The 70,975-nt window shown below is 45.0% G+C and overlaps 6 protein-coding genes across 7 annotated transcripts; 1 reads left to right on the top strand and 5 right to left on the bottom strand.

The window, feature by feature from the left end:
- Positions 1 to 7,245: 7,245 nt before the first annotated feature.
- Positions 7,246 to 10,075, bottom strand: LOC127304438 (putative ripening-related protein 7). The gene is made up of 2 exons (XM_051335127.2): positions 9,947 to 10,075; positions 7,246 to 7,614 (listed from the first exon to the last, which is right to left on the bottom strand). Exons 1-2 carry the CDS (start codon positions 10,073 to 10,075, stop codon positions 7,246 to 7,248), a joined length of 498 nt encoding a protein of 165 aa, XP_051191087.2.
- Positions 10,076 to 10,662: 587 nt separating this feature from the next.
- LOC127303035 (uncharacterized) lies at positions 10,663 to 12,573 on the top strand. Its single transcript, XM_051333788.2, has 2 exons — positions 10,663 to 10,850; positions 10,971 to 12,573. Exon 2 carries the CDS (start codon positions 10,983 to 10,985, stop codon positions 12,354 to 12,356), a length of 1,374 nt encoding a protein of 457 aa, XP_051189748.1. The 5' UTR covers positions 10,663 to 10,850; positions 10,971 to 10,982; the 3' UTR covers positions 12,357 to 12,573.
- Positions 12,574 to 14,201: 1,628 nt separating this feature from the next.
- On the bottom strand, positions 14,202 to 16,412 carry LOC127303036 (E3 ubiquitin-protein ligase RGLG1-like). 2 transcript variants are annotated; one of them, XM_051333789.2, is made up of 9 exons: positions 16,142 to 16,411; positions 15,953 to 16,037; positions 15,723 to 15,872; positions 15,527 to 15,640; positions 15,356 to 15,453; positions 15,138 to 15,238; positions 14,811 to 14,913; positions 14,601 to 14,725; positions 14,202 to 14,503 (listed from the first exon to the last, which is right to left on the bottom strand). In XM_051333789.2, the coding sequence occupies exons 1-9, from the start codon at positions 16,271 to 16,273 to the stop codon at positions 14,443 to 14,445; spliced, it is 969 nt and encodes a 322-aa protein (XP_051189749.1). In that variant the 5' UTR covers positions 16,274 to 16,411; the 3' UTR covers positions 14,202 to 14,442. The 2 variants fall into 2 exon arrangements, with proteins under 2 accessions (XP_051189749.1, XP_051189750.1); XM_051333790.2 differs by lacking the exon at positions 14,202 to 14,503 and having other exon boundaries at positions 14,594 to 14,725; positions 16,142 to 16,412.
- Positions 16,413 to 17,140: 728 nt separating this feature from the next.
- On the bottom strand, positions 17,141 to 21,962 carry LOC127303034 (uncharacterized protein At3g49055). Its single transcript, XM_051333787.2, has 5 exons — positions 20,760 to 21,962; positions 20,569 to 20,645; positions 20,049 to 20,160; positions 19,832 to 19,948; positions 17,141 to 17,737 (listed from the first exon to the last, which is right to left on the bottom strand). The coding sequence occupies exons 1-5, from the start codon at positions 21,885 to 21,887 to the stop codon at positions 17,387 to 17,389; spliced, it is 1,785 nt and encodes a 594-aa protein (XP_051189747.1). The 5' UTR covers positions 21,888 to 21,962; the 3' UTR covers positions 17,141 to 17,386.
- Positions 21,963 to 22,449: 487 nt separating this feature from the next.
- On the bottom strand, positions 22,450 to 24,450 carry LOC139831852 (disease resistance protein Pik-2-like). The gene has a single exon (XM_071821199.1). It carries the CDS (start codon positions 24,433 to 24,435, stop codon positions 22,450 to 22,452), a length of 1,986 nt encoding a protein of 661 aa, XP_071677300.1. The 5' UTR covers positions 24,436 to 24,450.
- Positions 24,451 to 27,429: 2,979 nt separating this feature from the next.
- Positions 27,430 to 34,219, bottom strand: LOC127304440 (disease resistance protein Pik-2-like). Its single transcript, XM_071821200.1, has 3 exons — positions 33,095 to 34,219; positions 27,635 to 28,240; positions 27,430 to 27,444 (listed from the first exon to the last, which is right to left on the bottom strand). Exons 1-3 carry the CDS (start codon positions 34,214 to 34,216, stop codon positions 27,430 to 27,432), a joined length of 1,743 nt encoding a protein of 580 aa, XP_071677301.1. The 5' UTR covers positions 34,217 to 34,219.
- Positions 34,220 to 70,975: the final 36,756 nt, after the last annotated feature.

Consider the following 70,975-nt stretch of genomic DNA (forward strand, 5'->3'; position numbering starts at 1 on the left):
ATCTGAATGATTGCCCATATAGATCTAGCAACTCGACAGTTGAATAAAAGGTGTTTTATTGTCTCTTCCTCGTGACAAAACACACATTTCGTACAACCTTGCCAGTTGCGCTTTACAAGGTTATCTTTAGTAAGAATCACACCTCGACGAAGATACCATACAAAGACCTTTGTTTTTAGAGGTATCTTCATCTTCCAGATGGATTTATTATTTAAAACCGGTTGTTCAGATAGGCATAATGCCTTGTACATGGAGCTAACCGAAAATATGCCATTTTTGGTGAGACTCCAACGGAATTCATCCGTCCCCTGAACCAGCTGGATAGAACCTAACCGTTGAAGCAGTTCATTCCAGGAAGCTAGTCGAGGACCGATAAGATCACGCCTGAATGTCATAGAGGGGGGCGAATGTTCCATCACCTTCTGTAAGGTATCCCCTTTGTGACGAACAATATTGTACAAAGCCGGATACTGTTCACGGAGAGTGGTTGTTCCCAACCAGCGATCCTCCCAGAACCGTATCTCTGCCCCATTCTTAATGGAGAATGAACCAAATGGGAAAAAGTACTTCTTAGTTGCCATGATACCGGCCCAAAAATGTGAATCTCCTGGTTTCCAAAGGACCTGAGAGATCGCCTTTGAGCCCACATACTTTTTCCGCAAAAGTTGTTGCCATACCCCATCCTCCGTTAACAACCTGGCTAGCCATTTACCGAGCAAAGCCCTGTTCTTAACTTCAAGATCATGAACACCAAGTCCACCTTGATCTTTCGGACGGCATACCACACTCCATTTAGTTAACCGGTATTTTTTCTTCTCACTATCACCTTGCCAAAAGAATCTTGATTGGAAATAATCCAACCTATGCAAGACTCCTTTCGGTAACTGGAAGAAAGAAATCATATACAGTACCATATTTGTGAGTACCGAGTTAATGAGAACTAATCTTCCACCAAGGGATAGTAACTTTCCTTTCCAACTAGTAAGACGTTTTTGAAGTCTTTCTTCAACAATTTTCCATTCAGCCAAAGTGAGTCTCCGATAGTGTATCGGAATCCCCAGGTAGCTAATTGGAAAAGAACCAATCCCACAGCCAAATATTTCAGCATATGAGTTGGCAACCTCGACGGCTTCACCGAAACAAAACAATTCGCTCTTATGGAAATTAATCTTAAGCCCGGACAACTGCTCGAATGCTGAAAGAATTAATTTCAGGTTTCGTGCCTTTTCCAAGTCATGATCCATAAATAGAATTGTGTCATCAGCGTACTGAAGAATGGATAAGCCGCCATCAACTAAGTGGGGGACTACACCTTCAATTTGACCATCGATTTTAGCGCGCTCTATTATAATTGCAAGCATATCCGCCACAATGTTAAATAACATTGGGGATAGCGGATCACCTTGCCTCAACCCTTTTTTGGTCTGGAAGTATTTGCCAATGTCATCATTGACCTTAATGGCAACACTCCCACCAAAAACAAAGTTATTAATAAGAGCACGCCAATCCTCAGAAAAACCTTTCATCCTAAGGGTCTGTTGAAGAAAGGACCACTTGACTTTATCGTAGGCTTTTTCAAAGTCGATCTTGAGTATTACCCCGTTCAACGTTTTGCGGTGCATCTCATGAATTGTTTCATGTAAGGTGACCACCCCATCTAGGATGTTTCTACCTTGCATAAAAGCGGTCTGAGAAGGACGCACCACTTTATCTGCCACTGAATTGAGTCGAATGGTAGCAACTTTTGTGAAAATCTTGAAACAAACATTTAGAAGGCATATTGGTCTGTATTGCTGGATCCGTTCAGCGTCAGTAACTTTTGGTAAAAGAATAATTTCACCAAAATTGATACGGAACAGATCCAGTTGGCCATTATGTAATTCGGCAAATAGGTCCAATAGGTCCAGCTTGATAATGTCCCAAAAGGTTTGGTAGAACTCAGCCGGGAAACCATCGGGCCCTGGCGCCTTGTTGTGTTCCATTTGAAATACCGCTTTTCTTATCACCTCCTCGGAATAAGGGGCGGTAAGAATGGCGTTTTCTTCAGGAGACACTTGGGGAATATCATCAATCCTGGATTCATCCATGGATACATCTGAATCCTCCGGGGCACCAAAAAGGCCTTTATAGTAAGAAGTAATATAGGACTTTAATTGCTCCTGACCTTCGATCAGCCCCTCATCTTGAACCAGAGAGTGAATGAGTTTCTTTCTATGTCGACCATTGGCAACACTATGAAAGTATCTCGTATTCGAATCTCCTTCTAACAAGAACTGGGATTTAGATCTCTGGTACCATTTGAGTTCCTCCTCACGAAGTAAGCCTACCAACTTAGCATTGTACTGACTTTTAAGTTCAATCTCATGCGTTGTCAGTGGACGTACTTCAGCAAGAGCCTCTAATGCATCAATATCTGATGATAGAGTGAGTTTCTCTTTTTTGAGCTGCCCCGACATTTGCCTAGCCCACCCTCCAAGGTATCTACGCATGGAGCGTAATTTATTATTCCACCTTTGGATTGGGGTGTTCCCAGCGACGGGTTTGTCCCAGATAGATTTAACCATATTCGAAAAGCCATCACGATTAAGCCATCCAAGTTCAAATTTGAACGAACGTTTACGTGACGGCAAGGGTGTACCAGTAGACAACAGAATTGGGGCGTGATCTGACAAAGCTTCAATCCGAGGAAGAACCCGTACTGATACTAGAGGGAATTTAAATTCCCAGTCTGAGTCCATCAATACGCGATCCAACTTCTCGTAAGTAGGCTCGGGGAGACTATTCGCCCAAGTGAATTGTCTCCCGCCCATTGAAACCTCTCTCAAATCTAAACTGTCAATCACAGCGTTGAATAAGAAAGGCCAGTGGGTGTCAAATCTGCCCCTACTCTTCTCATGAGGGTATCTAAGCAAATTAAAATCCCCGCCTATGATAATAGGGTGTGGATTGTCCTTCGCTAGATTAACCAATTCCCGGAGAAAAGCGGGCTTATGAACATCCTGGGCAGCTCACACCAAACTCCATATGAAATTATCGGACTTATTCCTGATGTGAAGCTTAATATGAAAGTCACCTCCGGAATTATCCAAAATTTCCATGGTTGTAGTTCGAATGCCAACTAATAGGCCACCAGAACGTCCCCGAGGCGGGCGGGATACCCAAGCAAAGTCTTCCCCGCCTGACAGGCGATTTAGAAAACTTGTCGAGTAATTCTGTTTGCCCGTCTCGGAAATGGCAACAAAATCTAAAACATGTTCCCTAATGCTTTCAGCGATATGTAAGTGTTTAGCCAAGTCTTTCAGACCTCTGCTATTCTCAAACATGCCATTCATTTGGGAATAATTGGAGATTTAGTCACCTTAGCCCATACGAGTGACCTTATTTAAAGTATGGTCACGAGATCTGATCTGTTGTTCATGCTCCGTATTATATATGATCGTCACCGTTTCAACACTCGTGAGCACCGGTCGCCACATGAATAACTTACCGGCGATGCCCTGCTAACGATTTATTTGCCAGTAGTCAGTGTAACTGGTGACGTAATAGTTGCTAGGTGTGCATTACCGGTGACAGTATACAGGTGACACACGCCTTTACCTTCAGTGGCAGGGAGCGAAGTGCACCCTTCACTGGTAAAACTTTTGTATGTTGAAGTTTAACTATGTTTTCCATCGTTTAATTGATGGTTTAGCATTTTATTTTAATTAACATGCATATTTTAGTTGAATACTTCAAAAAATGCTAAACAATAGTTGCCATATTTGTTCTTGCACTTCTCACATTTATTTTTACCAAATAACTCAAAATGTTAAACAATGCAAGTACAAGATCACCGAAACAGTGAGCACGATGACGCAAATAAAACATATATTTTTTATACAACACTAAAAAAACATATGAGTTGTCACATAACCTTATGCCTAAGTATGCATTCAAATTGGAACATAATACATTATATTTTTCTTGACGCCAACACGAACTTCAAAACTTTTTTCTTCTACTTCTCACATGTATTGTCGCAAAATATCCCATAAAATGTTAAACAATGCAAGTAGAAAATCACAAAAATTGCAATCATGATGACTCAATGAAAACCTAGAAATAATTCTATAAAAATACTTACTGATCATTACCAACTAATGGCCTGATGCGACTGCTCAATGACACGCGCACACGCTACACGCGCCACTGAGTTGTTACATTAACTCATCATTTGATGATACTTAATAAGTTTTAATATTGTGATATTTCAAGCACCAGGCTCAAACACATGTTTGTGGGAAGGAATCAACCTCGTCCCACCACTAGGATATGCCTAAGTGTGTGTTTAAATTGGAACAGAATACAAAATATTTGAGTTGGCGCGAGCGTGAATTACGGCAGACCTGACCCTTAGATGGGTTTTAAAAACAACCACATCCAAAAAAAAATTGTCGGAATCAGGCGCGATTATGGACTGCTTCCGTATAATGTGCAGACGGCCCGAAAATCCGCCCGCTTGCGAAACTAGTATTTTCGGAGGCGCCCAATATTTTTGGCTCGTCGTGCACTGTGCTAGAGACGGTTATTCATTTGAACCGGCTCAGGGATCCTTTTTTTTAGAGCCCGTAGTATATTTTTGGAGGCACTTAACATAACAAAACCATCTGAGGTGCCATATTTCTGCGATGGACCATTGTTTGGGGCTAAAACCGCCTACACAGGGTCTTTATAAGTAGTTATTCTACTGGTGTCTTCTTCCTTTGACATATATTTGGGGTTTCGGCCATCATCGGCCAATGGTATGGGAAGCACAAACTTCTCCATCTCAAGTCAGATATACTAATGTCTATGAGCAACTGTAAAAATCTAGGTGAGATATGATTATCTTTTAAGGAATCAGTGGGAGACTCGGAGTTAAATTCATTTAAGAAAGGGCGTATATGCAGGGTCATGGAGAGAAACTCGACGTGACTTGGATAAACTTGGACTAGCCTCAAGCAATGGAAGTGTGAATGAGCAACAAGTATGATGACATTTTCTGGGAAAAGTAAGGCACATCTCCATAGTGTATGAAAAGTGGCTTGTCACTCCGACCTAGGGAGGTCCTCTATAACTCGTGAAGGCTGGTGGGCATAGATTTTAAAAATAAAACTTGACTTATGAAAAATGATTAGAAAAACTTGTAGTCGAACGATCATTAGGCAATGCCTATAGTTCGTGCATAAAACACATCTCCTACTAACCTTGAGTACGCTCGTACTCAGCATTACCTTCTTAAACCCTTTATTAAATTGATACCATGGAAGGAGAGGCTTAGGCGGAACCTGATGGAGAAGAAGTCTACTACGAAACCCTAAATCTTTTCGGAGGCATCAAAGGCCTCAAATACGAAATAGACTACGACATCGAAGTGAATGAAGCGGAACCGTACCAGTAGACTTTTGTTTTTGAGTGAAATAGATCTTTATATTATCAGGATGTTGATATTCGCTTGAGCATCCTGTGATCAGGGACGAAGACAGGATCTGAACTTAAGGGGCGCTGAGTAAGTGCTATGATGTGTATAAGGGAGGCGAAGGTAGCTAAACACCATACATGAGAAGCAACCATGGCTAATTTTCTGAAGAAACTCGGGATCATGGGGGGGGGGGGGGCGTAGCCCGCCCCCCCCCCCCCTTGTCTCTGTCCCTACGTGTGATACAACCAACCTAGAATTAATGGTACTTAGTCAAGCAACCTAGAACTTCACTAAATAACTTGTACAAGTTATGGGTCGTCTATGAATTCTTCATGTAACGAGGAGGGTTTTGAAGTTGTCGTACACTTTTGGTGTGTAACATTAAGTCTGTAATGTTATGTATCTAATATTTGGATAAACAATGATTTCGTTATACAACCATGCGGCATGTAATATTTGTAAACCGGTGTTTAATATGTGTTATATCAATAAAAATTGCCCCCTACAACATGCAATTGTAAGAGTAATATTGATCTAAAACTACATGAGTATTAATCTAGGTATGCCAGAGGAAACGCATACCACAATATGTATTAATTGTCTAACTTTGGTAGTGTTTTTAATCTGTAGCATTTTATACACGTATTCCAATTAGTTTGATATTTGTATTTGACGGCCCTTAGTGAGTTTTGTCCCCGGCCCCCGAAATGTCATGGGGCCAGAGGAGGAGGACCCAGCGAAGGAGGCGTTGGCGGAGTGGAGGGCAACGGTTGTTGATGACACCGATGAGTCGATGACGACAAGCTAGAAGACGTGACCACCGACAAGAAGCGTTGTTGTTCGAGCAACACGGATGGCTCGAGGAACAACTAGTACTAGCCAGTGGAAATTTAGTTCAATAGTTGCATCAAAGCATATCTTTTCTGATGGAAAATGTTGTAATATATTGCTCGGGATCTCTTTTGCGAATTAATATTCTACTTCAAAGCGCCCAACAAAACATGTCAAGAATTCAGGATTTCTTGCATGGACCATTAATTTGAATAGGGTAGTCTATGCCGAAATCTTAAATGGTACCCCCACGTGGCTTTTTCAAATTTGGTGTGAACCTTTTGGCGTGTAAGCACCTTGAACCATGTTCTGAAAATATATGGACCTTTTATTCGATACTATGCATATACCAGCTTTTAGCATTAAGATTGATTAATGTGAATTAAAATAGTATTCATAAATCTAGAATCATCATTTACCGATTTTTGTAACTTATCCGGACCATCCGGCTAATAACGGAATCCCATCACTACCAGTCGTTTGGTTTTATGCCGGGGTCCCGGCTATGATATTTAGTTCATAAAACGGCTTTTGTAGTCATATATTTAGTTCAGTTTTTTTGTTAAGCACTGAGAATGAGTATGGTGAACTAAAAACATTTTCGGTGTACAAATCATGATTTACACTTTTATAAATCTGTAAAATAGAAAATAACTCAAAAATACCTTAAACTTGTCAAAAGAATAAATACTGCGTGGATAGATATTTTGGGTATAACCATAGCACAAATATTACAAGCCAATACAGAAATCCAAAATGGCACTAGCTTCACAAACGATTCTATGTTTGGGAGAATAACTCGTACTGCAAGGAGATAAATACAGACCAATCTTACAATGTCAGGTAGGTATGCATTGCTCACAGGGGACTGGATTACGCGTGCTTGCTTTTATTGATACATTCAGATAAGTAGATAATCCGCATGCCTTATGCATACGGGAAAACTGTAGCGACGCTACCACACCCACCATGTTTCAGTTGAAGTCCGAGAACCTGATGCTTACCTCGCCGAGGCTGGGGTCAAGCCGGAAGTTGCGCCAGATGTGTGCGGACGCGCCCACCTCGTTGTCACAGTCGCGGCACTCGTCCACGACCATGGCTACGATGCCAATGTTGGAGGAGTCTTCGATGCGGATCTGCTTGCCGCACCGTGCCCCGCCGTCGAACCACTCAGAGGACAGGGACACGATGAAGTCTTCGTCGCTGTGGTACTGGCCGTCGCACGCCGCCGGCCCGCCTCCCCCCTCACCTTGCTGGAAGCCGTTCAGCGTCATCACCGCCGGGGTGTTGACGAGCAACGACTTCCCTGGAGAAATGTGGGGCCGGGAAACGGCGCACAATACCTGCAGAAAAACAAGGATTATGCCCAAACCTAGGGCGACCTTGGTAGAGTTGGCCATGGTGATTGAGCTTCTGCTTGCCCTCTGTGTGTGTGTGTGGTTTCTCAAGGCTATTGGTAGAGGAGTTTATGTAGGCGCGCACTGCAGGCTCAAGACAAAGCGAGGGACGTACTTACGCATGGTCACGCGACACGCAGCCCTTGTGTTACTCGCCCATGCAAACCTGCAGACAAGGCACAGCAGTTTTACTCGTTGGTGACTCTCGTCTCCTCGATGACGTTAGCAAAATGTCATCGACTATTTTTGCCTCTTTATAACTCCAGAATATTTTTGGAACTTTCTATTTTTTTTATGTTAATTTAAGTGTGTGACTAGTTCTCGGTATATTGAGAACTAAATTTGTTCTCGGTAGAATGACATCATCGTATCTTAGTTGCAACTCCTCTTACAATTCACGAATCAAATCTTTTGGAACGCCGCCCTGACCGCCACCCATGACCATTCCGTCGACGCCGCCCTAGCCGCACCTACGAACAGCCACCACGATCCTCCACCCCAACACCTTAGGGTACCTGGGGCCGACGCTAGCGGCATCGACGGGAGGGAGGCAGCTCGAGGGAGGGGAAGTCAGCAGCGTCCTAGGGAGCACCACGAGAGGAGAGGGGCGACGATGGAGTCCAGGTTGTCTCGGTCCTCAAAGAGGGCCGGGATTTCCGTCCTCGCAAATCAAATCTAACAGTAAGGAAGTATTTTTTTCTTAGTGGCAACCTAATTTGCAACTGAACAAAACTTACAACTGAAAACATCTCATTTGCAACCCAACTTGCAAAAGTACACAAAACATGAAGTTCTCTTCCATTTGTTTGTCTTTTGTGCCACACAATAATGAAAATCACAAAACATCAAATTCGTGAAATAGTGAAAATCACAGAACGCTGAGTGAGCGTACCGGCATATTAATGTTCACCAACTACCCTTTTTTGCGCTAGACATTTGAAGTCTCATACGACCTTTTCTAGAAGACATTATTTTGTTGGCAATCAACAACAAATTCGACATCTCTCTCTTTCGTATGTTCGCCCGCTACTTCTTATAACAAAATTGCGTTAGATATTTAAAGAGAAAAATCCTAATTTGGTCTATGAAGTTGCCTCGGACGTGCGTTTTGGTCACGGACTTGCAAATCATGAATTCTAGGTCACGAAGTTGCCCGACGCGAGTGTGTCGGTCACTCGGTCAAGGTGAAGGTTAGTTTGGTCAAATGCAAGGAATCGAGGTAATAGTTCTATTTAATGCTCCAATATTATTTTATCATAGCATATTATAGAAAATTTAATGACCTCGGACCTCCGTTTTTAAATGATTCAAATGCAAGGAATCGAGGTAATACTTCTATTTAATGCTCCAATATTATTTTCTTATAGCATATTATAGAAAATTTAGTGACGAAAATAAGGACTTACAAAAAAATATGTCAATAATTGACCAACCGATAAAATCGATTAATCAGCCGATAAGCGATTAATCTCCATTTTAAGATCGACCGATAATTAACGAATAACGATTTCTTGAACATTGGTTTGGTGACGCGCCCAATTAATTTTTTTTTGCAAATTTCCCCCTAAATTTTGGTTTTTTTCATTTTTCTAGTCCTCGGTTTGACATTTTTATGGTAAATTTGAAAAAATTAATTGACCGCGTCAGTAAACTAACACTTGCCGTGACGGAATGATCAAAACGCTCACGCTGGGCAAGTTCTTGACCCCAAAATTTGCGATTTACATGTTCGTGACCAAAACGTACATTCAGGACCACTTCATATCTAAATTAGAGATTTTCTCTTATTTGAATTCTCTTGCTACCAAGTACTACCAATCAAACACAAATTCGACGTCTATCTCTTTCGTACTTCGATTGGGCGTGGATCAAACAAAAGCAACATGCGCTTTTCTTCAGTAGTACTCTGTGTCACACCCGACGACGCGTCCGTGTCATGTATGTCCTCAGTGTCTTAAGTGTGGAACCTGTCTGACATTGAGTGGACGTTAAGGTGGGGCAACTAGACATTATAGGTTTTCAATACCACAAACATAACATGGCAATATACGTGTATAAAATTCGACAATTTGGAGTTCAAAAATATAAAATTTATTTATCAGTTGTCTTATTACATTGAATAAAATTTTATGTTCAATGATAAATAGTGATTGGATGTGGGAATTCGGCGATTGAAAAACTATTCAATGAAGCACAATTGCAGAAGAAAACGACACATGGATATGTAGCACCTCCCTGAGCGAAGAGAGAGATTCAAAACTGCAATGAAACTACAGACTGCATTTGTCATGCCCACACCCCGCATGTAGTGCATCCGGCTGTCCCGCGCGCTGTTGCACAGGTGCAGCCCGGCCGAAGAACCATTGCACCGCAGCGCTAATGTTCGGTAGGACATGATCCGCCCCATCCTGCCATTGCGCATTGAGATGTTGCTAGGAAATTTTAACAGCTCAACAGATCCCTTTCTTCGCAAAAACAAAGATTACTTGCTACTTTTGTCACACATGATTATACTACAAGCATACTATTGGGGCTACATGCTTACGTGATCAAGATGACTATGTTTCTGCTGGACTGGTGCGCTGAGCTTGTCGGATTATCTGCTTTGTGTTTAGCTTGATGGCTTTTGCGATTTGCTTATGACGTCGCGCCAAAAAAAAACTTGATTGTACCATAGGGCTCATTAATGTACCCCGGCATTTGCTTGGTAGTGGCAAGGAAACATCCGGGAAGGTTGCTTGTCACCCGCCAATTTCTCATCTTCCAACACGTCCATGTCAAACATGCTAGAAATATAGAGGATATTGTAAGCGCTGATGGCGCTTATATGCATGTCCATCCAACTTCCAAGCTCTACTCACATGGGGTAGGGTGTGCTTGAGTGTATTTATAAGAGTGAGTATATATACGTATTTCTGAGCGTCTGATTTTGCACCATGTTTTGCAAAAAAGCCTCAATATCCTACATAGTCAAAGTGGCGCACGCCAGCAAAAGTCCCTAATTTACTCTACGGCCGGCAGCAGCGAAGTATCCCGGAAGCATCCCTCCCCTCTGCCACATGCCCACATCTCCTTATATTCGCACACAAACCAGAGTTTCAGATGCACAAATCGTTGCAGTTCACTGTCTGATCTATATTCTTCTTCCTACCCAATTGGCGGAAAGGCGCGTCTAGGACAAGGTGATATTGATACTCATGTTTTCTTTGGGATTTATCATGACTAACAGTAATCACACTCTGATAAATGCTCTCTTTCTCTAACATGATCAACCAACCAAATTGTTTTCTGTTTTTGTGCAGGGAAGACATAGAATGGCAGATATGGTGGGATCAGCGGTTGTGCAGGAGGTTGTGAGTGGAGCCTTCTCATTGATGCGCAACAACCATGAGGAGATGGCGTCCCAGAGTCACCTCATCGAGAGACTGAAGTGGGCGCATTTGGAACTCGAGCTTGCGTTGGAGAGAACACAGAGGATGCCCATGATAGAGGTGTCTTTGCTGAAAATGAGGATGATGATCAAGCAGGCCTTTCAGGAGAGCCGTGATTTGCTCTACAAGCAGCAAACACTGCGGGTTAATCTTGAAGACGGAGCCACAAAGCAAGGGGTAACACTCGCCCCCTCTTTACCTAATAGGATTATGCATGCTGTGAAGCCTTTCTTTGGCACTGAAAAGGGCTCAATCAGCGGATCCTGTGTTAGAAGATTTGAGATGTTTGCGCAGAAGACCGACAAGTTTGTCAGGGACGTAGAGTCTGGCTGTTCCCTTGCTCCCTATAGGTTTTCCAGTCCTCTCATCACACAACTTCTTGAAGGCAAATATCTGCACCATAATATGGTAAACGGAAGCCAAACCCGTACGCTTTCAATATTTTCATGTTGTGTCGAAGATTATGGTGTACTGGGAACTGTAATTTTTTATTTCAAAGATCTCAAGACACCAACAAAATGTTTTAGCCTAAGTTTGATGCTACGGCTATCAGAAAGCACGGACATAGTTGGGATTTCCACTAAATGTTTGCAGTCACTTGAGCCACAGCTCAACTCTCTGGCTGGTGTTGCATCTGAAGAACTCGCTGGAATATCCACACAAGTCAATATACTTACACCGGGGCCAGCTCTTCGGGAGCTTGTGTTCAACGCGACTAACAATGCCATTAGAGGTTTCCGTCAAGAGCCATTATGCTGCATAGGCGATGGGTTTCAGACTTCTGCTAAGAGCATGCTCTCGTCCCAATTAACAGAGTGGTTTCCGGAACAAGTTAGCTGTTTAGGGTTTGACTGCTTTATTTCAGCCGCTGAGTACAACTTGCATAGCTCAACCGTTGAAACGAACAGAAACACCATAAATGCCTGGCCAATTCTAGAACTGTCAGTTCTCTTCCTACCTCATAGGTTGTCTCAAACGGAGGATGACAAATGTTGTACTTACGAATTGACAGCTGGAGGAAAATACCGCCGGCCTTGCAAATGGTTATCAGAACTTTCAAAGGTGGCAGCGTATGTACCATATCTAGCAGTTGCTTCTTTCAATCTTGAACCTGAGCGGACAGAATATGAGATGATCTGGTGCTCGGCACATGGTAATGCAAGGTATAATGTTTCGAAGCCAATCACTGAAGTAAAACGTGCGCCCAAAGTAGGCGCCGGGTCCAAGACCAGGAGACTATCTAAGAGAAAGCGGTAGAAGTTCAGACTTCAGATTAGAGATCACCACTATGCTTAGTAGCTAATTTTAACGTGGGCTGTTAAAATGTGCTTGATATCTAGTACCTGCTGCCGTCATACTGCTACGACGTGTGAACTGTAATATACACGCACTGGCACTGTGCTCTTCTCTTTCTTTTCTGAAGCACCCTTGTACGCTCTAGTCTTCTTGCTAAATGGATAAAGCAATTGAAACATTTTATGTTTTGTGTCAGGCAAATTGCTAATATGCGTTTTCATTTTCACAGTTTATAGATGCAGTTGTATATGTCTTGTAGTATTACTGATCCAAGCATCGCTAGTCTGACAGAGATACCAGATGACGGGGGATCAGCAGCAGTATAATGTGATCACACGCTGTCTTGATTCCCCTGTTTCTGATCACACGCTGTCGGCTCTAGAGATGCCGCTCCATTCGAAGGGATGAGTCATTCAGATGATCAGATCAGATGAGATGCAGCTACCGAGAACCAACCTGAGGTTGGGTGGTTAGGAGGGTGGTTATACCCCCAGCCCACCAGAGTTCAAACCCCAGGTTTGACATCTGTGTGTCTCATAAAGGCGGAATATTCTTCAAGTGGGAGGCGACGTTCCCGTCGATAGCGAGACGCCTGTGGTGACTTCGTCAATTTCAAGATCCAATCCGCCGGCTCGGTCTTCCGGAGGTGCTCATAGGGGTAGGGTGTGCGTGTGTGCGTTCATAGGGGTGAGTGTATGCGCGTGTATGTGAGCGCCTGCGTTTGTATTGTGTTTCTCAAAAAAAAAGAGATGCAGCTACCGTAGCAATAGAGTGCGAGTGCTGGAGCAGATTGAGCATACCGGACTCCCCCGTTCTAGGTTGCACGCAATTGTGTAGTACAGTATTAGATTTGCATGCAACCCGTGGAAGAAGAATCCCACGAGACTGGGAGGCAAGATTACTAACGTTGGCCAGCTACTTTATCTGGTTTTTTTTCATTTGCAGTCGATATTCGAATTCTCTTGCTAAGCAATCAACAAAAAATTCGACATCCAACTTTTTCTTACTTCGATTGGGCATAGTACATCCAAACCAAAGGAAACTTGCTTTTTTTTCTTGTCAGTAGTACTCCGTGGTGCTCATGGAGCAGCAAAGCTGGTCTGAGTTGAGGAGCACGCGCACGCAGACAGAAAGCCAGGATAAAACGGTTCTATGAAAGATGCACTTGAACATTTCAGGACTACATGTATCAGACAGCTGTGCGATTTCAGGACTACATGTATAACCTGGTTGTTTGAACATTTCAGCACAGCTTGTATAGGCCGATGGTAGCTTATCCAGTTTGGGGTGTAAATTCGACCCATTGTTTTCAATATCAACAGCGGATTTATGTTTTTTTTTTGTTTTAGCGCTGCAAATAAGGTTTGGGTTAGAATTTTGTGACATAGTAGATCCATATTGTATAATTGTTTCGAATTGTTTCCAGAATTTTAACAAACTTTTAGGTGTGCCTAATCTCGGAGTAACTGATATGTCTAGTATATAAAGCTTTTCTTTCTTTCTTTTTCTGTGGACAAAGTACAAGCTTTCAAATTTTCAGCTAGCAGTCGACAATTTCGACATATATCTGTTGCATATATGGGTTGGCACACTGCTCAGTGTTCACTGTAATTCGGAAAAAAAAATGTTTTAGCTGGCCTGAGTTGAGTAGCACACGCATGCAGACCGAAATCCAGGATAAAATAGTTCTGTCCGATCAGAATGTACATCTAGGACAACTTCAGTTCTTCACAGTATCTGAAACACCTTCCAGTTCTACACTTCTACAAGCATGAAACAATCGGCGAAAGTGTCTACAGAGAGAAGAAACCAAACTGAAATAAACAAATTTATAGTAATAATCCATTTTGCTACAAGGAAGAGTGTAGAGGGCCTGCACTGACTGGGGGTTCAGAGAGGCCAGTCAGACTGGAATGTTATTATAAACAGTCGGACACTAAAAGGTTGTCCAAGGTAAGGCTACTCTAATTTGTTCAAAGTTACCAGATGCCTCTGAACCATCTCTAATCTTGGCCTCTAATGTGATCATATCATTTCTGCGCGACAATCAGTGGCCGGATCCGGGAGGAGGAAGAGGCCTCCTTGCAGGCGCCCTCACAGCGAGCTCCCTGAAGATCAAGCAAAACAACGCAAAAAAAGGAATCAACCTTGAGAACCAACATAAACCTTCTGTGCTACGTGTCTCTAAATATTGCTAGCTAGTACCTGATCCGCTGGCTGATTATTTCCGCGAACTGCGCCGGGATCTTCTTCAGTGCCTCGAACGTGAACTGCTCCTCCTTCTCGGCCTGCGACATCTCTGCCGACATTATCTTGGTGAAATCCACAAACTGCAGTGAAGTGGAGACTGAGTTAATTTAGCAGATGGCATGAGCATATCCTCTTACAGACACAAGTAACTATGCTACATCATACCTGGAAATTATCGAACTGGAGTTGGCTGTCATGGATTTGCATCAGATCGTCATCCCATGGCCCATCACCTACCCCGACAAGGATAATGGATAGAGGGAAATGACTGCAAACAAACAAACAAAGGATACATCACAAACTAGGCGAGTTTTACGATCAGAGGGAAATGACTGCAAGCAAACACAGACCACTGAATCATTTCCCAAAGTATTTGATTATGGACTATTTGCGTCAAAAAGTAATAATAATCTAAATAAACAATTTGTTAACTGTTTTTTGCATAAACTAGATCTGTTTCAGCCTTTGACTGTTACCACCAGTACTATTTACCTGGCATTTATGAGGGCTTGAAGCGTCCTTTTCTCTATGTAGTTCTCTGATCTTGATTCTTCCAGGTTGCTGGCACAATGCGCACAGGAACATCTTGGAACCTAGAGTTAATTACATGAGCAACACAACCACGGAAATTAGTAAGAAAATTCTTGGAGAGTGCATGTCAGACAAGGTATGAAAATTGTAAAAGCCACATGAAAAAGGCCTTTAATCACCTGCCCGTCAGTGATTATCAGCAGGATGTGGTACTGATACCTAGACTCTTCAACAATCCCCATTGCAGCTTCAATAATCGGAGCCAAAGACGTCGGGCCTGAATCAGAAATCATTTATGAACCACTGCACTAGTGAGACCAATTTTTTCAGAAGTTGGTGACAAATGGTACCAGACAGCCGCACGCCTGCAGCGATCTCTCTGTATCTCTGAAGGACCTCCGGGACGCCAAGGCACGCCCTCCCATCCCTGTAGAAGCTGAACACGTCCTGGTCGTGCGTCGACACTAGTGGCAAGTAAATTCACCACCAGTTGAGAGACCATTCAGCAAGAAGAAAGGGTTTGAAAGGACTTCAGAGACTCCTTACTGTCCCCGAACCCGAAGCAGGGGATCTTGTTGTCTTCGTCGAAAGCCGAAAGCCTATCCCCGACGATTCCGATGGCTTGCTCGTAGGGGTTCAGGAAGGAGGCGCCAAGGTCGAGGTGGTGCAGACTTCTACCGCCGAAGCAGTGCTTCCCTGTGAATCCAACCAAACTGCTCTAGTCATCCATGCCTGTGAAGGGGCTAGTTCAGAGAGTAGGAGTAAGTGAAGAGTACCAGTCCACTCGTTGCTCTTGGTGAAATCGACCCCGATGATGAGGTTGGAGGACTCAAGCCCGACCCGCTGAAGAGCCACCTTGACCTGCCAAGATCCATAGATACCAGAAGCATTAGATTCTGACTCTCCCGTGGAATAAAAACGTGCAGAGGATAAGAACTGCAACTGAACAAGATACACTGTTTTACCTGATCCAAGGTGTCGTAAGCTTGCTCTGCTCCTCTGCTTCCTCCATACGACCCTTCTGCTTCCTGTTTCTTGGGGAACACCTTCCAGGTGAAGACGGCGCAGAAGAACAGCAGGAAAGCCGAGAGGATCATCCCGGGAGCAACGCCGGCGGTAGCACTGCAGTCGCGAAGCGAGCTCAGTGTTTGCAAGGATGGTATCGCTGCCGTCCGTCGCAAAGCAAGAACGGAGTGACAATGTGTGTGTGAGGAGATCGGGAGCCTTGAGGAAGAAGCAGAGCTGCTTGCACAGTGGCGCAGCTCCCAGCCTTTTAAGCTTGAAACGAGGAGAATAGAGGAGAAGTGGCTCAAGCTAAGTGGGAAACTTCCAGTCAATGAAACCCAAGAAAAACAGTAGAAAACAGAGGACGCGGAGAGGCTATCGGTGAAGACGCTGAAACGAGTAGGAGGAACCGAGACCAACAGAGCAGAGAGATGCTGTGGCCATGGACAAAGGAAAATCCCATTATCATAATGAAAAAGGTGAAATTTCCAGACAAGTGCATCGCCGAAGGATGATCTTAATTTATATGTATCACCTTAAAAATGGACACAAAAAAATTGAATTGTTGAAAATTGAGCCGTACCTGATCGAAGAAGTTTCCTCAGATGGTGGTTGCTGTGGAAGAATCTTTGCTCTCCAGCATCAGCTCACCACTATCTTTGTGCTCGTATAAACACCATGATGCTCACACATAATCTGGAATTATATGATTAAACTAGTAAGTAAGAGGACAGGTGTGCTTGCAGGACACAAAGACCATTCGCGTACCAGTCCAGATCAGTCCGCGTGAAGTGAGACCGGAACGCGACTTGACTTCCCCATGCCGATAATAACGAACTGCAACTGCAACGTCCTGGTATTTTCAAAAAAGCAGTATTTCTTTGTCTGTATAAATCAGCTGTAATCCACAAATTGGCAAAAACAAAAGGATGAAGCGACACGTCGCAACGGAACAATCCTGTCAAAGAATGGAACATCTTCACTATATCCCTGGGTGGTAACTTTTACAATTACACGGCGCCGTCTAATACCCTCGTGAGTCTGCACACTACAGAATACAAAACACCAAGAAAATATCCCAAACATCTACATGATGACAGAACCCAAACAAAGAGAGAGAAAAATCTAATTTCCTTTTTTCTGTCTATAAACAGGACGAGCAGACTCAGTATCCCAATCCGTATCAACATCCCACACGCCACAGGCTATATCAGGGGCTCCGAGAGCTCCATCTCGTTCGAGGCTTCCTCTGTCTCGGCCGGTGGAAGCCGCACATAGTTCAGCCCGAGCCACTGCCACGGCCAGCACATGTACCGGTGGCGGCCACTGCCGCTGCTCGGGTCCGCCCTGCCTTCCGACTCCTCCGCCTGCCTGTTCAGCTCCTCCAGCCTCTCGCGCAGCCTGGCTGACCTTGTGTCAGCGAGCTTGAGTGATTTCTCCGCGGCGTCACGTGCTGCCATGGCGGCAGCAGCTGTTTCTTCCTTGAACTTGAGCTTGTTTTCCAGCTCCAGCATCGATTCCTTTGCTTCCTCTAGTTCTTTGTGGAGGGACGTTAGCTGGATGGAGAAAAGAGTGGTTAGAATTCAGTTCAGCTTATCAAATAATCAACAAATTTGTTGGTTAAAATAAAAAGGATGCTTGTGAACACTCTACATAAATAAGTCATCGATTGTACCGGTAATCTACATATCATCTTTTGAAAATAAATCGTGAAGACATGAGAACATATCATGTGCAAACATAGATCTTTGTGAAAATCTGTAAGTCGATATCTAGATGGTGTGTTTCAACAGCCAGATCTTATCCTATCTCACATCCACCCATATTGCAAAAGGCCCAGATCTCACTTAGCCCCCTTCTCAGTCCACACCCCCACACACACACACTCTACTTCACACTCACGAAAGCCGCAGCCAATGCCTAGGCAAGTTCCTTTCCCTGCAGCTGGAAAAACTGGCCCCAACAAACCAGAATGTCAGGGCCTTCATCCCCCGCTTATGTCTGCCCCCCATGCTCCTCCCCGAACCCGGAGGTGTACACCTACACAGCCGCTGCCAAGTATAACTTGATTTTCCAACATCGCAGTTTTTTGATCAAGTTGAACAAATTTCTTGCTTATGCCCTTTTTGCTTTGATCTAAATGATGTATTGTGCTTTTCAAATAAGCAGACGTTCCCTCTTTTGGGGAATAAGTTCAGGAGAAGGCTCCCCTCCTCATGGCTCGGCGCTTACTAACAGTGGAATCCATCATATTTGTGTCGTTGTGCAGTTTGGATTCGGAATGATGAACAGAAAATTCAAGCTTTAGATCTGTTGGTTGTTCCATATTCATCGTGTTCAATTTGATGGATTTGTTCAGGGCAATTGAAATGGCGCAGAGAAATTGCACGGTTCAGGCCCTAAACTAAACGTTCCACATGGTGTGAAGATTTAAAATTTGGTCTAGCAAACAGTGAAAAAGTATCTATTCTAGTTTTTGTTCTTTTCTTTATTCTCAAATCCTAGAATCAAAAATGTTTGGTGGAGTTAAATGGCCAGGGAGTTGATCATGAGGATGAACAATTAGGGAGGGGGTTTGATGCGGAGTATTTGATTAGAGTGCATGTTTTTTGCTGCAAAATGGAGTGGAAGGTTAATCTAGTGAAATCCCACCTATCAGTACATGATCTGGTGGACAGTATTGAAAATATTCAGGCCTGAGCCAACCTGATACGTTTTTATGAAAGCATTATGCTTCCTAGCACATTCATGTATCATTCATACAGCTGCAATACAAGATATAGGTCTGCGTCACTGCGCTGCGACTTCTGCCACTACTGTGGAAAGCCCTTCCAAACACTACTACCATCAATTAGGTAAAAAATAATCTATACCCTGTAGGCATCGTTGCTTGAGGCATCCAAATATTTTTTCATTAACTAATGATTTTACTACAATATGATGACAAGGTAATATTAACACTGCAAATAGGAACACTAGAATGTCATGGTATGATTCACTTCCAAGATGTAACTAAAAAGGTCACTAGGAAACAATGCACTGTGACGAAACATAATAGAATAATGGAACTATCATATAGCTGATTTTGAGCCTACCAACATGTCAAACAAGACATGTTTGGGGTATCATGGATACCTACTTAAGCTGCACCGCATTATAATTTATAAGTCATATGTTTGTCTCAATATGTAGAATAATAATAAACATTTGATTGCTTCCATGATCAAACCTATTTATCTGTATCAGTATACCATAACGCATATGGTCATCACTTGTAATAATGTTTCAACTCAACAGCAATATATAGTACTCCCTCTGGTCGGATTTAATTAACACGAGCTTAGTATGAAATCCTTAAGTGAGTAGCCTAGCATCGCGTGGATTAAATGAGGGCGGAGGGAGTACATCTTAGTCTGTTAAAGGACATTCTTATGCTACAAGTAGTCAAGTATGCTAAGCATGCTACAAAATTGTTATTTGTGCTTTCCTGTCAAAACACCACACATAAGCATGCTCACAATGGAATATCAATTATCATATAACAGCAATGCTAGGTGATTAGTTTGGGTGAATCACTGGTTTTCTAAGGTAACTCATTAGCAAAAGAGAACATGCAGAAGTATGTAGCGCTTGTTTGTATAAGAAAGCACCTGAATCTGGAACTCTTGTTCAATTGATCTACCAGCATCAGCTTCCTCCTCTGCAGCCATCTTCCATCTTTTAATCTCCTCTTCAGCAGCTGTCACGTCCATCATCAGACCCTCAACCTTAAGAATGCATCATACACTTGTTATGGGCTTGCCTCATTGTTCCAACCTTATTAAGAGATGTAGTGAAACAACCGAGTAGAAATGGGGAGAGAATTACACTATCATTTGCCAGCCTTTCCTTCTCTTCTAGATGCTTTATTTGCTTCCGTAGCTGTCCAATCTCTTTTTCTTGCCCTTCCATCCTAGTCCTAAGTAGACCAGACTCCGCCCTGAAAGCCAGACATGGATGAGCACAGACATGAATCAGAATTAGGACTATTTCAGAAGATCAGAAGTAGGAAACATCATTGCAGCTCCCGTTATCTATATCTATATCCAAATGTTGAATGTTAAATGAAGTTTATACCATCAATTTGCACAGATTATTGTTGCTTACAGAGAAGGTCAGAAAGCATATGAATTGAACAGCATGTGCATTTCACACTAAACCCAACAATGGATGGATAGTCTTCCAATATCATTATTGTTACTCGTCTCAACATGCTATGCGCAACAATGGCAACCAAATGGAAAACAAAGCTTGAAAACCACAAGAAGTAGAAGTTAGGAAACATATTGGAAGGCTCAATGATCATAAAGAGAGACAATAATAATTCATCAGTGAGGGTAAAAGCTACCTTTGTGCTTCAACAAGATGTTGCAGCTCAATGATCTTGATCTGGGACTCCTTCATGCTGTTCTCCAATGCTCCAGCCTGCGAAGTCGGTCGATCGCACAGGAATATTAACTCAGTGCGCTAGATAGATTGGAGGCCCATGGACGAACTCAGTGCAAAACAATGACATACACGTCGCACATATATACATACCAGGGTATAGACCTCATCCTTCTCTGCGCTGCCTGGCCTGTGATCCCTGTGCCCGTTGAGCCCAATCTCGATTCCGGCCTCCCTGAGCCCATCCTCAGCAACCTTGAGCACCTCGCTGGTGTTGGCCTGCAGGGCGCTGCGGAGCAGCACCCCGATGTGCTCCTTCTCGCGCACGAGCTCCTCCACTTTTCCCTGCAGCTCGCTCACCTTGCTGCTCCCCCTATCCCGCCACGCGGCGACCTTGTGCAGCGCCATGGCCGCGATGTCGAGGGCCATCCTGGTCCCTTCGAGGGACACCTTGAGGCTCTCCTCGATGTCGGCTTCTTTCCACACGAACACGGAGTCGGGCAGCGCGCCGGCGGCGTCGGGGTCGACCAGCGCGACCAGCTGCCGCACCTCGTCGTAGAGCCTGGAGGCGCACCCGATCTGGTCGGCGAGGAGCGGCGTGAGGGCGGTTAGTTGATCGCGGAGGGCGGAGAGGTCGGCGTCGCGGTCCGAGAGGGACTTGGAGAGCGACTCGGCCTCGGCGGCGCGCGAGGCGAGGGCGGCCTCGAGCTCGGACACCTCGATGGCGATCTGGTAGTTGCGGTCGTCGCGGTCGCGGCGGGCCGCGGCGATCTGCGCGAGGAGGTCGTCGACGATGTCGTTGGCGCGCTTGAGGACCCCGTAGGCGAGGGCGGGGAGGCCCGCGGAGTACTTGTGGGAGGTGGGGAGCGGCGCGGGGGGCGCGGAGGGGCAGGCCTTGGCGGAGATCCGCTCGAGCCCCGAGGCGAGCATGGAGGAGGCGGTGGCCGCCTCGGACTGGAGGGCCTGCAGCGCGCGGGCCGACGCCGCGGCCGCGGCGGCGGACTCGTCCCGCTTGCGGAGCGCGTCCTGCGCGAAGGCCTTGAGGCGGCCGAGCCGGGTCTCGGAGCTGGCGAGGGCGTCCTCGGCTGCCCGGCGCAGGCGGCGCTCCTCCTCCAGGTCTGCGGTTAGGTCGAGGAGGCGCTGCTGCGCTTCGGCATGGTTGGGCTGGGATGGGGGCTGGGGTTTGGAGGAGGGGATGGAGGAGGAGGAGGGGGGTGGGGGCGGCGGGAGGGGGTCCTCGTCGACGTCGGAGAGGGCGCCGGCGTCGTCGTCGTCGGCCATGGTTGCGAGAATTGGGGGATTTGGGAGGCCGGCCGGTTTGGAGGACGGACGGGTGACGTGATGAGGTGCGTAGACTGTTGGGTTGGAGTTTCGACTTGAGACTTGAGAGAGACTCGTGCACAAGAATAAAACATGGGTCCTTTGTTTTGCGTTTCAAACTCTCTCTGAGTCTCCTAGGGAAGATTAGCATAAATTTCAAAGAGTCATGCAAAAAAAAAATTAATTCATTGATGTTTTCTTGTGCATGCCCTCATAGAAAATCTTCCTTTTACACTTTGATTCACGAGCAAACGATGAGTTCATATGTACTACTTTCTAAGCATACGCACCAGAAAGCAAAAAAAAAGTGTAAGACAAAAGAGAAAACAGAGCAAGAATAAATAAGATTAACCCGATATGAGTCTTGAGGTACGTGTAAGTAAATGTAGATAAGGGAGATGATGATGCCCCCTTGTACACTGCGAATGCAAACTCTAAATAGTACACTACATATTTCAACACTCGAGCACATAATTCAGCACCGTGGATAACACTGAACGAGAAGATCAGAAGACGCACAAATTCAGCACGCGGAAGGTACGGTAGCGGAAGATTGTTGGTCGTCCACCTTGAACGTAGGTTTTTTCCGATGCTTCGCGACTTCTTCCTGGAGGTGTTGCTTGACTGCTTCGCTGTACGTACCCTTGAGCCACACTTCCTTGAGGCTGCTTAGCCAGTTTATACCAGAGAGCTTCAAAGACGCATCAGTAGTAGAGCAGTGAACCACCAGCACCTCTACATGTTCAGGTATAAATTGTCCAAACTCTATCTCAACTTTGTAGCTGCCACAATCAATCTTGAGGACTTTGGCTGCAGTGAAATGTCTCCCTTCCCACCAACGTTCCCACCAACCATAGAGGAGCTCGCCATCTTGAATCGGCTTGACACAAAGATGACGAAACATATTCTGACATTGCACTTTCACAAGGCTGTCTATGTCCCCTTGCGTTGATATTGTGAGCTGAAGATCTTGATCATCAAGCTTTGTCAGACCATCTAGCTGCTTCATCCAGACTGGTGATACGTGTACACTGCCCCCGTACAGCTTGAGAGTCTTTAGTATCTTTGGTGGCTTGGAGATGTCATCCAAAGAATAAGGATCGTCTTTCTGTTCATAGTCACTGAGTCGCACTGACAAGGACTCGAGATAACAGTGACCAGAGATGGCGAAACAAAAATCCTGCCAGTTTGTCCGGTTGATGCCGGACAATTTTAGCTTGCGTAACTGTTCAAGCTTCTTCAGCTCTCTAACGACCTTCCCACTTGCACCTTGGACACTGAGAACACCAAGAGTGTGTAAGGCCCTCAACCTCCCGATCCCTCCTGTTGCAGCAGCCGGAAACTGTACGCCATCATGAGCACCGCTAACGATCTCCTTTCTGCGAAACCTGGACAACCAGCTGATTGCCGTTGGTGATGATGTCCGGGCCTCATCTGTTGCAGCAGCTGCTGATGCTACCGCTAGTGGCTGGCTTGTGCTCGCACCATCACCGTCCGTTGGTGGTGCTGTTGCTATGCCTACGGCAGTTCCATTGTTGTCTTCTCGTGTTGCTGATCCACAACCTCTCGTGCCAGCACGAACATACTGTAGCTTCTCTAGCTTCATGATAGCCGGTGGTAGTGTGACTATGGAGGTGCATTTGATATCCAGGGTCTGAAGCTGTCTGAGACAACCCAGTGAACTCGGCAAACAGGTTATATCTTTACATCCTCGCAGGGAGAGGAACTTGAGTTGTGGAATTAGTTTTCCGATGTGCTTGAGGTCATCGTCTGTTACACCTGATGTGTCCTCTAGATCCAGCACCCGGAGCATTGTCATTTTGGCATCGGCAGAGATGAAGAATGACCTCCACTCCCCAAACACGGTAAGTGAACGCAACCGTGACAATTCCAAGCTCTCGAATAGAATCTTGGCCCTGTCCCAATTAATACTTATAGTGAGGTGTTTTCCGGCACGTTGTGAGTCAAGGCTGCAATGACCATCCAGTTCAAACACAAGATTGTCTTGCATTGGCCGTGAAATGATGTATTCACGGAAGAAACCATTGAATTGACACACACCCATTTTGCTTGGTGATTGCTGCTGGATTATGCTCAATTTGAAAAGATCAGCGAATAACTTTTCCACATTCTCTTCTGTAGAGTAACCCTCGGCAATCCACCGCCTCAACAAACGTCTTCGCCTAATATTGTGGCTTGAAGGGAATATTGAAAGATAGAAAATACATGGCTTTAGTGAATCTGGGCAATCGTGAAAGTAGGACTGTATCCAAGAAAACAAACCCCTTAAACCATGGAACATTGGGTTGGTTTCCAACAAGCTCATCAATTCATCATATATATACTGCAAATACATATTTGTAATTTCATGGGGAACGATCCCCGCTATGATGTGGTTTTGAAGTTCATGGTGGATGTACTTGGCTATAGCAGTTATTACTTTTGGTAGCCCACCACACTTGGCTATGATGAGTCTTGAAAGGTCTACTTCGTCGGAAGTTATGTCCATGTGTCTTGGATTAACCCTTTGGTAAGTCTACAATTAAGAATTAAGTTACTTCAGCTGAAAAAAAGTAAGTTACTTTCCCTAAAAAAAGCTAAATTCTGAAATATGTACCATTTTTTTTTGAAAACCATTCTAACTTAAGCATTATGATAACATATAGAATTTAAATTAAGTTCGCCACAAAAATAAAATTTGATAGATACCTATCATACTGGTAATAAATATAAAGTCAATTTGAGCAAATAAATTGATATATAGAATATGAAGACAATCTTTGATTTCAAATTCAACTATTTCTTGAATATATGAACTATGAGTACCTAAAAATATCACACTCAAAATCGGAGGTAAAATTTAACTCTTAGTGTATCACGTTTTAGTTCTCATACTTTTCTCATCCCCAAAAAATCATGTAATTCAACTAAACATGTCAGTTACATACAAAAAGTTATTAATAACGTGTGTTTGGCAACTAGATTAATATATTAGTTTTTCTTTATTCGGAAGCACGCACCCTTGATCAGGTGCACCTTTCATTTCCTGAATAATAACAATCCAATATTGCATATGAATTTGTTTTCAAGATATATCTGTACTTAGGATTTTTACATGTATTCTAGCTAAATATGTTAGAAGATCACAGTAGTCAAATTTTTTGACCAATACACAATATTCAAAATACACTAGAGTACTTCCATTTTGGACCAGGACAATTTTATATAGTAAGAAGTTTGACATTGAATTGTGTGTGTGTTGGGGGGGGGGGGGGGGGGGGGGTTTTTATAATATGGAAGGGATGTCAAGGAAGGCTGTTTGTGCTGCCAAGAAGAGAAGATCACCAAACATTGATAATCCCAATGTGTGGCTATCAGTAGCCATAGCATATATTATATATAGATTAGTGACACTTCGTGAATGTCGTCCATACAGATGTTGTGTGAGTACAACTCGACCATCACCACACAAGTACTGTTGGATGCTTGATCCATTAGTTTCACATAGGATATGACCTATAGCTATGTTTTTATATTCAGAGAAGCGCTTATGCTTTCCTCACAGAAGGCATTGCATGATCCATAAAGCAAACAAGTGGTATGCTTAGTAAACTTAATCGAATGGATTTGATATGGGAGGTAATTTTTTATTTAGTTACCCCTCTTACAACAACAACTACAAAAACAAGCATGACAAACACCGCATCCCTTCAGTAATAACCTCAACGGAAGGCAATTTTTATTGTATATAAGGTCATTACTGACCGGCTCTTAAGTAAGGCAGGTACGTAGTGACAATACACCGACGGACGAGACCATTGTTCGATATCTTAAATAAGGCATGTTAGTAGTGAGCATATACTCCCTCCATTCACAATTACCTTGCGTTCTGGGTTTAGTGAAAAAATAACAACATCTACAATATAAAATTTATTGTATTAGAATCGTCATAAAGTATATTTTCAAATTATATGCATTTGATATTATGAATGCTGATAGTTTTTCTTCTATTCTTGGTCAAACTTTATAAATTTTGACTTTGATTAAACCCAAAAAGTGAGGTAATTGTGAACGGAGGGAGTACCACTGAAGGGCCACCCACCGATTAAACCCAAAACCTAAAGCTAGGCTTGTCAGTAGAATACATCTTACCAAATATAGGCCAAAGTTACAGTCGGCCAGTGCTAAATCCAGCCTAACCAAATCATACCTCCTACCCCTAAATTTGTAAGAAATCATCCCATCCCTAACCCATCCCCCGCTTCTCCTCCCAACCTGGAGGCTCGCCCCCGTTTCCACTCTCTCTTGAGTAGACGATGATCACTCCCCACTGGCGTGCAGCTCGGCAGGTGAGTAGCAACAACTCGGTGTGTGTGTGTGTGGTTTGGGTGGCTCTCCTCCCTTGGCAGCACAGAGCGGCGCTCCCTCCGGCATGAGGTGGGTGTGGTGGAGCTTAGCTTGGGGTGCTGGTGGCGGTAAAGGAGCAGAACACCAACAGCCACCTCATCGGCACCGGAGAAGGAAAACTAGCCAGGGTTTGGAGATTGTATGAACCATGGGGTAGGTTTGGACACCCTTCTCGCGGGCTTTTTTACTGGGTGCTAATATTGCTACCACTGACCCTAAAATACTTACGAATGCAAAACCCATCAGCGAAGAGGGTTAAGTGTCGGTAAAATCCATCAGCCTAGTGTATTGTTCATACAAGTATATGCCCAAACGCACAATCCCCTACTTCTTTGGTTTATAAGCCTCTATTGAACACTCTGTCCTTCACGGCGAGCCTCTCCTTACATCGAAATTCATTGTTTGAGGTAGAGTGTATGACATGCTAGATAGTTCTTAGATCTTGAAATGAATGGAAATCATATAGTGTAGCAATGCCATCATGAATTAATCAATATGAGTGGGAGAGAGAGAGAGAGAGCCCCTAGAGCATTGTCGAGCCTTCGCTACGGTAGGAGGTAGGGTTCGTGTAACGAGTGTTTGTGTTTATTTACTAGTAGTTGATATTTCATATGGTTGAAGTGTGTGATTGAAATTTGTAAAAGTTGAGATTTGTGTGGCAGAAACATCATTTTTCTGAAATTATATTTGTTGTTGAAAATGGTTGAAAGTTGTGACTTAAATTACTGAAATATAGATTAGATGTAGTGGAAATCTTACAAGGATTAATTTTGACAACTGACCTTTGTTTGTTGAAAGCTCTCTAAAGTATCATTGCAATGTATGAAATTTAGTTGTAGCTCTCTTAATTTAGGTAAAAGTTTTGAAATTTGGGTGAAAGCTTCTTGATTTCAACATGGAAATTCCTTCACTTGGGTTGACATGTTTTCTTTTACTTTTTGTAAACAATATCTTATTTACCCTTGGCGTTGGCGACCCCGCTGAAGATGGAGATGTCACGATCGAAATGAGAGGTAGAAGCTATTCTCACAACTGTAAACACTAAACACTATGTATGTTGAACTGTGGTGGACTATGTGGGTTGAACCGTGGAGGACTACGGGGGTTGAACCTTGAATGAGTGTCACATAGAGGCTTATTTTTTCCATAGAATAAACACTATCAAAACTGACAAATTAGCAAGCCCCGGACAAATTTCCACTTGTTGTATATTTGTGTGTGCACACAAGATATGCATAGAAAGTTAGCTGGATTTCTTGAACAACTGCATTTAAAAAATTACTTGAAATTGAACTCAATACCTCACTGAACAACGTAAGGGCTGCTTCATCTTCTAGACCATTAATGTTGATCACATAATTTTTGCTATCTGCACAATGCAGGGCAATGCTTTCTTCATTTGTAATAACAAGTATACGACCTTTAATAGGCTTAGCTAAGAAGGCAGCATTTATCAAGTCCCAGTCATTGCTGGAGCGCAATCCATCAATAACGGTGACACATTTTTCTTGTTGTAGGAACTCGCGACACAACTGAATTGGGTCCTGGCCTTCCATCATATCAATTAGAGCAGTCTCATTTGCTTCAAGATCATTCGAATGAAAATCCATTAGTAACCGCCTACAAAAGCCCATCAGATTGAACGGCTGAGGAACATCCACCCAGCTGTACTTTGTGAGTTGGTCTACACATTTAATCATATCATGGTAGTAAATGCTTTTGACTAGAGCTGATTTTCCGACCCCTGCAAGCCCCCACACAGAAGTCACATGACCATCCAGGAATCTCTCGAGAATCATATCCTGTTCACCTTGACGCCCAATAATAAGTCCGTTGGCGATCCAGTCACGTGCCACTACGATTTTACTAGAGATAGAAGGACTCCTGTTGTGGTCCGAGTACACTTTCTGCAAGTAAGAAACATATAACTATAATTAGCACAGGTCCCTTCATGCAAGTTTAATAGATCCAATCAACTCTATTATGTTAAAAGCTTGTGATATTTATATCTTCTAAAGAAGACAATAATGTTCATTGCTTATAGACGTGCAGGCACAGCTTAGTTAACTAGCTAGCGCAGCTATGTAAATTAGCTGCCTTGGTTATTCATTCATAGTACACTAGGCAAAGCCTCGGGCGTTACCATGCGATGTCTGTAATAACTTCTAAGAGAATTATGGAATAAATTCTCATTATATTAGACTAAAGAGAATAATCTTTGTTGGCGAAAGCCTTGCGCACAAACTTCTTTTTCACGACAAACAAACTTCAAGAAAATTACATTATCATATATTCCAATGACCACCGAGACCCACATATATGTGTCGATATGATTTCTATCGCACTTTTTTGCGGCAAGACAGTACGTCCAAAGTAGCAGGCTCACCGCTCAAGTTGTTCATAGGTTATGTCCCCCTACCCCCCCCCCCCCCCCCCCCGTGCCCAACGCACACGCACACACCACTGTAATAACCACATCATCGTCAGTCCTCACCTGGTCTACCCGATCAAACTATTTCACTTAGGATCTGGCCTGGTTGACCTTTTATCGAAAAACTCCGGATCCTGATAAGTTTTTGTCCATCCACATATGATGGATCTTCCCTCTAGCTACTAGGGAATTTTATAACCTCTATGATGAGACAGTGAGCCCCCACCAACGAACACTAATTTGTAACCTCTATGATGAGGTCATCGTCCTCGTGGATCCACCTCACATCTCATGTTGATGTTGTCGTGATGTTGAAGAGGATCGTCATATGCTAGGCCAACGTGCATGCTTGTACATAAGCGTACACCTCCCTATATATGAATAGCTTTGACATAGTTAAAGTTATATAATCACATTACATGCATGAATGTATAGAGGTTGGGAATTCCTTACCCAAAAAGTGGGTCACAGGATTGACCCTTGGCAAGGGCTATTTCTAGCTTCGGCGGGTAGACTTGAGCTCACTAACTCATGTCTATCTAGCCTCCCTGGGTTTGCCATGGGACTATTCCTGCTGCATGATGCAAACCATGGGATGATGAGCATGGCCATGTCACGCTTCTTTTCGGAGAGAGTGGGATCAAAAAGAAAGTACCACATGGTGGACTGGGCCTCGGTATGTAAACCGTAGGAATACGGGGTTTGGGTATCCTCAACACGAAGAATATGAACATAGCCTTAATGCTCAAATGGATTTGGAAGACCTACCAGGATGGGGCGGGGTTATGGGCTGACCTCTTGAGGGCTAAATACCTAGGATACAAACATATATTTTTTCCGGCGGTACCTTGCCACGGGTCCCAATTATGGAATGCTTTGCAAAAAAATAAAATGGTACTTCAAGCTAGGCGTGAAGCATCTCGCGCACAATGGAAACTATTCATCTGCATTTGCAACACAAGGAAAGAGGTAGGCTGGCAAGGGGCGGCCGCCACACATTTCAAAGAGCACTACAAGAATGCCCCCATACCCGGCGGTTTTTTTTTACGGCAAGAGCGAAAAGTACATGCAAAAGTTTTTTTACCCAGCGGGTGAAATATCGCGGCGACTATCAAGGCTCTAGTCGATACCGGCACAAAAGTGTGCCGTGGTAGGTGCCATACAAGAGTGACACTATTTTATGCCGCGCTACGGGAAAGGAGGCATTAATTATTGCGCCATCCATTGTAAGCGCCCCTTAGTTGTGGGTCCCACGCTTGAGAATGGTCTACCACCCCTGCTGACTGGTTAGGCTTGTCTCACTGATTAGTGTGGCCCATCACTGCCGGGCCTTGGCTTTATATATCGCGCTCTACTGAGCAATCTGCCTAGGTGAATCTTCAGCGGTGTGGTTGAGGCAGCGCCGACTGGCGGAGGAGACTGTTGAGGCACCCGATGGTGAGCCGGAGGAGCGCCCAACAACAGTACGAAGATGGAACATCATCGGACACGGGCGGATATGTAAGTTACTCATTTTCGTCTAGATCCATTTTGGGGCTTTTTTTTCTCTGGATCCAATTTGGTACTTCGATCTCACGAAGATAATTAGATGGTTTTCTTATCAGGCCAACATAGCACCACAATGGATCTTTGATCCAGACTGGAATGGCGTCGCTATGAGTTATCGCTTTGGCAAAAGATGTTTGTGCAATAGATTCCCTCGCAAACTCATCGCATTCGAGGGCAGGTACATAGACCGCAGATTCTATGGCTGCAGCTGCGAAACCCCACTGTGTTGTTACTCTGTATGGAGGGATCGACCGCACTTGAAGCAACTACATCGTTCTTTGCTCCTAATGTGGAAGCGAGCCCTCGAGGAAGAAGAGAGCGATTTGTCCGATGAGGAGGAGCTCGAGGAGGAAGTAAGGAGTGAAACCAAACAAGACATTGCCCCTTCAGTAATATCGATTCACGATGTTTGTCTGAGTGTGTCCCAATCTCTAGATCCGGTTAGGGTTGCACTAGATGGCCTATGTCTATGTATTATGGATGAGTAACGAGTATGTTTAATGAGTAATATAAGTATTATGTAACTCAAAACCATGTTTACTTGTTTATTGTTCGCTACTAACTTCATGTGCAGCTTACGTTTATGTTATTACTTGTCGTTGAGAAACTTGACCCACTTCTTGTATGGCCCATAAAACAAACCATAACCCCCACTAATCACTCCTGTTTCGGGCCCTTTATGCCAACCTGGCCCACTTCTTGTGTGACCCATAAAACAAACCCTAACCATTGTTGTTTTCTATATAATACAGGAACCGTTGTTCCACTTACCACTCACACGCAGCCATACTACCCTCACCTCTCAGATCCCGACTCTCTCCACTACAAACCCTAGATTTTGACTCCCCTGCTAGCCGCATTGTCCACTTCTCCTTCTGATTCCCACTCTCTACACGCGAAGGAGATGGTGTCGGAGTTAGAGACGTCCATTGGTGATCCCGAGCTGAAGGTTTGTTCTGCATTCCATTTACTGATCTTGTTCCGTCTTGTTCTCTCTCTAATCAACCTCCATCTATTTTTAGACCGTGGGGAGGATGACGTGAAGATTCATGCAGACGTCATCAACCGCTCGGTGATTGCTGTGCAGATCCATGCCGCCATGGTCAGCCGCGCAGTGAATGACTTGCAGAATAGGGAGGCGCTCAAGAAATTATGGAGCAATTAGAATATTTTCTCTAATTAGGATTTCTCTTCTTTTTAGAGTTAGGCCTGCTAAATTGAAAAGGGCTCAAGATGCTCCTTTTTCTGAATTTTTTAGTAGGTCTAGATCTAAGAACTTAGAGAAATTGAGTACAAGGATTAGATCTTTGCATAAGTGTTTGCAGTGTAATATGATGCAATGAAATATAATTATCTATCTTAATTACATGGAAATTAACATTTAAACAAAATGGAAGAACTGATTTTTAGTATTAATTATGATTAACTTTTCTACCGCCGAAAGGTGTACGAAACATGGCAATAATATTGCGCTGCACCTTATTGTAGTTGTCACTAAATTTTGTTCCATCTATTAATGTACCGAGGCATTTCAATCTTGGTGCTGCGTACGAGAACGCGCGGCGGATTGGTATGCGCCGCGAGATAAAAAAGCGTCGCATCCGCACAATCTCAGACGCAGTTATTCCTGACGGCTTTTATTTGCCGCCTCAGCGCAAGAGCAACGATTAGCGGCATGCCTCGGCGTTTAAAACCCCCACGGGCCGCCTGCGTTGTTGTAGTGGAGGTGTGGAAGGCTAGGATGCCTCCAAGGATCAAGGATTTCCTATGACAACTAATTCGCAGTAGACTACTTACCCTCGCCTGATCAAGTTGCCAAAAGTAATGGACGATCTGATGGCCTCTTTGCCTTACGTGGGGAGCTTGAGGATTGTAACCATATTTTTTCTCTTTCTCGCTAGCTAAATTTATGTGGGAAGGGGTTAGGGAACTCCTGCATTGCTCTTGGAATCCTGCAGGGGCATGGGACTTCTTGGCTATCCCTCACAGCCTCGAAGTGCTTACAGTAGGCTAGTTTGGGTCACGTTTGCAACCCAATGTTGCGCCTTGTGGAACGTTCGCACCAAAATAACTATTGAAAACTTATAGGCAACCCTGCCAATGTCTTATATAAAATATCAATCTATATATAGATCTGGAGGGTGTTGGTTAGACCAATGGACAGGGAGTTGCTGGATGCGATGCTAGACATCTTCATGCCAGACTAAGAGCTTAAGTACCGAGTTCTATTTTCATGTCCATCCCGGGTGTGGGATGTGTTCTCCCTTGTTGATCTTAAGAAAATCCTTTATTTTTACCGTTTGTTGGTGATCCCTGCCTGGATCAGAACTTGTGCTATAATACCTTGATTTGGTTCGCAGCCGTTGTGGCTTTATCTATAAAACCGGGCCTATGACCTTATGTATGGTTAAAAAAATGCATTGATGCAAGTGGGTCATAGCTATAGATGCAAGTGAGTCACCATTAGGGTACCCTCTAGCTACTCTCTTTATTTAGAAAAGAACCATTTTTTTAATGGTGTTGTCCGTTTAAAAAGTTAGTTCATTTTTTAATTAAACAGAGTAGGGGTACCATAATAGTGATCCACTTGCATCTCTACGTGAATGTAATTTCTTTTAGGATAATTAATAGCCAAAGTTACAAAATTTGACTTTTTAACCTAGCTTGTTTGCATATCTCCAAACCTAGTGGTACAACTACCAGAAATGATTAAGTAAGAAACAAACCATGCATTTATTACTATATAATGAAGTACTACTCCACAAAAGAGCTTTACATATACCTTGTTGAGAAAGGCGCAAAGAGATTGACCATCGGAGAATTTTCTGAGCTCAAATACTTGGTATGGATCCCCAATGCATGAGAGTGCTAGCCCCAACTGTTGCGTTGCCACGACAATCCGGCTGCCATTTTTACTGTCCGGTAGGTACATTCTGATGGCTTCCCACTCTTCTACAGTGGATGTGGATAACTCTTCCACGATGACAAGATACCTCTGCTTATTAGTGACTTGTTGCATGAGCTGGGCTTTCATGAGATCATCATTTCTAATAACCGCTGCTCTCATCTCTGCTTGGAACTCTGGGCCTTGTATGTTTGCTCGTTGAGAGCTAGCACAGAACTGAGTCAACAACCTTATAAGGAACTTATCGGGGCTAAAAGGATGCATCAGCTTTACCCATGCCCGAATTTTGAAATCTTGGCAGATTTTGGGGTCATTGTACGCCGTCGTGAGAATGGACGTCGTTCCAAGACCAGCAGCTGGTCCTTGACTTCCCCATAGTGAGATCACCTCAAGGTCACTGCCTTGACTCCCTAGTAAGTTTCTGAGGTCCTCCTTACGGCGCCGCATCTTCCCAGCGGCTTCCCACACCTCCTGCAGGAGTTGGAATGTTGATAATGATGCGCTGTCGACATCATTGGCCGGTATAAGCTCCGGCACCATAGAGGAGACTTTAGGGGAGCTGGAGTCGGAGCCGGAGTAGCTAATGAGGTTGTAGCGGGTGTTCCTGTTGCCCACATCCTCCACCCTCGCCTTGAGTCGCTGTATCTCGGCGACCGCCTGATCGAGGGGCCGTGGCGGTGCCATGCAGCCCGGTTGCACGCGCCACAGCCAGGACCAGCCCGACTTGACGTCGAGGCTGACGATGAGCTCGATGCAGTCCTCCACGTCAAAGGCAAGGTCGCGGATCTGCCTCACCCACGTCCTCACCACTTCATTCTTGGCGCGCTCCTTGTTGGCAACCTTAAGGAAGGATTGCATCATCTGGAACTCGCCGGTGATAAACAGTAGATCGTTCTGCACCCGGACCTTGAGTTTTGCCTCCTCCTCGATCGCCAACTTCACCCTGCTCACCGTCCCCTCCACCGCCTTCTTGGTCAGACCAAGGGCGAACTCCGCCATTATGCCTTGTTGGACTAAACTCTGCACTAAACCCACCTGTAGTTTTTCCTTTTCTTCTCATAAAAATAACTGACCGTTGTGTGAGCCTGTTCATGACACGGTCATAGTGTGATAGGATTAGTTTCCTTGTTTTCAGGCCGCACCTCTCGCACCATGGGATGGCATGGAGCAATGCGCGTCGTGCGGCAGTAGGTATCTCGTTTTGATCTGGGCATCGTGGGATGGCACGATAGTAGGCTCAGTCAGCGATGATCTGGTAGTTCCTAAATTCGTGGATCGTTAGCGATCACATAAATAAGAAGAAGAGAAACAGAAAAGCTGCCTAAACTGCACGCAGCACAAAAACCTCTCGTGTTCATCGTCTCTGTTCTTCGTGAGCGTGCGAGAGAGACAGGAGAGATTCAGAGCGAGGGAGAGTGTGTGTGTAGATTCGACAACAACATTTGGTATCAGAGCGGCCAGGTGGGATGTCGACCTCCGCCGATCGTGCGGCGGCAGCTGCGGAGAAGCTGAAGGGGACCCAGTTTGCGGAGGCGAGCTCGGGCGGATCAAAGCCGCCGCGTCGCACCTCCGCGTCCCCGCTCTCGCGACGTGGTCGAAGCCTGGTCCGTGGCGGCGGCAATGAGGTCGTCGTCAGGGAGATCGTGCGTGAGAGTAGCGGCGGTGGTGGCGGCAACGTCACCTTCCCCACTCTCACCAAGACGAACTACCAGGAGTGGCGGATCCTCATGAGGATCGCGCTCCAGGGCGCTAGTCTCTGGGAGGCCGTCGACACAGGCGACGCGTCGGAGCGCCAGGAGCGGCAGGCCCTCGGTGCGATCCTCCGATCCGTTCCATCAGAGATGGTGCCGGCGCTCGCCGCAAAGGACGACGCCAAGGCTGCATGGGACATGCTTACAACCATGCGGATCGGCGACAACCGCGTACGTGAGGCGCGTCGCCAGAAACTCCGAAAGGATTTCGAGGGCCTCAGGTTCAAGCCAGGTGAGACCGTCGAGGATTTCACCCTCCGCATCTCTAACGTTCTCTGTGAACTACAAAGTCTTGGCGACAAAACCTCGGAGCTCGACGCAGTGCAGAAGGTCCTGCGCGTCGCGCCGAAGCAGTACTGGCAGATGGCCTGCTCCATCGAGACCCTACTCGATTTGACCAAGCTATCGCTCGAGGAGCTGAGCGGACGCCTCTCAGCAGCGGAGGGCCGCGGCTCACCCGAGCAGGAGACGGGCGGGCGTCTACTCCTTACTGAAGAGGAGTGGGCGGCACGCCAAGCACAGCGTGGCCAAGGTGCGTCATCAAGCAGCAAGGGGAGCCAGAAGCCGAAGCCACCTGGTGGCGGAGGCAACAACGACAAACAAAGGGCTGGCGATGGCGCGCCACGCCGCGCCGGGAACTGCCGTTACTGCGGCAAAGCTGGACATTGGGCGAAGGAGTGCCGAAAGGCGAAACGCGATCGGGAGAAGGAGCAGCAGGCCCACCTCGCGCAAGCCGCGGAGGAGGAGGAACCTGCGATGATGATGGCCATCGTCGCCGAGGCCGCGTCGCAGCAGGCCGTGTTCCTCAATGAAGAGAAGGTAATCCCTGTACCTTCCCCGGATGGCCTCTGGTATTTCGACACTGGGGCAAGCAGCCATATGACAGGGCTATGCCACGTCTTCGCCAAGCTCGACGACACGGTGCATGGCACCGTGAGGTTCGGCGACGGCTCCGTCGTCAACATCTGCGGAAAGGGATCCATCGTCTTCCGCGGGCAGGCTGGCGAACAGCGTGTCCTCGCCGACGCGTACTACATCCCCAGCCTGCGGAGCAACATCATCTCTGTGGGGCAGCTCGACGAGGGCGGGTACAAGGTCAGCATCGACAACGGACTGATGACGATCCGCGACCCTGCACGCAAGCTGCTCGCCCGCGTCAAGCGTACCGGGAATCGCCTCTACACCGGCATTCTCACGCACGATGTGCCAACGTGCCTCATGAGCAAGACGGAAGACATCACATGGCGGTGGCATGCCCGCTTTGGTCACCTCCACTTTCGTGCACTGCACGCGCTCTCCCAGCGCGGCATGGTGCGCGGCCTGCCCAGTGTCGATCGCGTCGAGGAGTACTGCGATGGATGTGCACTTGGGAAGCAGCATCGAGCTCCGTTCCCTCGCACCTCAAGCTTCAGGGCGGAACGAGGTCTCGAACTGGTCCATACTGACCTGTGCGGCCCAATCTCGCCGGAGACACCGGGGGGGAACAGCTATTTCCTCCTCGTGGTTGATGACTTCAGCAGGTATATGTGGATCGAGATGCTCAAGGCCAAGAGCGATGCACTCCAACGTTTCAAGAAAATCAAGGCAGCGGCTGAAGCGGCGGGCAACTGCAAGCTCCGCGCATTTCGCTCCGATCGCGGAGGCGAGTTCAACTCCGGCGCGTTCCAGGAGCTGTGCGAGGACGGGGGCATCAAGCACTACACGACGGCACCATACTCTCCGCAGCAAAACGGAGTCGTCGAGCGGCGGAATCAAACCGTCGTGGAAATGGCACGGTGCCTGCTCAAGAGCATGGCCATGCCGCCGCGGTTCTGGGGCGAGGCCGTCCGCACTGCAGTGTACATCCTCAACCGATGCCCTACACGCGCTCTAAGCGGCATGACGCCGTACGAGGCGTGGCACAGGCGCAAGCCGAGCGTGCAGCACATGCGCGTCTTCGGCTGCGTAGCTCACGTGAAGAAGACCGGGCCAGGCATCACTAAGCTGTCTGATCGCTCGACCAAGATGGTGTTCATAGGCTACGAGGACGCGTCAAAATGCTACCGCGTGTACGATCCAGCTACTGACAAGCTCCAGGTAACTCGTGATGTCATTTTTGAAGAGAGCAGGCCTTGGAACTGGGACGAGGAGCACTCGACCGCAGCCACGCCCACCTCGTTCACCGTCACATACATCATGGAGGACGGAACCACTGAGGCGGACAGTGGTGCGTGGACATCGCCCGAACCGGCACGCAGCATCACGCCGGCGGCAAGTGTTGCCTCAACACCACTGCAGCTCGACAGCACACCGTCCACACCGGCGTCATCGCCAGGCACGCCAACGGCACGGGCCAGCATACGCTGGGCCACGCCACCGTCTCACAACGACGACAACCTGGACTCAGACTCCGGGCCCGTGCGGCACCGGCGCCTGTCGTGCATCTACGACGCCACTGAGGGTGTAGCAACTTATGAAGCACCTGAGGATCATTGCCTGCTCGCTGCGGAGGAACCTCGCAGCGTGGATGAAGCCCTGGACTCTGAAGCATGGTGTACCGCCATGGACGAGGAGATGGCCTCGATCAGGGAAAATCAGACGTGGGAACTGACCTCACTTCCCCGTGGGCAGAAGGCAATTGGTCTGAAGTGGGTGTACAAGGCCAAACACAATGCCGCTGGAGAGCTCGTCAAGTACAAGGCTCGCCTCGTCGCGAAGGGATATGCACAGCGACAGGGGGTGGATTTTGATGAGGTCTTTGCACCGGTGGCAAGAATGGAGACCGTAAGACTCCTGCTAGCTCTGGCGGCCCACTCTGGCTGGGAAGTGCATCATATGGATGTGAAGTCTGCATTCCTCAATGGTGCACTCAGCGAGGAGGTGTTTGTGTCCCAACCACCAGGGTATGTCATCGCCGGGAAGGAATCTGCAGTGCTGAAACTGCAGAAGGCACTCTATGGACTGCGGCAAGCTCCACGGGCATGGTATGCAAAGCTCGATGCCTCACTCATCTCTCTTGGCTTCACTCGCAATCCACTAGAGCATGCAGTATACAGGCGTGGTGACAGCACAAGGTACCTGCTAGTGGGAGTGTATGTGGATGATTTAATCATCACAGGGACTGAACTTCAGGACATCGTCAGGTTCAAGTCACAGATGCAACAGTTGTTCAAGATGAGTGATCTCGGCAAGCTCACTTACTATCTGGGAATTGAGGTTGTACAGGAAGATAGCCAGATAACACTTTGTCAGGCAAAGTATGCAGAGAAGGTGATAGAGTCAGCTGGTTTGATCAACTGTAACAGCTGTCGCACGCCCATGGAGTGTCGCCTGAAACTGAGGAAGGAGGATGGCAGTGAAGAGGTGGACAAAACCCTGTACAGAAGTGTGATCGGAAGCCTCAGATATCTTGTCAATACAAGACCTGACATAGCAGCAGCTGTAGGAGTGGCCAGCAGGTTCATGGAGAATCCCTCAGTTTCTCACTGGGCGCTGGTTAAACAGATATGCAGATATGTTCAGGGTACACTGTCATTTGGTTGCATATACAGGAAAGGAGAGGGTGAGCCAGTGTTGTTGGGTTATAGTGACAGTGATCATGCTGGTGACATTAACGATCGCAAGAGCACATCTGGCGTCATTTTTTTCCTTGGCAACAACATAGTCTCGTGGAGCTCACAAAAACAGAAGGCAGTGGCTCAATCCTCATGTGAAGCTGAATACTTGGCCGCAGGAGCTGCAGCTACTCAAGGTGTGTGGCTCAGTCGACTTTTAGGTGAACTGAAGGGAAAATCACCAGCAAAGTTCAACCTCCTGGTGGACAATATGTCAGCAATTGCTCTGATCAAGAATCCTGTACACCATGATCGCAGCAAACACATAGACATCAAATACCACTACATCAGAAAATGCTATGAAGATGGTATGTTGGATGCACAACATGTGAGGACAGAGGAGCAGCTGGCAGACATTCTGACAAAGGGACTCGGCTACGTCAGATTCATCGAGCTTCGACGTTCGCTGGGTGTCATCAAGGTGCAAGTTTAAGGGGGTGAAGTGTTGGACTAAACTCTGCACTAAACCCACCTGTAGTTTTTCCTTTTCTTCTCATAAAAATAACTGACCGTTGTGTGAGCCTGTTCATGACACGGTCATAGTGTGATAGGATTAGTTTCCTTGTTTTCAGGCCGCACCTCTCGCACCATGGGATGGCATGGAGCAATGCGCGTCGTGCGGCAGTAGGTATCTCGTTTTGATCTGGGCATCGTGGGATGGCACGATAGTAGGCTCAGTCAGCGATGATCTGGTAGTTCCTAAATTCGTGGATCGTTAGCGATCACATAAATAAGAAGAAGAGAAACAGAAAAGCTGCCTAAACTGCACGCAGCACAAAAACCTCTCGTGTTCATCGTCTCTGTTCTTCGTGAGCGTGCGAGAGAGACAGGAGAGATTCAGAGCGAGGGAGAGTGTGTGTGTAGATTCGACAACAACATGCCTTGCTCTCTTTCTGTCCCTCTCTTAGCTGAGATGTGTCTCGTACTATCTGCTGCCCTGGCTTGTGTTTGTTGTCTGCGCTGTAGAAGCTAGCACATGGATATGGAAGTATATATATAAGGCGGGTAAGCAGATGGAGATCCAGCTCCCGCGATAAGACACTTGATCAGCAAGACTTAAACATGTACTTACATATATTTTACTGTTTTGTTGTGGGCCTTGGGTATGCACCTTTCACTATTTATCAAGAACAAAGGCATAGGACAACCACTTTCGTGCTGCATGCTGCTGGTCTTTTTCTACAAAAAGAGAAATCAGAAAAGCAAAAGATATAAAGTAAGAAAAACAAAGCATGCATGCATTCATGCCACTGATAATATTGCAAACCACAAATTAGTTCTGATGACCGACGCCGTAATAAATAACGCACTTTAAAAATAGGCGAGTGATTTTTCTAAGAACCACGACACCGACACAACCCACTTCTTTTTTTTTAGAGATTTCCAGTGTATCAAAATTACGAAAAGAAAATATATACGCATTGCCATACAAAAGTTGTAATGATCTGTAAAGTGCAAGATAGCAGTAACCAACTAGAAGATTGTTATATTCTTTTGATCTTCGCGTTTCCTTGGCATAACTTGAGAGGCCATCCATGGCTGATTTCTTGCACACTTTTCCGCCCTGAACCAAGCAAAAACCAGCAAAGTGATTCTTATTTTGTTGTTGCTAATTGCTTTTCGTGTCGCATGGAACCGAAGCACAAGCCAAGCAAAGATTTATTCTTCTGTTCTTGTGTGCTGCAGCTTCTTCGGCGCAATTCGAGATGGCTCCTAGAGCTTTTCTTTCTCCAACCTTGCAGCCTTGAATTGTCCCAATGATTTCCTCTCTCCAACGCTTATCGGCATGAACCGAAGCACAAACCAAGCAAACATCTATTCTTTTGTTCTTCACGTGTTGCAGCTTCTTTGGCATAACCGGATGGATGCTAGCTTTTCTTTCGCCTACCTTCCAGGCAAAAACGAACAAAAGAATTTTCGTTTGCTTTTCACGTGCTGCTAGCTGCACCTTTGATAAAGCCCACCGCACTCACAACTTATAACATTTATAACATGGATTCGCTAGTATATTTGTTTTCTCATATTTTTATCGATAAAGAGCATTTTATTACTTAATAGTCCGGCCAGTGCATGCATTAGTAAGACATACACAGCCACTCAAATCTAAAATCATAAATGAAAAGTACGGAACAATACAATAAATCATTTTGACACGGTAAGACGCCTATGGTATAGAGAAGGACCAATCCGAAGATCACGCCCGCCAATCATGTTGGATAAAATTATCCCTTGCCATGTCCCTCGCCGTGTCCTCTACCCGTGACACTTCCATAAATAGGTCGTGATTCTTCACACATTGTTGAGACGACCATAAACGAAGCATAGTGTCCACCAGTAGATAACCTGCATAGGAGATATTTTTTTATCGTTAAATAGCTTGTCATTTTTACATATCCACAGTGCCCAGATAACGGCCAGCTCTCCCACCCCGATAAATATTTCAAACCTGTGGTCCACACCATTTAGCCAGTTGCCGAAAATATTAGCAACCGCTACGTGATCTGTATAAGGTAAAACATATTTAGATAACTGACCATGTAAACCTCACAAATTTACACTAGAAAAATAAGTGTTCAATAGTTTCATCATAGTAACAGAAAGCACAACTAGGATTTCCGTGTCAAATGTGTTTAACGAGGTTATAGTGTGTGAGGATTACACCTCTTCGAAGTTACCACGCAACTTTTTGTTTTGTTTCTAGTGGAATCTTCATTTTCCAAATTTCGTTGTTGTTATTAACTGGCACTTGTGGTAGGATTAATGCTCTATACATAGAGTCTATGGACATTTTTTTATTTTCCTGTAGATTTCATCAAAACTCATCAATCCACTGAGTAAGCTAAACAAAAGCCAAGCGTTGTAACAGAGCATGCCAAGATTGAAGCCCACGACCAACGAGATTTCGTGTGAACGTCATATTTGATGGGGAGGACTCCATCACCTTGGTGATTGTATCACCTTTATGACACACAATGCTGTATAAAGATGTATACTGCTAGCGGAGTGTATCATTGCCTAGCCACTTTTTCTCCTAGAACCGTATCTCCGAGCTATTATTAATAGAAAATGTACCATATGGGAAGAAGAGTTTCTTCGTTGCCATAAAACCGGCCTAGAATTGTGAATCAGCAGGCTTCCAATAAACTTTTGACAGCGCACGAGAGTCGATATATTCTATTTTTAGAATAGATTGAAATAATCCTTCTTAGTAAGCAACTTTAAAGGCATTTACCAAGAAGTGATCTATTCCTTACCTAAAGATCATGAATCTCTAGGCCACCATGGTCCTTGTGACAGATCACTATCTCCTTGGCAAAAGATTGTTGATCGGAAATAATCCAATCGTTGTAAGACTCCTTTAGGCAGTGTAAAGGTTCTAGTTGCCACCTTGAAGGCTACCGCTTAGTGGAGCGTGAGATAACCTTCGTGATTTGTTCACATGAGAATAGGGTGAGGACTTTCTGGCGTTGGTTGACCTTCATGGCACCACACCCCTCCAATATAGATGTACTCGCCCTCAAAAGGACGGAACTACGGGAATCATCCCTTGTGTCTCTGTGTGCTTCAGTATCGGTTACTTTTATCCTTTTCCGCATTTACTACTTGCATTGTGTATCGTGTTTACTTGCGTGTATCTTGTCATATAGGTAAATTCACATAGTTGAATATCTAGTGTCAAGCCTAAATTGAAAAAGAATTAAAATTTGAGTAGCACCTATTCAGCCCCACTCTAGGTGCCCGTACGATCCTTTAAATTGTTATCAGATCCTTGGCTCTTATTTTGGGCTTTACCACCTACGAGAGTATGGGAAATGAGGGAGAGGTTAGTAATGTTAAGGATGCGGCTACCATGGAGGAAATCAAGTTATTGGAGTCATTCATATCATCCTTGAATACCTCCATGAATAATGAATGCAATAATTGCGCGACATTATGATGAAATTCATGAAATCCAATAAAACCCCTAAATCCTCATCCACCAATCCTTTGGATGACACTCCCGGTGTGCAAGATCCTCTCAACGATCCTCCTTTGGAAGCCGATACAGTTGGAAAGGAGGAATGGTGTTAACTCCATACCTAAGGGAGATGGTGGTGTCAAGAATTACTTAGAGGTTCCTCCATGTTCTTCTCCTAACCCACCTATCCCTCACCCTCATATAGTTCCCCAAGGCGATCATGTTGGAGATAGTGCCCTACATACAAAAAATAATGGATATTTATTATATGTCAAATGTTCATAATTAGTTTCGTGCCATGCTATAAATGTATTAAGAGGAAAACATTAATACACGTGTGGTGTAAACAAACATGAGTCAATAGTAAGCACACAAGTGCATAACTAGTTCATTGAGGTCAATCGTTGATCGAGGTTTTCCCGATCATGGACACACATGTCATTGACAATGAGATCATATCGATTGGATGAATGATATGATGGACATACCCATAACATAAGTATTGTAACACGATCAAGTCATATCGAGTTCAATGTTACGATGTTTATTATAAGTGCATAGTAACTTAATCCTTAAACTGTGAGATCATATCTAATCATCGTCTCCGGAGGTTGCCTTGTCTGCATCAAACATTATTCCATAACAGGGTGATCATAAAGGTGTAGTTAGGTATATAACTGGAATGATTGAGGCCTATGGATCAACAGCGGGATTTGTTCATCCGCGTGACGGAAAGATACATATATACGGGTCCACTCGGTGAGATTACATCCATGAAAGCTGCGCAGCATATGACTAGATCATGGAGATATAATCACATGTGAAAGAGCTGAAAGAGCCTTGTCAGTAACGAGACCGATCTAGGTATCGAGATACCAATGATGATGTCGGTATCGAATGAACAAAAGGAATGAGACTCAGTGCAAAGGTTCAAACGACGATAATATCTTCATGGAATACATAGAGATCACAATGGTTATCCAGACCCCCCTAGTGATCATTTGACCGGAGACCTAGTCCCGGTTCATGGCTATGATATTCCCGAACCGTAGGGTAACACACTTAAGGGTTCAACGAAACTCCAGATAGTTTTGGATTCATCAGAGTTGAGAGATATATCCGGAATAGGGTTCCCGAGATGTCCGAACGTTGTTTGGAATAGTTCGGGGGTGTCTTGAATAAATGGCAATCAAAGGATATGTTTAATATGTTGATTAAATGAATTAATGTATTGAAATATATTTAATTTAATAAAAATATGTTTTTATTAAATTAAAAAGGCACTCCTACCTTTTTTTTTTTGAGAACAAAAGGCACTCCTACCTCTATTGGGCCCCATGTGCCAAAGGGACCCATGAGGGCAGGAGGCAGGTGGCCGGCCGGGCCACTTGGGCCGGCCTGTCTTGGGCCGAATCGGAAAGGGGGACGCACGCGGCGGCAGCCTAGGGGTGTCCGGCCGGCTCCCCAACTCGCCCTTCCTTTTTGTGTTTTGCCCCCCCCCCCCCCCCCCTTGCCCTTTTTCATAACTAGTCGGCAGTATGCAGTAACCAACTGATGTGCTCTGCATCTGGTTCCATTTGTTTTCATGATTTGGTCATGTTCATTGGTGAACTTGTGCCCTTTTTCAGTGATACCATGTCATTAAAGAGAAAAAACATCATCTGTCTTTATTGCAGTGTTTTTTTCTTAACTCAGGGCAAATTAAGATTGTACTCCAGTCTATACTGCATAACAACATTGAAAATGTACTCCAGTCTATACTGCATAACAACTGTGCCATGTACAGTACTTTTGTTGAATCTACTCCATTTTAATGTTTATTTTTAGAAATATTTATTCCTCGTAGCTTCATCTTTGTCAGCAATATTGTTTATGAGATTGCATATGCCTTAGTGTGAAAAAACTGAAAATTATATCAAAATTCAGGAAACAAAGTCTAGCATCCAGATATTTATGCAACAATTGTACATGTCCACATTGTCTCTGGCTAGCCTGAGTGTGTTACAGTTTTCCCCATCTTCTGTAGGTTTCGGCAAGGAAAACCAACGTATATATACACGGTCCCAATTTTTACTAGATGTGATGTGGTGTCACTGATAAAAGATTCAAAAGCGGCACGGGAGATAAAGTATGATATTTTTGCAGTCCAGGCTCTTGTAATGACAGATACTTTCTTTCGGTAATTCATGTGTATGGAGTTGTTATGAGATAGCTCCTAGTCAGCGACGCGTCTCTGCTTCGGGTATGCCTGTCAGTCGGGATCTTGTTCTTCCTCCAGGTGCTCTGTTGTTATTTGCTGAATTCCCCGACTGTGCGCTGAGGTTTGCTCTGCGTTCACTAGATGCGTCCGCCGTGCGCCTCCTTTGATCTAATTTCCCCTGCATCTTTTCTAACTCACGCCTCGTACGATTGGGTTTATATTGGTATGCTGTTAGCTCTTCGTCTGTTGCCTGCGTTGTCATTGGTTCTCCGTTCATGGCTCTTGTCGCTCTGTCCCACGCAGCTTGAGAAAGTTGCACCTGCTCTCTTGGCTGGGTTCCGGCATATTTGTTTCCCGTTCCTCTAGTGAGGTCTGCGGGATCGACCAAAGGGTTACCCAATGAATCGAAAGCCTCAGACTGCTCATCTTCCTGCACCTCACGACCTGATGCTGTGAGCACGCAGATTTGATGGTATGCCAAAGTTGCGCTATCGTCGAGCTCAGGGTCTTGAACCGTCGGGTTCTTGCTGCGTGATGCTAAGTTTAGCGCCCGCGCGCTGTGCGTAGGATAGGTGACACCGTCGTATAGATCGGCGAAGACCTCCCCGCTAGTGGTAGAGTTGGTTGTGTTGGTGAAGTCGAAGTTGGTGAAGCTCTCGAAGTTACTATCTTGGGATAGATCAGTTTCCGTGACCGACCCGAAAGTCAACCCACCGAATAGATCGGCTAGTTTTCCGCTGTCAGCGGGCTTGATGATGCGTGATGGCGAGACCTCCTCGTCACCTAACTCGATGGATGACGCTGATCCCGAGTAATCAGGCTCGGCCGCCGATGGTCCCGAAAAAATCGGTGCCGAAAAACGGTGCAATCCCTCTTTCTCGACGAGGAAGCGGAAGGTCCCGAACGTCATCTCCATTGCTTCTTCCAGGTTGGCATATGCATGCAAACGGGCGGGAGGGTGAGGAACAAAATCGACAGGGCCAGTTTGGATCTGTTTACCTCCGTCCATTGCATTGCTTGCTGCTGACGATGATGATGATGATGGTGCCATCGAGATCAGGACCTTGCTACCTCCAATTCCCACAGACGGCGTCAATTGACGAGGGTTTAACTCGTCAATGCCTACAAGTTGTAGACTTGGGTTTCGTAGAAATTAGAGGGCAAGTAGATCTCGAAGGTTTTCAGACGAACAAAGGTGTCTAACTTAACAAAAAAGTAGTCGCTAGGGTTCACAATGATTCGATCCTTATTTCGCCCTCAGCTTCCCCTTTATATAGGAGGCGAAGCTGAGGGTTTTTCCGTGTCATACAAGTACAAATCATCGGGCCGCGCTGGGCCTTTCCTATATTGATACAAGTTTCCTATAATAACTCTATTTTCCTAATCCGAGCATCATCAATCTTCTGGGCCTTGAAGTCTTCGAGTCCATGGGCCTTCTGCACAAATTATAAGCTAGGGGTACTCATACGACATACCACTTAGGTACACCTATGTCACCCGTGTCGCGCCATTATCCAAGAGGTGCATACGCCTGCTCAAACTCAAGCTTGTCGGTGATGTTCGCGGGAACCCCATGAGTGTTGGATCCCTTGAGGAGTTCATCGATGAGAGCCACACCGTAGTCTCGTCCTCTTATACTATGTCAGCGTACTCCTCCGAGCCCGGGTGCTACATCCGCATGCTTGTGTGACCTGTATCTGCAAGCAAACATATAAGACAAATATACAACAGCCGTACTTGTTGCTAGAATGGCACATACACTACGGGAAAACAGCACTTTGCCGTGCAACAATTTGCACGGCAAAGAGCACCATATGCACAGCAAAGCCTTTGCCGTGCGACGCCGCACGGCAAAGATCACACGGCAGTGATCTCGACGGCAACGAGATCTTTGCCGTGCGGCTCGCCAATGTTGCATGGCAAAGGCTTTGCCGTGCGCCTCCACCGTTGCCGTGAACGCGAACGTTGCCGTGCGCCAGAAAGCTTTGCCGTGAATGCCAGCGTTGCGGTGCGCCAAGAACCTTTGCCGTGCGCCGTGGCTTCGCCGTGCGCCTGCCCTGTGCCGTGGAGCTGCCTTTGCCGTGCGCCCACTCTCCAACGCGCACGGCAAAGCCTCCTCCAGGCACACCCACACGCATGCCAGGAGCACAGCTGCGCGCCATGTGGCGCCTTTGCCGTGTGTGTGCACACGGCAAAGTGACCAAATGTCCTTTGCCGTGTGCATACACACGGCAAAGGCACCCGTATTTTTCAGGTTTTTGCAGTTTTTCATTATTCCCTGCATTTCAAAATAGAGCATATACATATTTATTCAACATATCATCACCAACACCCGTAACACATCAACAACACCACAAATACATCAAACACACATAGTCCATACATAAGGTCCATACATAGAGTCCATCCATACAAGTGAAAGTAGCAATTCATGCCATATAATGGCTAAAGTTCACATAGTCCATACATAACAAGTGAAATGCATTTCATGGCATGCATCTCATGCCATCAACCTTGTCCTCCTTCATTGCTTCCCATGGCATCATCTTCATTGATTTGTCCTTCTCCTACAAGGTGAAAAGGAAAAGCATTTGCATATTGACATGGAATTGAACAAGTACTAGCATTTGCATATTGACATGGAATTGAACAAGCATGGCCCCATGGCTACACTTCAACAAGTACTAGCATTTGCATATTGACATGGAATTGAACATGGTGGCATGGAATGGCTAAATTTACAAGTGTCATGGCATTCTACAAACTAGAAGCGCATTGGGCACAAGTGTAGGAGAACTCACCGGGGATCAGGTTCCGGATGATGTTCGTGTTGTTGACCGTGAAAGGTGTCACCGGGTTCTGAGTGGGCGGTGGCTGGATGAGCGGCATGTTCGGCATCATCTGCGAAGGCCCCTACATCTAATGTCATGATTAGTCAATAAGACAAGAGAAAGGACATTTGGTGGAGATATGGAGTTAACCACTTACCCACGAGAAGGCGCTAGGAGGAGTGATACGTCTCCAACGTATCTATAATTTCTGATGTTCCATGCTAGTTTTATGACAATACCTACATGTTTTGCTCACACTTTATAATAATTTTATGCATTTTCCGGAACTAACCTATTAACAAGATGCCACAGTGCCAGTTCCTGTTTTCTGTTGTTTTTGGTTCCAGAAAGGCTGTTCGGGCAATATTCTCGGAATTCGACGAAACAAAAGCCCAAGGCCTTATTTTCCCCGGAATGTTCCAGAACACCGAAGGAGAGCCGGAGGGGGGCCAAGGGGGACCCACACCATAGGGGGGCGCGGGTCCCACCCTGGCCGCGCCGCCACGTGGTGAGGGAGCCCTGTTGCCCCTCCGACTCCGCCTCTTCGCCTATAAAGTCCCTCGTGACCTAAAAACACGATACCAATTGACGAAACTCCAGAAAGACTCCAGGGACGCCGCCGCCATCGCGAAACTCCGTTTCGGGGGACAGAAGTCTCTGTTCCGGCACGCCGCCGGGACGGGGAATTGCCCCCGGAGTCATCTCCATCGACACCACCGCCATCTTCATCGCCATTGCTGTCTCCCATGATGAGGAGGGAGTAGTTCTCCCCGAAATGAGGGCTCTACCGGTAGCTATGTGGTTCATCTCTCTCTCCCATGTGATCTTTATGTGATCATGAGCTTTGTATCACTATTAATCTATGTGCTACTCTAGTGATGTTATTAAAGTAGTCTATTCCTCCTCCATGATGTAAAGTTGACAGTGTGTGCATCATGTAGTACTTGGTGTAGGTTATGATTGTAATCTCTTGTAGATTATGAAGTTAACTATTACTATGATAGTATTGATGCGATATATTCCCCCTTTCATAGCTATTGTTGACAGTGTGTATGCTATGTTAGTACTCGGTCTAAATTGCAACGGTCTATTATGCACTCTAGAGGTTACCTTAATATGAACTCCGGATGTTGTGGAGCTTGTTTACTCCGGCTTGAGGTGTGCTTTTATAGCCCTACACAATGAATGGTGTTTGTTATCCAACAAGAGAGTGTTTGAAGTAGCACAAGTGAAGAGAAGTTATTTATTTATGTGATCATTGTTGAGAGTGTCCACTAGTGAAAGTATGATCCCTAGGCCTTGTTTCTAAGCATTGAAACACCGTTTCCAACAAGTTCTGCTACATGTTTACTTGCTGCCATATTTATTTCAGATTGTTATTACCACTCATATTCATCCATATCACTTGCATTTTACTATCTCTTCGCCGAACTAGTGCACATATACATCTGACAAGTGTATTAGGTGTGTTGTGGACACAAGATACTTCTTGTATCTTAATTGCAGGGTTGCTTGAGAGGGATATCTTTGACCTCTACCTCCCTGAGTTCGATAAACCTTGGGTGATTCACTTAAGGGAAACTTGCTGCTGTTCTACAAACCTCTGCTCTTGGAGGCCCAACACTGTCTACAGGAATAGAAGCGTGCGTAGACATCAAGCTATTTTCTGGCGCCGTTGCCGGGGAGGTAAGGTAAAAGGTATTCACATCCTCCGACTACTAAGCTATTTCCTAGCACTGTTGCCGGTGTGTGAGTGCTCGAAGCTATTTCCTTTAGATCCTGCAATTGCATCTTTTTGTTTCTTGTTTTTATTTCACTAGTTAGGCTTAATGGAAAACAACAAAAAAATTAGGGATCTTTATGAAATTTATATTGAATTAGGACATGAGGTGTTTGAAGAGAAAATTAAAAAACCTATGGAACTTTATATGCATGATAATGGCAATGTTATTAGTATAAATGCTTTGAACACCATTGTTGCTAATGCTATGGAAAATTCTAAACTTGGGGAAGCTGGTTTTGATGAGCATGATATTTTTAGTCCCCCAAGCATGGAGGAGAAAATTTACTTTGATGATACTTTACCTCCTATATATGATGATTACAATGATGACTATCCTATTTTCAGTCCACCTACCATTGAGGAGAAAATTAATTATGATTACAATATGCCTCCTATATATAATGATTATGGTGATGAGAATAATAATGATAGCTATTTTATTGAATTTGCTTCCACTACAATTAATAGTAATGACTATGCTTATGTGGAGAGTAATAATTTTATGCATGTAGCTCATGATAAGAATGTTTCATGTGATAGTTATATTGTTGAGTTTGTTCATGATTCTACTGAAAATCTTTATGAGAGAGGACAATATGGTTGTAGGGATTTTCATGTTACTAAAACACCTCTCTTTTTGCTGAAAATCTTGAAGTTGCGCTTGTCTTGTTTTCCTATGCTTATTGCATTATGCTTACATGACTTGTTTAATTATAAGATTCCTTTTTATAGGAAGTGGGTTAGACTTAAAAGTGTTTCTTATTTGCTTTTGATGCTCTCTTTTGTTTTAACTCTTATTTCTTGCGAGAGCATCATTAAAATTACTGAGCCCATCTTAATGGCTATAAAGAAAGCACTTCTTGGGAGATAACCCATGTTTTTATTTTGCTACTGTTTTGTTGTGTCTTGGAAGTTGTTACTACTGTAGCAACCTCTCCTTATCATGTTTATTTCATTGTTGTGCCAAGTAAAGTCTTTGATAGAGAGTTGATACTAGATTTGGATTTCTGCGCAGAAACAGATTTTTAGCTGTCACGAATTTGAGCTGTTCTCTCTGTAGGAGAATCTAAAAATTCTGTAAAAATTCATGAGTAATCCTCAGATATGTACGCAACTTTTATTCAATTTGAGCTTCTTCATCTGAGCATGTTAAGTGCCTCGACAAAATTCGTCTTTACGGACTGTTCTGTTTTGACAGATTCTGTCTTTTATTTCACATTGCCTCCTTTACTGTGTTTGAGTGGATTTCTTTGCTCCATTAAATTTCAGTAACCTTGGGTAATGTCCAGAAGTGTTGGGAATGATTGTGTCCTTGCTGAACATGTGAATTTTTGATTACGCACTAACCCTCTAATGAGATTGTTTTGAGTTTGGTGTGAAGGAAGTTTTCAAGGATCAAGAGAGGAGGACGATATAATATGATCAAGAAGAGTGAAAAGTCTAAGCTTGGGGATGCCCCCGTGGTTCATCCCTGCATATTTCAAGAAGACTCAAGCATCTAAGCTTGGGGATGCCCAAGGCATCCCCTTCTTCATCAACAACTTATCAGGTCACCTCTAGTGAAACTATATTTTTATTCGGTCACATCTTATGTGCTTTACTTGGAGCGTCTGTGTGCTTTTATTTTCGTTTTGTTATCTTAGTTCTCTGAATAAATTGGATCCTATCATGCTTGTGTGGGAGAGAGACACGCTCCGCTGTTTCATATGAACACTTGTGTTCTTCGTTTTACTTTTAATGTTCATGGCGAAGGTTGAAACTGCTTCGTTCATTGCTATTTGCTTGGAAACAGAAAATGCTTCATGTGGTAATTGATATATGGTCTTGAATAACTTGATACTTGGCAATTGTTTTGAGCTCTCAAATAGATCATGTTTAAGCTCTTGCATCATGTAGTTTGAACCTATTAGTGGAGAACTACTGTAGAGCTTGTTGAAATTTGGTTTGCATGATTGGTCTCTCTAAAAGTCTAGATATTTTCTGGTAAAAAGTGTTTGAGCAACAAGGAAGACAGTGTAGAGTCTTATAATGCTTGCAATATGTTCTTATGTAAGTTTTGCTGTACCGGTTCATACTTGTGTTTGCTTCAACAACCTTGCTAGCCAAAGCCTTGTACTGAGAGGGAATACTTCTCGTGCATCCAAAACCTTGAGCCAAAACCTATGCCATTTGTGTCCACCATACCTACCTACTATGTGGTATTTCTCTGCCATTCCAAAGTAAATTGCTTGAGTGCTACCTTTAAAACTTCATTCCTTGTCTTTGCAATATATAGCTCATGGGAAAATAGCCTTAAAAACTATTGTGGTAAAGAATATGTAGCTTATGTATCTTATTTCTTATAAGTTGCTTGTTGAGCGGTAACCATGTTTCTGGGGACGCCATCAACTATTACACCTTTGTTGAATATCATGTGAGTTGCTATGCATGTTCATCTTGTCTGAAGTAAGGGTGATTTATCATGATTAAATGGTTTGAGTATGCATATTGTTAGACAAGAACTTTGGGCCGCCAACCAAAGCCATGTATCATGGTGGAAGTTTCAGTTTGGACATTAATCCTCAATCTCTTATGAGAATACTATCTGTTGTTGAATGCTTATGCATTAAAGAGGAGTCCATTATCTGTTTTCTATGTTGTCCCGGTATGGATGTCCTCAAGTTGAGATCTATCAAAAACGAGAAATCAAATGCGATCTATCTCCTTGGACCTTTGTACAGGCGGCATAGAGGTACCCCTTTGTGACACTTGGTTGAAACATATGTAATGCAATGATAATCCATGAAAATCCAAGCTAATTAGGACAAGGTGCGAACACTATTGGTATTCTATGCATGAGGCTTGCAACTTATAGGATGTATTATGCATAACACATATGAATTATTACTACCGTTGACAAAATTGTTTCTATGTTTTCAAAATAAAAGCTCTAGCACAAAAATAGTAATCCATGCTTCCCTCTGCGAAGGGCCTTTCTTTTTACTTTATGTTGAGTCAGTTACCTACTTCTTTCTACCTTAGAAGCAAACACTTGTGTCAACTGTGTGCATTGATTCCTACATACTTGCTTATTTGCATTCATCATATTACTTTGTGTTGACAATTATCCATGAGATATACATGTTGAAGTTGAAAGCAACTGCTGAAACTTATATCTTCCTTTGTGTTGCTTCAAAACTTTCTACTAAGAATCTATTGCTTTATGAGTTAACTCCTGTGCAAGACTTATTGATGCTTGTCTTGAAAGTACTATTCATGAAAAGTCTTTGCTATATGATTCAGTTGTTTAGTCATTATCTTTACCATTGCTTTGAATCACTTCATTCATCTCATATGCTTTACAATGGTATTGATCAAGATTATGTTGGTAGCATGTCACTTCAGAAATTATCCTTGTTATCGTTTACCTACTCGAGGGCGAGTAGGAACTAAGCTTGGGGATGCTTGATACGTCTCCAACGTATCTATAATTTCTGATGTTCCATGCTAGTTTTATGACAATACCTACATGTTTTGCTCACACTTTATAATGATTTTATGCATTTTCCGGAACTAACCTATTAACAAGATGCCACAGTGCCAGTTCCTGTTTTCTGTTGTTTTTGGTTCCAGAAAGGCTGTTCGGGCAATATTCTCGGAATTCGACGAAACAAAAGCCCAAGGCCTTATTTTCCCCGGAATGTTCCAGAACACCGAAGGAGAGCCGGAGGGGGGCCAAGGGGGACCCACACCATAGGGGGGCGCGGGTCCCACCCTGGCCGCGCCGCCACGTGGTGAGGGAGCCCTGTTGCCCCTCCGACTCCGCCTCTTCGCCTATAAAGTCCCTCGTGACCTAAAAACGCGATACCAATTGGCGAAACTCCAGAAAGACTCCAGGGACGCCGCCGCCATCGCGAAACTCCGTTTCGGGGGACAGAAGTCTCTGTTCCGGCACGCCGCCGGGACGGGGAATTGCCCCCGGAGTCATCTCCATCGACACCACCGCCATCTTCATCGCCATTGCTGTCTCCCATGATGAGGAGGGAGTAGTTCTCCCCCGAGGCTGAGGGCTCTACCGGTAGCTATGTGGTTCATCTCTCTCTCCCATGTGATCTTTATGTGATCATGAGCTTTGTATCACTATTAATCTATGTGCTACTCTAGTGATGTTATTAAAGTAGTCTATTCCTCCTCCATGATGTAAAGTTGACAGTGTGTGCATCATGTAGTACTTGGTGTAGGTTATGATTGTAATCTCTTGTAGATTATGAAGTTAACTATTACTATGATAGTATTGATGCGATATATTCCCCCTTTCATAGCTATTGTTGGCAGTGTGTATGCTATGTTAGTACTCGGTCTAAATTGCAACGGTCTATTATGCACTCTAGAGGTTACCTTAATATGAACTCCGGATGTTGTGGAGCTTGTTTACTCCGGCTTGAGGTGTGCTTTTATAGCCCTACACAATGAATGGTGTTTGTTATCCAACAAGAGAGTGTTTGAAGTAGCACAAGTGAAGAGAAGTTATTTATTTATGTGATCATTGTTGAGAGTGTCCACTAGTGAAAGTATGATCCCTAGGCCTTGTTTCTAAGCATTGAAACACCGTTTCCAACAAGTTCTGCTACATGTTTACTTGCTGCCATATTTATTTCAGATTGTTATTACCACTCATATTCATCCATATCACTTGCATTTTACTATCTCTTCGCCGAACTAGTGCACCTATACATCTGACAAGTGTATTAGGTGTGTTGGGGACACAAGAGACTTCTTGTATCTTAATTGCAGGGTTGCTTGAGAGGGATATCTTTGACCTCTACCTCCCTGAGTTCGATAAACCTTGGGTGATTCACTTAAGGGAAACTTGCTGCTGTTCTACAAACCTCTGCTCTTGGAGGCCCAACACTGTCTACAGGAATAGAAGCGTGCGTAGACATCAAGGAGTAGCAAGACTCCCCGGTGGAGAAGATAGAGCGGCTTTGCTCATCATCTAGCTCATCAGCTGCTGCTGCATCATCTGCTGCTGCTGATAGTCCCTAAGCTGCTGCTCCAGCTGCGCCTGCCGCTGTTGGGCCTCCTGTTCCCTTGCTGCCATATCCGCCTACGTTGTGTTGCCGCGATGTCATTAACATTTCAATGGAAAGCATGTAAAGAAACGTAGAGGAAGAACATACCCGTAACCGCTCGACAGCTAGATCCGAAGCCCGTGGCTGGGTCTCTACCTGAGGCTGGCCGCTCTGACGACCACGATGGATCTGGTGGAGAGTCGGAACAGTCGCTGGGTCGACGCACCCGTCACCAAGCCATAGGCGGCCATGCTTCAGGCCTTCTCCTGCAAGCACCGCAACCTCAACGTCAAAGTCCTCGGCCTCTGGCTGAGAGGTCTCGCCGTGCTTCTGCTTGAACTTCGAGACATACGCCGTACACTGGGTCTCGGCTTGCTCGTTGACCCACGTGGACCCCGTCTCAGGATGGGGCGTCTTCCTGGTCTTCATCTTTCGAATCAAGCTAAATACGTTCGGCTTCGCTCCTGTCCTGACTTCCTGCAAAAGAGAACATGTAATTAAGTGAAGTGGAACACCCCTGCGGAGTTAACAATATATAACGTGAAATCACAGAATGAAGGAACCATTTGCTCACCTCGGCCTGCATGTGAAGAGAGAGGGGGATGCTGCCTTGGATATGCGATCCACCTCACATCTCTGCCCGCTTCTGCTTGCCCTCCTCGTGCTTCTTGAGGTACTGGGGGCATGTCCACCACATGACCATCGCCAGAAAGCACTGGTTGTCGTTGCCGACGTACTGAGGAGGGTTCTACATACACAAGATAGACCCGTTATGGTAAAATAAACTACATGGCGATAAAGAAATCAATAACACATAAATGCAAATACCTGCAGGTACTGCCACGGTGCCATGAGCGTGTCTCGAGCGTCGTCCTTAGACATCCAAACTTTGCGGTCGGCGTGCCAGTTGCGGACGCACTGAACACGTGCCTCATAGTGCATGCCAGTCACCCTCGTCCTGCATATCTCGTGTACGATATTATCGCACGCAAGTTCCTTACCCTCAGCCCTCGTGAAGTATTTTTGCAACCATGCACATAGGTAAAACAAGGGGCATTAGTGCAACTATTGTCAACCAATGAGTGTTTGAATGCTAAGAAGTCAAAATTCACGTACCCAGAATTTGTGTAGAACTACCTCCTGCATGTTGGCGTGCTTCCCATAAGGATCTGGCGCGAGGCTGTAGTGCGCCCACCTCCAAGCTACGTCGCGGCCACCAGTAGGGAGATTGACAAGCCCAGGGAAATACTTTCTAATTAGGCCTCCAAGGATGTTCGCGTAGCCACGTGCTGGCTTCCTCGACGGGTCGCCGTACTTGAACGAACTGCACAATGAAACGATAGCATCAGTATGTATGTGATAAAAATTTCAATAATGATAAAATTGCGATAACGAAATGCCAAAAGTAGCATGTACCTCCTTCCAGCGGGCTCTAGAACAACATCGCTGTAGGGCCACGTTCTTAGCTTGGGGAGCTGTGTCTTCCCACGCTGATACGGCTTCCTATCACGTGGCTGCGGCCTCTCCTCAGCGGCAACGTACTGCTCCTCCTCCGGCGGTTTCCAAGCTAGGCTTGGGTCAGGCTCATACGGTAAGTCCCCCAACCCCTCATCCTCCGTGAGGTCCTCCTCGTCCCCCTCTCCCTCCTCCTGCTCCTCGTCCTCCCAACCCCCGTGCTCCTCGTCCTCCCGACCCCCGTGCTCCTCATCCTCCTCACTCCCATGCTCCACCTCATCATCATCCTCGGCTGCGGGAGGGCTAGGAGGGGGGCTAGGAGTGAGTGCCCGCGTCGCATTCTTCCTACGTGATCCACGCCTCCGAGGGGGGCTAGGAGGGGGGCTAGGAGGGGGGTAGGAGCCCGGGGTGCCCGCCTCGAAGAACTCCCACCTACCAAGTCCGCGAGCTTCTTTCGAAGACCCCTTTTTGGCGGCATCTCTCAATCACCTGCAAACACAAATGAAGAGAGTGGTTTGTTAGTACGCAATGTAAAAAGATGAATATTAGTGAAAGCAACAAAGATATAATAAGTAGATTAATATTACTAAAAGCAAAAATAATGCAAATAGATGAACATTAGTGGAAGCAACAAATAGCTAGCATAGAGTTCTCTCAAACATAGCATGGAGTTCTTACAAATAACCTAGCTCGAGAATGACTATTACACAGAGTTATTACAAATAGGCTAACCTCACAACTACTACTACATAGATCAGTAGCCTGTGTCGCCATCCGTAATTGGACCGCATGTTTCGTCATCGCCATCAGGCTCGGCGAACCAATAATCATCAATGAAACCTGGAGGTGGTCCATCTGCATCGAGGTCCATCCCTGCTTTGAACGCCTCGAGCAAAATCAGGTCTTCAGGGGCACAAACATCCTCAGCTTCATCTTCTGCATTGTCTTCATCCATGCCCGCATCTTCTTGTTCATCGTCTACGACCATGTCATCGACAGCCGGCAAGCCGATAGTGAAATGGCCGGGGAGCCCTTCTTCCTGATAAAACTCGACATTCTTTGTTGAGGGGTCTACGCGGTGGTAATTGTCCTTGTTTGGCGGGGGTGGCCTATTGCGTGAAGGTACCGTCATCACAACATCCCATCCATGTAGACGTTTTGCCAGGTTTTTGCACGCGTACGGGAGATAGAATACTTGAAAGGCCTGGGTAGCCAAAATGTACACATCCTCTCCCTTATAAATAGAGCTTCTTTCAACTTCGACCAACCCAATTTCAGGATCCCGTCTCACCCGACGTGGGTCGAACCAATGACATTTGAAGACGACGGGATTTAGCCCTTTGTCAAACCCGTAATTCAGCTCGTATATACCCTCGACTCTTCCATAGTAATGGAGCCCATCATCACCTTGACATACCACCGCGCTTTTTATTGTCTTCGCGTTGGGCCGGCTTGTTGTGTATTTATGGGTCTGGAAGTGATACCCGTTCATGTCATAGGAGTTGAACATGTCGACGGAATGGTTAAAGCCCCTAGCAATTTTTCTTAGCTCTGACTTCATCTCTTTGTCAGTTCTTGCCTACAAGTTTAGCACGAGAAGTTTAGAACGAGAAATGACCGATAAATGTCGGAAGTGCAAGCAAATTTGGATAGAATAGTACCAAACCACAGAACCAGCTACTGAAACCGAAACCGCCGCCCTTATCGAAAATTTCCTTGGATTCCTCCGGGGTAGGCTCCCTGTGGGTATTCTTCCAATGTATAGCCGTGAATTGTCTATACCGATGAAAAGAGGAAGAGTTAGCCACGAACATACGAGCGGATCAAGGACGTGAATGTTTGCGAATAACTAAATGGTTAGCACTTACTTGATGTACGGCTTCACTTCCACCATGGTGTTCAAGACATACGAGTGGATCAAGGTCCGCTCATGTAGGTTCGTTATGTATGGCTTCGAGCCACTTGACTTGCCACCAAGCCCTATGAAGATGCTAAGCTTGGGTACTTCTTCATTGTTGGCGGCATTATAACGGAGGAGCGGGTTGTGCTTTGTGGGAATGTTGGGATCATAGTGCTTCGTGGTGAAGTTTGCCACCTCCAGGTTAAGGACTGCCTCGGCTATGGATGCTTCGATCTTGCATTTATTGCCTATCATTTGATGAAGCTTTTGTGTTTCTCTCTCGGGCGGAAACTGCCAACGGCCCCAATTCGGCCCCCCTTTAAGCATTCCTCCGCGAGGTGCAAGATCATATGTTGCATCGGATTAAAGAACCCTGGAGGAAAGATCCTCTCTAGATCGCAAAGCAACACGGGTGCCTCTTTATCCAGCTTCTCAATCACTTTAGTGTCTAACTCCCTAGCACAAATCTGGCGGAAGAAAAAGCTCAACCTCGACCGCACTCGCCAAGTCTGCTCAGGGACATAGCCTCGAATCATCACCGGCATTATCCGCTCAAGCCATATGTGGTAGTCATGACTCTTGAGTCCTTGTACTCGCAACGTTTCCAAGTTCACACTCCTCATCCAGTTGGCTGCGAACCCATCAGGGAAAAACAAGGAGTCCTTCAGCCATTGGAAGACCTCCCTTTTTTGGGCCTTTGTGAGGCAGAACAGAGTGTGTGGCTTAGTCCATGTTTTTTTGGCACCATGAGGTGTCTGCATGTTCAACTCTGGCCTATCGCACCACCTTTCTTGATCAATTCGAGCCTTTATGTTATCCTTCGTCTTCTCAGTGTCCACAATGGTGCTCCAAATGGCTTCACTGATATTCTTCTCGGTGTGCATTACATCAATGTTATGCGGGAGCTCGAGAAACTCAAAGTAAGGGAGCTTCCATAAGCACGGCTTGTGAGTCCATTGGTGTGTCTCCCCATATCCCAAGAAACCATTCCCATCAGGGCTAGGCTGAAGAGCATCTAACTCGGCCTTGATTTCCGTTCCGGTCTTCAGAATTGGCTTCGGGTCATGGACAACACGACCTTTCTTGAAACTCTTTACATCACTCCTGTATTCATGCCTCCGCTCAAGGAACTGTCGAGCTTCATCAAAGCATGAATACTTGCCTCCCTTTTTTAGCCAGAAGAAAGTTACGGCCTGCCTGCATTGTGGGCAAGGCCACTTCCCATGTGTACACCACCCGCAGAACAAAGCACGTGCTGGTAGGTCATGCAGGGACGTGTGGTACCAGACATACATATCGAAGTACTCCTTCTTTGATGCGTCATATGTTTGGATCCCGCGACCTTCCCAGCCACGAACCAAGTCATCCACCAGCGGTTCCAGGTACACATTCATGTTCTTACCCGGATATTTGGGCCCTGGGATTATCATCGACACAAACATGTTCTCTGATCTCATGCAGACGCCAGGGGGGAGGTTCATGGGAATAACAAACACTGGCCAACAACTGTATACTGCAGCTGACATACCATATGGATTGAACCCATCGGTTGATATCGCAACTGCTACGCTCCTCGGGTCACCTGCTTTCAGTGGAAATTTCTTGATAAAGTTCTTCCATACACTACCATCCGACGGATGTATCATCTTGTCGGTGTATCTGTTTCCTTCTACGGCCCGCCTCATCTGCTGGGCAGTATCCTCGGTCATGAAGAGCCGCTGGATCCTCGGTAGGACTGGAAGATAGCGGAGGATATTCTTGGCAATCGTGGTCTGCCTCTTCTGACCATCACCATTGCGGTCTACCTCAAAGTACCTAGAGGATTTGCATCTGATGCAATAATTTGTGTCAGCATGCTCCTCTCTGAATAGCATGCATCCCTTTGGACAAGCGTGTATCTGCTGAGATGACATCTTAAGGTCACTGAGCAATTTGGTCAAATAGTAGAAGTTTTGCGGTAAGAGGTGCCCTTTCGGCAGAATGCTGCCAACGACGACCAGAAGTTCATCGAACCCATCTCTGCACAAGTTCCTGTGGCACTTAAAGGCCATAAGGCGAGCGATGGCATCTAGTTGGGTAACCTCTGTATTTTCATGTAGGGGTTTCTGCGAAGCAAACAGAGCCTCATAATACTCCTTTGTGTTTTCCTCTGGGTCCTCACTTGTCTCCGCACCCTGAGGTGTCTCCGCCTCTACATGAGGGCTTTCAGGCACATTACCATTAGCCAAGTTTTCTAAGCACCTATCAAACCCAGTGTCATATTCTCCCCTAGGTTGAATCTGCCGCACCTCCTTCCTAGCACGTTTCTTTGCCATTTCTCCATGGAAAGTCCAAGTCTTGTAGGACGGTGTGAACCCAAACTTGAGCAGGTGATTACTCATAGTTTCCTTGTCCTATGGCTTTTGGTTAGCGCACTTACTACAAGGGCACCAAACTGTTCTAGGTCTGCTAGGGATGTCAAACGCCATGTCCACAAACTGCTTGGTCTTTTGTCCCCATTCATCAGTGTAGTTCCACTGACTGATTCTGCCATCGTACATCCAGTCACGATTATCCATCCTCTAATCAGCACCAAAACAGACAAACATAGTATTTATATCAAATAGGAATTAAATGCATCATATTTTTATTTTTTTTACGCATGCATCAACCTGAATCTCTACTAGGTGCGCTCCTAGCAGCCGCCGGATCCGTAGATTGAGTACGTTCTCGCTGCTCTACCCCGATCCGAGGCAGAATTTTGGCAGCACATCCCCGCTGCTCTCCCGATACACGTCTCGGCAAAAGGCCGAGAGGGGTGTGCATCCGGAGAACAACGGGGAGGCGCTACCGAAATCCTATCTCGGATCGGGGTAGAGCAGGGAGAACGTACCCAACTACGCATCCGCCGGCTGTCCCGATAAATGCCGTAAGAGTTACGGTTCATAATATGCGAGACCACTAATGCATATTTATCCGCGTAACCCTTACAGTCGGGAAGAGACGCCTAGGTATCGCGACAGATTTGGTGATCTAGACACACAAAAAACCTAGGTACATGTAAAGGTGGGAGGGAGATTTATACCCTTGACGCGTGAGAGAATCGTCGAAGAAGATCCAGGACGTCGCCCCCCGTCAAACACCCCCGCGACGCCGCCCCCCGTGTCCACCTCGAAGCATCACCTTCATAGCGAGAAAATAAAATAGTCATGCAAGTGAACACGAAATTCCTCTACACTAAAATCTATACACTAAAATCCTCTAAAACCTACACTAAAATCATCTAAAACCTACACTAAAATCTAACACTAGCCATATGATACGTCTCCGACGTATCGATAATTTCTTATGTTCCATGCCACATTATTGATGTTATCTACATGTTTTATGCACACTTTATGTCATATTCGTGCATTTTCTGGAACTAACCTATTAACAAGATGCCGAAGTGCCGATTCTTGTTTCTGCTGGTTTTGGTTTCAGAAATCCTAGTAAGGAAATATTCTCGGAATTGGACGAAATCAAAGCCCAGGGGCCTATTTTTCCACGAAGCTTCCAGAAGTCCGAAGGAGAGACGAAGAGGGGCGACGAGGGGGCCACACCCTAGGGCGGCGCGGCCCCCTTGGCCGCGCGGCCCTGTGGTGTGGGGCCCCCGTGCCGCCTCTTGACCTGCCCTTCCGCCTACAAATAGCCTCCGTGACGAAACCCCCAGTACCGAGAGCCACGATACGGAAAACCTTCCAGAGACGCCGCCGCCGCCGATCCCATCTCGGGGGATCCAGGAGATCGCCTCCGGCACCCTGCCGGAGAGGGGAATCATCTCCCGGAGGACTCTACGCCGCCATGGTCGCCTCCGGTGTGATGTGTGAGTAGTCTACCCCTGGACTATGGGTCCATAGCAGTAGCTAGATGGTTGTCTTCTCCCCATTGTGCTATCATTGTCGGATCTTGTGAGCTGCCTAACATGATCAAGATCATCTATCTGTAATTCTATATGTTGCGTTTGTTGGGATCCGATGAATAGAGAATACTTGTTATGTTGATTATCAAAGTTATATCTATGTGTTGTTTATGATCTTGCATGCTCTCCGTTATTAGTAGATGCTCTGGCCAAGTTGATGCTAGTAACTCCAAGAGGGAGTATTTGTGCTCGATAGTGGGTTCATGTCTCCGTGAATCTGGAGGAGTGACAAGAACCACTAAGATTACGGATGTGCTGTTGCCACTAGGGATAAAACATTAGTGCTATGTTCAAGGATGTAGTCACTAGTTACATTACGCACCATACTTAATGCAATTGTCTGTTGTTAGCAACTTAATACTGGAGGGGGTTCGGATGATAACCTGAAGGTGGACTTTTTAGGCATAGATGCAGTTGGATGGCGGTCTATGTACTTTGTCGTAATGCCCAATTAAATCTCACTATACTCATCATGATATGTATGTGCATGGTCATGCTCTCTTTATTTGTCAATTGCCCAACCGTAATTTGTTCACCCAACATCTTTGTTCGTCTTATGGGAGAGACACCTCTAGTGAACTGTGGACCCCGGTCCAATTCTCTTTCTTGAAATACAATCTACTGCAATACTTGTTCTACTGTTTTTTCTGCAAACAATCATCTTCCACACAATACGGTTAACTCTTTGTTACAGCAAGCCGGTGAGATTGACAACCTCACTGTTTCGTTGGGGCAAAGTACTTTGGTTGTGTTGTGCAGGTTCCACGTTGGCGCCGGAATCCCTGGTGTTGCGCCGCACTACATCTCGCCGCCATCAACCTTCAACGTGCTTCTTGACTCCTACTGGTCCGATTAAACCTTGGTTTCTTACTGAGGGAAACTTGCCGCTGTGCGCATCACACCTTCCTCTTGGGGTTCCCAACGGACGTGCCAACCACACGCATCAAGCAAATTTCTGGCGCCGTTGCCGGGGAGATCAAGACACGCTGCAAGGGGAGTCTCCACTTCTCAATTTCTTTACTTTGTTTTTGTCTTGCTTAGTTTTATTTACTACTTTGTTTGCTGCACTAAATCAAAATACAAAAAAAATTAGTTGCTAGTTTTACTTTATTTGCTATCTTGTTTGCTATATCAAAAACACAAAAAAATTAGTTTACTTGCATTTACTTTATCTAGTTTGCTTTATTTACTACTACTAAAATGAGTAACCCTGAAGTTGAAGTTCGTACATTTAAACAACGAGGGGGAGAATGTTTGAGAGATGCTTGGTATAGAATTAGTGATGCCCATAATAGATGCACTAAGAAACACTCCACCATTATTTTACTCAGGAACTTTTATGTTGGTATCTCTAGCTGGAATAGATATGTTCTTGATAGTCTCGCAAAAGGTGACTTCTTAAGTACTCCTGCATTAGAAGCTAGTTGCATTATTGAGAGTTTATTTGGAATACCCCCTGTTGATAAAGTTAAAATTGAAATCTCTCTTGAAGATGTTATGAAAAGATTGGAAACCATAGAGAAAAAATTTCCAAGTATTGAAGCTAAATTGGAAATATTACTTGATAAAACTGATGAACTTGATAAATCCTTAGGAGGAATTGATGAAAGAATTAGTGTCCTAGGAACTAATGCTGTCCATGATGATCAAATCAATAGGATTGATGAACTTGAAAAAGCTATGGGAACCTTGGGTTCAACATTTTCTTCTCTTAAATATAAGGAGAAAGCTTATGTGGGTAAGGAGCAAAAGTTTATGTATGTCTCTAAAGTGCCTAGACCAAAGAAGTATTATTATAGGCCTAAAATTGACAAAGCCCTTAGTACCACTATGGATGGGGGAGCTCATGATAACGATGCACCACCCTTTGATAATACTTGATACACACTTTCTGCGCCTAGCTGAAAGGCGTTAAAGAAAAGCGCTTATGGGAGACAACCCATGGTTTTTACTACAGTACTTTGTTTTTATTTTGTGTCTTGGAAGTTGTTTACTACTGTAGCAACCTCTCCTTATCTTAGTTTTGTGTTTTGTTGTGCCAAGTTAAGCCGTTGATAGAAAAGTAAGTACTAGATTTGGATTACTGCACAGTTCCAGATTTCTTTGCTGTCACGAATCTGGGTCCACCTCCCTGTAGGTAGCTCAGAAAATTAAGCCAGTTTACGTGCATGATCCTCAGATATGTACGCAACTTTCATTCAATTTGAGCATTTTCATTTGATCAAGTCTGGTGCCATTTTAAAATTCGTCAATACGAACTGTTCTGTTTTGACAGATTCTGCCTTTTATTTCGCATTGCCTCTTTTGCTATGTTGGATGAATTTCTTTGATCCACTAATGTCCAGTAGCATTATACAATGTCCAGAAGTGTTAAGAATGATTGTGTCACCTCTGAATATGTCAATTTATATTGTGCACTAACCCTCTAATGAGTTGTTTCGAGTTTGGTGTGGAGGAAGTTTTCAAGGATCAAGAGAGGAGTATGATGCAACATGATCAAGGAGAGTGAAAGCTCTAAGCTTGGGGATGCCCCGGTGGTTCACCCCTGCATATATCAAGAAGACTCAAGCGTCTAAGCTTGGGGATGCCCAAGGCATCCCCTTCTTCATCGACAACATTATCAGGTTCCTCCCCTGAAACTATATTTTTATTCCATCACATCTTATGTGCTTTTTCTTGGAGCGTCGGTTTGTTTTTGTTTTTTGTTTTGTTTGAATAAAATGGATCCTAGCATTCACTTTATGGGAGAGAGACACGCTCCGCTGTAGCATTTGGACAAGTATGTCCTTGGTTTCTACTCATAGTATTCATGGCGAAGTTTCTCCTTCATTAAATTGTTATATGGTTGGAATTGGAAAATGATACATGTAGTAATTGCTATAAATGTCTTGGGTAATGTGATACTTGGCAATTTTTGTGCTCATGATTAAGCTCTTGCATCATATGCTTTGCACCCATTAATGAAGAAATACATAGAGCATGCTAAAATTTGGTTTGCATATTTGGTTTCTCTAAGGTCTAGATAATTTCTAGTATTGAGTTTGAACAACAAGGAAGACGGTGTAGAGTCTTATAATGTTTTCAATATGTCTTTTATGTGAGTTTGCTGCACTGGTTCATCCTTGTGTTTGTTTCAAATAAGCCTTGCTAGCCTAAACCTTGTATCGAGAGGGAATACTTCTCATGCATCCAAAATACTTGAGCCAACCACTATGCCATTTGTGTCCACCATACCTACCTATACTACATGGTATTTTCCCGCCATTCCAAAGTAAATTGCTTGAGTGCTACCTTTAAAATTCCATCATTCACCTTTGCAATATATAGCTCATGGGACAAATAGCTTAAAAACTATTGTGGTATTGAATATGTAATTATGCACTTTATCTCTTATTAAGTTGCTTGTTGTGCGATAACCATGTTCATTGGGGACGCCATCAACTATTCATTGTTGAATTTCATGTGAGTTGCTATGCATGTCCGTCTTGTCTGAAGTAAGAGAGATCTACCACCTTATGGTTAAGCATGCATATGTTAGAGAAGAACATTGGGCCGCTAACTAAAGCCATGATCCATGGTGGAAGTTTCAGTTTTGGACAACAATCCTCAAATCTCAAATGAGAAAATTATTAATTGTTGTTATATGCTTATGCATAAAAGAGGAGTCCATTATCTGTTGTCTATGTTGTCCCGGTATGGATGTCTAAGTTGAAGAATAATCAATAGCGAGAAATCCAATGCGAGCTTTCTCCTTAGACCTTTGTACAGGCGGCATAGAGGTACCCCTTTGTGACACTTGGTAAAAACAATGCATTGTGATGATCCGGTAGTCCAAGCTAATTAGGACAAGGTGCGGGCACTATTAGTACACTATGCATGAGGCTTGCAACTTATAAGATATAATTTACATGATGCATATGCTTTATTACTACCGTTGACAAAATTGTTTCATGTTTTCAAAATCAAAGCTCTAGCACAAATATAGCAATCGATGCTTTTCCTCTATGGAGGACCATTCTTTTACTTTCAATGTTGAGTCAGTTCACCTATTTCTCTCCACCTCAAGAAGCAAACACTTGTGTGAACTGTGCATTGATTCCTACATACTTGCTTATTGCACTTATTATATTACTCTATGTTGACAATATCCATGAGATATACATGTTACAAGTTGAAAGCAACCGCTGAAACTTAATCTTCTTTTGTGTTGCTTCAATGCCTTTACTTTGAATTATTGCTTTATGAGTTAACTCTTATGCAAGACTAATTGATGCTTGTCTTGAAGTGCTATTCATGAAAAGTCTTTGCTTTATGATTCACTTGTTTACTCATGTCATATACATTGTTTTGATCGCTGCATTCACTACATATGCTTTACAAATAGTATGATCAAGATTATGATGGCATGTCACTCCAGAAATTATATGTTTTATCGTTTTACCTGCTCGGGACGAGCAGAACTAAGCTTGGGGATGCTGATACGTCTCCGACGTATCGATAATTTCTTATGTTCCATGCCACATTATTGATGTTATCTACATGTTTTATGCACACTTTATGTCATATTCGTGCATTTTCTGGAACTAACCTATTAACAAGATGCCGAAGTGCCGATTCTTGTTTCTGCTGTTTTTGGTTTCAGAAATCCTAGTAAGGAAATATTCTCGGAATTGGACGAAATCAAAGCCCAGGGGCCTATTTTTCCACGAAGCTTCCAGAAGTCCGAAGGAGAGACGAAGAGGGGCGACGAGGGGGCCACACCCTAGGGCGGCGCGGCCCCCCCCCTTGGCCGCGCGGCCCGGTGGGGTGGGGCCCCCGTGCCGCCTCTTGACCGGCCCTTCCGCCTACAAATAGCCTCCGGGACGAAACCCCCCGTACCGAGAGCCACGATACGGAAAACCTTCCCGGAGACGCCGCCGCCGCCGATCCCATCTCGGGGGATCCGGGAGATCGCCTCCGGCACCACTGCCGGAGAGGGGAATCATCTCCCGGAGGACTCTACGCCGCCATGGTCGCCTCCGGTGTGATGTGTGAGTAGTCTACCCCTGGACTATGGGTCCATAGCAGTAGCTAGATGGTTGTCTTCTCCCCATTGTGCTATCATTGTCGGATCTTGTGAGCTGCCTAACATGATCAAGATCATCTATCTGTAATTCTATATGTTGCGTTTGTTGGGATCCGATGAATAGAGAATACTTGTTATGTTGATTATCAAAGTTATATCTATGTGTTGTTTATGATCTTGCATGCTCTCCGTTATTAGTAGATGCTCTGGCCAAGTTGATGCTAGTAACTCCAAGAGGGAGTATTTATGCTCGATAGTGGGTTCATGTCTCCGTGAATCTGGAGGAGTGACAAGAACCACTAAGATTACGGATGTGCTGTTGCCACTAGGGATAAAACATTAGTGCTATGTTCAAGGATGTAGTCACTAGTTACATTACGCGCAATACTTAATGCAATTGTCTGTTGTTAGCAACTTAATACTGGAGGGGGTTCGGATGATAACCTGAAGGTGGACTTTTTAGGCATAGATGCAGTTGGATGGCGGTCTATGTACTTTGTCGTAATGCCCAATTAAATCTCACTATACTCATCATGATATGTATATGAATGGTCATGCTCTCTTTATTTGTCAATTGCCCAACTGTAATTTGTTCACCCAACATGCTGTTCGTCTTATGGGAGAGACACCTCTAGTGAACTGTGGACCCCGGTCCAATTCTCTTTACTGAAATACAATCTACTGCAATACTTGTTCTACTATTTTCTGCAAACAATCATCTTCCACACAATACGGTTAACTCTTTGTTACAGCAAGCCGGTGAGATTGACAACCTCACTGTTTCGTTGGGGCAAAGTACTTTGGTTGTGTTGTGCAGGTTCCACGTTGGCGCCGGAATCCCTGGTGTTGCGCCGCACTACATCTCGCCGCCATCAACCTTCAACGTGCTTCTTGACTCCTACTGGCCCGATTAAACCTTGGTTTCTTACTGAGGGAAACTTGCCGCTGTGCGCATCACACCTTCCTCTTGGGGTTCCCAACGGACGTGCCAACCACACGCATCACCATACCTTACATATGTGCAGGGGCGCAGGAGGCAGAGGGCAGAACAGCGGTGGAGGCCGGGAGCGGGAGGCAGGGCACAGGAGGCTAGGCGCGGGTGTGGTGGCCGCCGGAGCTGCTCGGCAGGGGAGGAGAAAGGGGCGGCCACGTGCAGCAGCAGCAGCAGCCTGCCGGCGCGAGCAACAGCAGAAGCGGGGGCGCGCCGGCGACTGCTGGGAGATGAGGGGCTAGCGGCGGCGGCAGCGCGGGTGGGGTGCAGAGGAGGGTGGGAGAGGGCGGCGGCGACTGCTGGGAGATGAGGGGCTGGCGGCGGAGACGGCTGCGTGGGGCGAGTCCGGAGGTGGCGGCGGCGCGGGCGGGGCGCAGAGGAGGGTGGGGAGAGGGCGGCGGCACGGGTGCGTCGCGCGTGCGTGTTTGTGTGGTCGGGACGCACGCGTGGCCCGACCAGCTGTTGCCTTATTGGCAACTTTGCCGTGCGACTGCCTTTGCCATGTGATACGTCTCAAACGTATCTATAATTTTTGATGCTCCATGCTTGTTTTACACTAATTCATATATGTTTTTCTTACACTTCGTTGCACTTTTACATGATTTCCGGCACTAACCTATTAACAAGATACCACAGTGCCAGTTCCATGTTTCCTGCTGTTTTTGGTTTCAGAAAAGTTGTACAGGAAATATTCTCGGAATTGGACGAAACAAAAGCCGAAGTCAATATTTCTCCGTAACGAAGACAGAGACCGAAGGGGAGTCGAAGGGGGGCAGCAGGGTGGCCACGCCAGCCCTAGGCACGGCCTGACACTGGCCTGCGTCTAGGGGTGGTGTGGGCCACCCTAGCCTCCACCGACCTCGCCCTTCCGCCTATTTATTCACGATCTCGGGAAAACCCTAGGCACCCGAGCCTCCATCCACGAAAAGTTCCGTCACGGCCGCCATCGCCGAACCCATCTCGGGGGGTTCTGAAGCTCTTCCCGGCACCCTGCCGGAGGGGAAGATCATCACCGGAGGCATCTACATCGCCATGCCCGCCTCCGAAGTGATGCGTGAGTAGTTCATCCCTGGACTATGGGTCCATAGCAGTGGCTAGATGGTTGTCTTCTCCACCTTGTGCTTCATGTATCGATCTTGTGAGCTGCCCTACATGATCAAGATCATCTTTATGTAATCCTATATGTTTGGTTTGCTGGGATCCGATGAATGTTGAATACTATGTTGAGATTGATTATATATTCATGTCATATGTTATTTGTGATCTTGCATGCTCTCCGTTGCTAGTAGAAACTCTGGCCTAGTGGATACTTGTGACTCCAAGAGGGGGTATTTATGCTCGATAGTAGGTTCATGCCTCTAGTTTCCTGGGAGAGTGATTTTATAACTTCTAAGGTTGTAGATGTGTTGTTGCTATTAGGGAGAAAACAACAATGTTTTTTCCGAGGGTAATTCTATTGTTTACATTACACACAATGCTTAATGCAATTATCTGTTGCTTGCAACTTAATACTGGAAGGGGTGCGGATGCTAACCGGAAGGTGGATTTTTAGTCATAGACGCAGTTGGATTACGGTCTATGTATTATATTGTAATGCCCAATATCAAATCTCATAGTAATCATCTTGTCATGTATTGATCGATATTCTATCAATTGCCCAGCTGTAATTTGTTTACCCAACATGCTATTTCTTTATGGAGAGACACCTCTAGTGAACTGTGGACCCCGGTCCTATTTCCTTTACTGATAAATTCAACTGCAATCCTGTTCTGTTTACTTTCTGCAAACATCTCCTTCCATTCGATACGTCTAATCCTTTGTGTTCAGCAAACCGGTGAGATTGACAACCTCACTGTAAGTTGGGGCAAAGTACTTTGGTTGTGTTGTGTGCAGGTTTCACGTTGTTGCTGACGCCGGTACTGCGCCCTGCCACTAGTCAGCCAGCAACACCTTCAGAAGTCATGCCTTTCTCCTACTGATCGATTAAACCTTGGTTTCTTACTGAGGGAAAACTTGCTGCTCTGCTCATCATACCTTCCTCTTGGGGTTCCCCAACGGTGTGCAATCTGCGCTCATCAAGCTCTTTTTCTGGCGCCGTTGCCGGGGAGAAAGAGGATTTCTGCAAGGGGAGTCTCTCATCTCCAATCTCTATACTTTGTTATAGTTTGCTTAGTTTACTTTATTTTGTTTTGTTTTGTTTGCTTTATTTATCAAAAACACAAAAAAATTAGTTTCTTACATAGTTGTTATTTTGTTTCTAGTTCATCATGTTGATGTTTCTTCTTTTTCGCTAGTTAGGCTTAATGGAAAACAACAACAAAATTAGAGAGCTCTATAGTATCTATCTTGAGCTAGGACATGAAGTGTTCGAAGAGAAAATTAAAAAACCTATGGAACTTTATTTGCATGCTAATAGCAATGATATTGGTATGAATTCTTTGAACACCATTATTGCTAATGCTATGGAAAAGCCTAAGCTTGGGGAAGCTAGTTTTTATGAAAATGATCTTTTTAGCTCCCCAGCTTTAGAGGAGAAAATTAATTATGTTTACAATATGTCTCCTATATCTGATGATTATGATAATAATGATAGCTATTTTGTTGAATTTGCTCCCACTACAATTAATAAGAATGACTATGCTTATGTGGAGAGTAATAATTATATTATTCATGTTGCTCATGATAAGAATGTTTTATTTGATAGTTATATTGTTGAGTTTATTCATGATGCTACTGAAAATTATTATGAGAGAGGAAAATATGGTTGTAGAAGTTTTCATGGTACTAAAACACCTCTCTATGTGCTAAATTTTTTGAAGTTACTCTTGTTTTATCTTCCTATGCTTGTCATTTTGTTCTTTGTGAATTTATTTGTATACAAGATTCCTATGCATAGGAAGTGATTTAGACTTAAATTTGTTTTATAGTTGCTTCTTGATGCTCTCTTTTATTTCAAAGCATATTTCTTATGTGAGCATCTTCTCAAACTATCACGCCTAGCTGAAAGGCGTTAAAGAAAAGCGCTTATGGGAGACAACCCATGTTTATTTTCTGTAATTTTTTCTTTTTTTGAGTCTTGGAAGTTGCTGCCTCTGTAACAACCTCTCCTTATCATTTTTATTTCGTTTGTGTGCCAAGAATAGCCTCTAATAGGAAGAAAGTAAGATTTGGGAAAGTTGTTGTCCAGAAACAGATTCTGTGCTGTTACCATAAATATTCGTATAAATAGTCAGTACGTAA

This window comes from Lolium perenne, chromosome 5, assembly GCF_019359855.2.
Source record: "Lolium perenne isolate Kyuss_39 chromosome 5, Kyuss_2.0, whole genome shotgun sequence".
Taxonomy (NCBI): domain Eukaryota; kingdom Viridiplantae; phylum Streptophyta; class Magnoliopsida; order Poales; family Poaceae; genus Lolium; species Lolium perenne.

Bases quoted from the DNA above. Each gene is read 5' to 3' on its own strand.
- LOC127303035 (XM_051333788.2), top strand. From the start codon at position 10,983: ATGGCAGATATGGTGGGATCAGCGGTTGTGCAGGAGGTTGTGAGTGGA.
- LOC127304440 (XM_071821200.1), bottom strand. From the start codon at position 34,216: ATGGCGGAGTTCGCCCTTGGTCTGACCAAGAAGGCGGTGGAGGGGACG. The intron at 28,241-33,094 runs GTATATGTAAAG...TCTTACTTGCAG, and splicing joins TTTGCGCCTTTCTCAACAAG to AAAGTGTACTCGGACCACAA.
- LOC139831852 (XM_071821199.1), bottom strand. From the start codon at position 24,435: ATGGACATAACTTCCGACGAAGTAGACCTTTCAAGACTCATCATAGCC.
- LOC127304438 (XM_051335127.2), bottom strand. From the start codon at position 10,075: ATGGGGCGGATCATGTCCTACCGAACATTAGCGCTGCGGTGCAATGGT. The intron at 7,615-9,946 runs GTCTGTAGTTTC...GTTTTTCTGCAG, and splicing joins GTGTGGGCATGACAAATGCA to GTATTGTGCGCCGTTTCCCG.
- LOC127303036 (XM_051333789.2), bottom strand. From the start codon at position 16,273: ATGATCCTCTCGGCTTTCCTGCTGTTCTTCTGCGCCGTCTTCACCTGG. The intron at 15,239-15,355 runs GTGATTAAAGGC...AATTAACTCTAG, and splicing joins TGATAATCACTGACGGGCAG to GTTCCAAGATGTTCCTGTGC. The intron at 14,914-15,137 runs GTAAATAGTACT...GTTTGTTTGCAG, and splicing joins CAAGCCCTCATAAATGCCAG to TCATTTCCCTCTATCCATTA.
- LOC127303034 (XM_051333787.2), bottom strand. From the start codon at position 21,887: ATGGCCGACGACGACGACGCCGGCGCCCTCTCCGACGTCGACGAGGAC. The intron at 20,646-20,759 runs GTATGTATATAT...CCGACTTCGCAG, and splicing joins AGGATGAGGTCTATACCCTG to GCTGGAGCATTGGAGAACAG. The intron at 20,161-20,568 runs GTAGCTTTTACC...TCTGGCTTTCAG, and splicing joins CATCTTGTTGAAGCACAAAG to GGCGGAGTCTGGTCTACTTA.